Source organism: Pelodiscus sinensis, chromosome 1 (assembly GCF_052426305.1).
Source record: "Pelodiscus sinensis isolate ZL-2025 chromosome 1, ASM5242630v1, whole genome shotgun sequence".
NCBI classification, from domain to species: domain Eukaryota; kingdom Metazoa; phylum Chordata; order Testudines; family Trionychidae; genus Pelodiscus; species Pelodiscus sinensis.
The window spans coordinates 352,606,560-352,677,517 of NC_143052.1; the positions used below are offsets into that span (position 1 = coordinate 352,606,560).

A 70,958-nucleotide genomic window follows, 5' to 3' on the forward strand; every position below is an offset into this window, starting at 1 on the left:
ATGCAGGGGCACATTGTGACCAAACCGATGTGTGATGAAGGAGAAGAGACCTGGGATGTAAAAGACTAAGATGACACACAGATGGGAACCACAGGTCCCAAAAGTCTTGAGCCGGGCCTCCCTTGTGGGGAGTCTGAAGATGGCCCTGAGGATCTGAATATAGGACACAGTGATAAGAAATACATCTGTACCGATCACAGAGAATGCCACAAAAAGCCCATAGTAACTACTGACACGGACATCAGCACAGGCCAGCTTCACCACTGCGATGTGCTCACAGTAAGAATGCAGGACAGTGTTGGTTCTACAATATGGCCACTGACGTGCAAGGAGGGGATACGACAACACAAGTATTGCACCGCACAGCGCTATGGCTAAGCCCATCTTGGCCACCGTGGGGTTTGTCAGCATGGTGCAATGTCTCAGGGGATCACAGATGGCCACAAAGCGATCGAAAGCCATGGCCACTAAAATCCCAGATGCCATCGTTGCGAAGCAGTGAATGAAGTACATTTGTGTGAGGCAGGCACTGAAATCGATCTCTGTGGAACCGAACCAGAAGATTCTCAGCATTTTGGGCAGGATGGACGTTGACAGGACCAGATCACTGACAGCTAGCATGCAGAGGAAATAGTACATGGGTCCATGCAGGCTCGACTCCATCTTCACGATGATGAGGATGGTGAAGTTCCCCAAGATGGATATCATGTACATGGTGCAGAAGGGGATGGAGATCCAGAGATGGGATCCCTCCAGTCCAGGAATGCCCAGCAGGATGAAGGTGGAGGGGTTGGTGAAGTCAGTGGTGTTGGAATCTGACATGGAGTAGGAGAGATGGTGTCCAACTCTGAGGCAGAAGAGTGTCACCTGCATACACCGTACATTCCCCATACTTTTTTTATCTGAACATGGTATTGGGTAATAATCGCAGTACAAATGCCTGGATGGAGAGAGAATGCTAATATAAGACATAGTGTGCGTTACTGGGGGTTGTTCTCATGGGGTATGTCTACACTACCACCCTAGTTTGAACTAGGGTGGTTAATGTAGGCAACCGAAGTTGCAAATGAAGCTTGGGATTTGAATTTCCTGGGCTTCATTTGCATCTGGCCGGGTGCCGCCATTTTTAAATCCCCGCTAGTTCAGACTCCGTGCCCGTGGCTATACGCGGCACGGACTAGGCTTCCTATTCTGAACTACCGGTACACCTCGTTCCACCCATGGTGAAGAGGATGGGAGGTTCCTCTCAGACTGACATTTCATTATTCAGAAAATATATTATGAACCACTGACCTACTCATGCCAATTCAATGTTTGTAGGGGTATCCTACTGTGAGACACCTGCAGAGGCACCAGCAAGAGGCACAAGTGTTGTTACTATCTATGACTATTTGATAATGCAATTAAAATGAGACTAGAGAGTCACTGCTATAGAGAGTTTCTTAAATTAAAGGAGATTGCCTATCTCCTAAGACTGGAAGGGATCTTGAAAGGTCATCAAGTCCAGTCCCCTGTCTTCACAGCAGGACCAAGTACCACCCCTGACAAATTTTTGCCCCAAATCCCCAAATGGTCTCTGCAAGTATTGAACTCACAAGCCTAGGTTTAGCAGGCCAATGCACAAACCACTGAGCTATCCCTCCCCCCAGTTGTGCAAAATGTGAGTGCAATGAGAACAAGAAAGACACAAACAATCAAAAAAACCAAAACAAAGAAAAAAACAAACAAAAAAAAACCCCAGCAACAACAACAACAAAACCCAAAACCCAAGACTTTTCCAGGATATTTGCTGGAGAAAACATCCCAACCAGAAGACAACTAAGGAAGAGGACCTTGGTGTCATGGATAGCTTCTAGTTGCTCTAGATGTGCTCTCAGTTTTGATCAACCTGGCCTGGTCTGCACTATATGGGAAGATTGAAGTAAGAGATGCAACTTACATGAGATACGTAATGGATGTAGCTAAAGTTGTTGTATCTTAAATCCCTTACTCCTTGTGTAGAATAGGAGTATTAGCACAGATGGGGGTGCCCTTTGAGTTTGATCTAGCTGGTCTATGCTACATCTGCTAAATCAAAATCCTCAAGACTGACCACAGCAGTATCACCCTTCCACATAATGTAGACATCCCCCCCCACTCTCTAGCAAGGATATAACATTATAAAGAGGGTTTCCCAGACATCTACGATAAAGGGAAATGCAAGTTGCTATGTAGAAACAGACTGAAAAGTCTGGGGCTGTTCAGACGAAGAAGGGGACATATGATAGAGGAGAGAAAAAATAAAAAATCAAAACTATTTATATTGAAATGGACAATCAGATAAGAAGAAACACAAAGAGGAAGGAGCAACAAAGAAGGACCCCTGATTCAAACGGAGAAGGTCGGCCAATCCGCTAGTTATCCAAGGTGTTTGTGCAAGAGTGCAAGAACCTGGGAAACAAACAGGAAAAATTAGAAGCCTTGGCACAGTCAAAGAGCTATGAGGTGATTGGAATAACTGAGACTTGGTGGGATGATGCATGACTGGAGCGCTGTCATGGAAGGGTATAAACTGTTCAGGAAGAACAGGAGGGGGAGAAAAGGAGGAGGAGTTGCACTGTATGTCAGAGAGCAATATGGTTGCTCAGAGCTCCAGTGTCTAGCGGGAGAAAAGCCTGTTGAGAGTATTCGAGTTAAGTTTAGAGGTGGAAGCAACGGGGGGGATGTTGTGGCTGGTGTCTGCTACAGACCGCTGGATCAGGTGGATGAGTTAGACGAGGCTTTCTTCAGACAACTAAGGGTGTGTCTAGACTACCTAGTTTTGTCGACAAAAGTGGACTTTTGTCGACAAAACTATACCAGCGTCTACACTACCGCTGAGTTCTGTCGACATAACGTCGACAGAACTCAGCAGTTTTGTCAACGCTGGTATACCTCATTTTACGAGGCATAACACCTTCTGTCGACAGAACTCTGTCGACAGAAGGTTTTATTGCCTGTAACGTTGTGTCCAGACTACGGAGTTCTATCGACAAAGCAGCTTGCCTTGTCAACAGAACTCAATGTGTCTGGACGCTCTTTGTCGACGGAAGTTTTGTCGACAGTATCTGTCGACAAAACTTCCGTCGACAAAACGCGGTAGTCTAGACGTACCCTAAGAGAAGCTTCCACATCACAGGCCCTGGTTCTCATGGGGGACTTTCACCGCCCTGACATCTGTTGGTAGACCAATACAGTAGTACACAGACAATCCAGGAAGTTTTTGGAGAATGTTGGGTATAACTTCTTGGTACAAGTGCTGAAGGAACCGATCAGGGGCCATGCACAGCTTGACCTGCTGCTCACAAACAGGGAGAAACTAGTAGGGGAAGTAGAGGTGGATGACAACCTGGAAAGCAGTGATCATGAGATGGTTGAGTTCAGGATCCTGATCAAAGGAAGAAAGGAGAGCAGCAAAATACACAACCTGGAGTTCCGAAAAGCAGACTTTGACTCCCTCAGAGAACTGATGGGCAAGATCCTCTGGCATGCTAACATGAAGGGGAAAGGAGTCCAGGAGAGCTGGCAGTATTTAGATTCCACAGCGATTATCCACAGTGGATGGTACTGGCTAGAAACCCGTTTCAGTTGCAAAGAGAAGGTAGCCATTAAGTGGGCAAAAAGCAATATATAATGAGGAAAAGGGGGAAAGAAATATAAATTAGAAGTTATGAAAATTGATAATAGACAGGAAAGACAAATGCGTGCAGTTTGCTGCAAGTTTGCTGCAGTGGGGTTGCTCATGGGAGGAGGGATTTTTTGGCTGGGGCATGCTGTCCGGGACAAACCACAACAGTATGGTTGACGTTACATTACAGTCTGAGACAGCACCTTGCCACAAGGGGCCTTATTAAGTGTCTGAGGTCTGTGCATTAGGCAGGAGATACTTTCCGCATTTCACCGAGTTTCAAGACTCCATATGGGTACAGCTACACAGCTTCACTATTTTGAAATAATGCCCATTATCCCCAAATAGCATGCAGTGTGTCTCAACAGCAAGTACATTATTTCAAAATACGTTTGAAATAACTGACTTGTTATTCCGACATCCCATAAACCTCATTGCACAAGGATTAAGGGATTCATGGAATAGTGCTCTATTTCGAAATAAAATGCAGGACAATGTAGCACTTTAAAGACTAACAAGATGGTTTATTAGATGATGAGCTTTCGTGGGCCAGACCCACTTCCTCAGATCAAATAGTGGAAGAAAGTAGTCACAACCATATATACCAAAGGATACAATTTAAAAAAATGAACAAATATGAAAAGGACAAATCACGGCTACATTTCTATCACTATTTCGAAATGACCGTTGTTTGGCCAGTGCCAAATTTTCAAATAGGCTATCCTGAAATAAGCTACAAAATTTGTGTAGCTCAAATTGCTTATTTTCAGCTACATGCTACTGTGTAGATGTTCCCTATAACTGACATCTGGATACCGAATGTGCCCCCTTCTCCTCTGCTCCCAACGCTGGTTTCCTGGACTTTCCCCAGAGAGATTTACAACACTGCCTTTAAGCCAGACGGTTATGCTTTCGTGTGTACTGGCTTTTGGTACTGCTCATCCTCTCCGGCTACAGAGTTGCCCGCTCACTGAGGCTACGTCTAGACTCCGTCCCTCTGTCGACAGAGGGATGCAAATCAAGCACGTGGAAATTGCTAATGAAGCTGGGATTTAAATATTTTGTGCCTCATTAGCATAAACAGAGTTTTTTCGAAAAAAAACCCTGTCAGTCTAAACGCGGATCTGTTGAAAATAAATCCTTTTTTGAAAGATCCTGTAAACCTCATTTTTTGAGGAATACAGGATCTTTTGAAAAAGGGTTTATTTTTGACAGATCTGTGTCTAGACTGCCGTTTTTTGGGGATTTTTTTTCGAAAAAATTCCACTTAGAAAAAAAGCGGCGACCATGTTTAGGCTAATGAGGTGTGGGATATTTAAATCCCTGCTTCATCAGTAATTTCAACATACCTAATCTACATCTCTCTGTTAAGAGAGAGATGTAGTCTAGACACACCCTGCGGGTATGTCTACACTAGCCCCGTAATTTGAACTAGGGAGGCTAATGTAGGCATTCGGACTTGCAAATGAAGCCCGGGATTTAAATATCCCAGGCTTTATGTGCATGTTCCCATCCGGTCACAATTTTTAAATGCTACACGTGGCAGTTAAACGGTAATTCGAACTAAGTCCTTAGTTCGAATTACCTGTTACTCCTCCTGGAATGAGGTATAACAGGTACTTCAAACTAAGGACTTAGTTCAAATTACTGTTTAACTGCCACGTGTAGCCAAGGGCAGTTAGTCCGGACCAGTGGCATTTAAAAATGGTGACCGGACGGGAACATGCAAATAAAGCCCAGGATATTTAAATTCTGGGCTTCATTTGCAAGTTCCAATGCCTACATTAGCCTCTGTAGTTTGAACTAGGGGGCTCGTGTAGACATACCCTCAGGGTTAGTCTAGACTACACCTCTCTGTTGACAGAGAGATGCAGATTAGACAAGCTGAAATTACTGATGAAGCAGTGATTTAAATATCCCACACCTGAGGGTGCGTCTAGACTGGCAAGATGAATCCTGACCCAGAGGTTGCTTGACTAGATCCTGAAGACCTTCCTAAACCCTCAGCAGGAATCTGCTTTTGCGCAAAAACTTGCCAGCAGTCTACACTGGCTGCTTGAATTTGTGCAAGAGCACTGACTTTGTAACGTACAAAATCAGTGCTTTTTGCGCAAATACTTTCACGCTCCCGCTCGTGAAAAAGCCCTCTTGCATAAGAATACTTGCACAAAAGGGCCAGTGTAGACAGGGAAGAACTGTTTTGTGCAAAAACACCCCAATGGCTAAAATGGCGATCGGGGCTTTCTTCCGCAAAATCGCATCTAGACTGGCCATGGATGCTTTTGCGTAAAAGCACTTTTTGCTCAAAAGCATCTGTGCCTATCTAGATGCTCTTTTGCGGAAATACTTTAAACGGGAAATCTTTTCCGTTAAAAATATTTCCGCAAAATCATGCCAGTGTAGACACAGCCTCCGAGAGCAGCTCCGTCTCCCTCCCTGTAAAGTTTTGTTACCATAAATGTTCTCAACCCGTAATCCTGTGAGCTTGAAATTCCAGCATCTCACCTGCAAGCTCTTTTTGGCTCACCTGTCCTAAAAAGGCCACGAGGTGACTCCAGATAAAGTCACTGGAGGCTCACAGCCAGTGTAAATCAGGGCATTGATTTAAGTCTCCATGTGTGCACTGAGGATGAACTCCTGCCTTTGATCTTCATGGGACTAGATTCACTCTTCTTGTGCTGCTTTCACTCCTGGCTGTGAAAATCCTGGCTTCAGGTCTTCCTATGAAGCAATTGTCATTAGGTGTGTCCCACCTAAGGCTAGACTGCTAATGTACGTAAAGAGCATGCTGAAACCTTCAGTGTATGTGGGGTTCTGAGACTGCGTATGAAATATGGGGATTTCAAAACACTGTGGCTTTGACTTTGCTCTCAGAGAAGTTGGTGTCAATCTACTGTGACCCAGTGTGGACAAGAATGTGAGACCAGAGCCTGGCCAATGTGTGTCCCATTCATGTTGTGAAATCTCTCATACCATAGAGACCCGCTGTGAAGGTTTTGGCTGCACTTCTAAACAGGGCAGTGAATTTTCTGAATTGAAAAACTTGAATGAACCACAGAAAGAGCCACTCTGCCCCAAGAAATAAGCCACTGGGACACACCTAAGGACAAAGTGACAGATGAGAAATTGATATAAAAAATCCAAATATTTGTCTCAACTATTTCCAATGCATTTGTAGTTACAAATTTACCAAGGAATTCCCTTTTGAGTTCCTGACAATACTGAACATTTCATGTTGCTGTGCTGATGAACCCTGACCCAGACGTTTCTTGACTAGACCCTGAATCCCCTTCCTAAACCCTCAGCAGGGATCTGAATGCAGAAAGAGACAACTCACCATAAACCTGCTCCGTAGAGAGGGAAATATTCTTCCTGCAACAGGAAGGCAGAGCCCTGAGACTCAGCATGTGCTCTTATAGAACTGACACTCGCCGTGCGGGACAAACACCTTTATGGTGCCCCTGAACAGTCCCTGTTGAATGTAGGCTTGTCCAGGACGACCAGCCAATTCCCTTGTCTGCATCAGCAGGGAAAGGACAGAAATTAGACTCTGGAGAACAACAGCTTGAGAGCCTCCCCGGGATTAAAAAAATAATTTGCCAATACCAGGAGCTTAGCCCGTTGGGGGAAAGTGAGTCTTTTACACGGTTCATACCAGGAATTAGAAGGTGGCTTTTGTCTCTGAGTGCAATGTCCTGGCCATCTGCACCATGGGTGGGGATTTTCAATTGCCCATGGCAGATGGCGCCTGCATACTGCCCACGCTGTTGTAAGAGACAATTTATTAGCCTCTGAAATTGACTGACACTCTGTACAGGCCAAATGATGTGATCCTGAGTAGAGGGAAGCTGGAGGGCGGGGGGCAGACGTTCTTCTCCTCAGATTTAAGCCACTTTGTTATGTGCATGCTACGCCAGGGTCCATTCAGAAGTGGAAATAGATCTGGCAGCTCAGAGCTGATCTGAGAGTTCACTCCCCCTCAGCATCAGGAAAGTTGGGAACTCACTTGAGGGATGTTTGCAAGTGGCAGTGATGAGGCTTGCCCAGGCAAGAACACTAAAGGAAAGGTCCCCGAGATGGCCCTGGACACGCAATCACAAAGAACGGATTAATTTCAGCAGCCCTGCCCACCTGGCTATGGACTGCCCCCGACAGTCTCAAGTACTGCTCACTTGTTCATGCACTCCCTGTCCCCTGGAACTCTGACCCTCACTGCACCCCGCCTGTGCATATACACCCCAATCCCTGCCCCATAGGTGTTAGTATTGCACAACTGAATGTCTATATCTGCTCCCTTCCCTTCTGCACTCAGCGGTGGCAACTTCTCCATGGAAGTCCTTCACCCCCACTGCGTCTAGCCCTGCCACATTATAACACTCTCACTCCCGTGCCGGAGCTCATCACAAAACATCACAGAAATGTCTCCTCATTTCTTACGCCCAGTTTCTCCATGTAACAGGAAAAGGGGATGGGGATTGGGCTGAGCTGTATTTCTGGGGGTGAAGGGAAGCCCAGCAGCAGCTCAGCCTGAGGAGACAGGGCTGTGGAGATGAAAAAGAGCAATTCTGAGTAACCCTTCCTCAAAGTGCTATAAAACTTTAATGCATCACAGCTCATTAAAACCAGGACACCCCTTCCTGGGACTGCCTCTCTGCCTTGCCCATTTCTGATGTTGCCATGAGGCAGGGGCATGACTGCTCCCAGAGGGGTGGGAGATGGGGAATCTAGTTGAGTTTGGTACCTGTTACATTACAGTCTGAGGCACAGCCCTGCCCCAGGAGGCCTGATTACACCTCTTTGGTCTGAGAATTAGGCACGATGACCCTTTTGTATTCCTCCCTGTTTCAGAACTCTATGATCTAGATACATGTGTGCACGCGCGCGCACACATACACACACACAACACGCACACAGAGCGTTTCTGGACCTCTCCCAGTACGAGTCACAACACAGGCCTGTTCCCTCTTAGCCAGAAACAGGCTGTTGTTTGTAATGCCTTTGGGTGGTTCTCATCCTCTCCAGACTGAGAATGGATGTTTTCTGTCGTATTAGCCCTGTTCTTTCCAGATTCTGTGAGCTGGGCCTGGTTCTTGTCCAGAGCTTAACTTTGCTTTAGAGCTGCAAACTTTTGATTATTTTAGCCCATGTTTCAGGCCTCAGGACTTGTGTGACGTAGTGGGGGTACCTGGCTGGTTTCTATGCTGCTGGCTCTGGGGTAACCCCCACTGGCTGCCGTGGGTACTACGACCCAGCAAAACAGGATGAGTCACTATGCAAAGGGATCTCTCAACCAGTATGGCCAGACACCCCCCATGGAGAGGAACAAAGGAAGGTGGATGCTGCCCTGGCTGGGGGGCAGGGCTGGAAGAGGGTTAGTCAGTTGCTGGCTGAGAGCATGGAGGAGACAGCCTAGGGAAAGGGGCTGGAGTTTAGGGGCCCAGTCTCCCCCATCTTAAGGGGGCCTGAGGCATCCTAGCCCAGCTCTGTGACCAGATTCCATCTGTGCTGTGCTGTATCCTGGAGAGGCAATAAACTTCCTCTACTCCACCGGCTGGTGCAGTCTGTTTGTGCCATTTCGGGGTGCAGGAGACGGGGGAACCCCAACGCGCTGTCACAACTTGTATTAGGGCTCTGTCTAAGTCATCAATTCCCAGTCCTTCCTAATACAGTCCCCCCACTATTTGTCTTTTTACAAGAAGGATGCTTCTCCGTCATCCTAGAACAGGGTAGTGCACGGACTGAACATGACCCAGTAGGCTAAACACTACTGCTCTGATTGTCTTAGAAAGGCCAGCTGATGGCATATGTGGTGGTAGAGGCTGATTGGTGACACTGAAGGAGCACAGGTGATGGTGAGAAAGAGGGAATGTAGCAATGGGAGAGCAGTGTTTGGTGAAGGAGGGATAGGTATTGAGTGAGATGAATTTCTCAGACTGTGAACTTCCAGTTATGAGCTCAGACAAAGTGGGACAAAGCATAAATTCTTTATCCTTCTTCTTACACAGGTATAAAGTTAGTGGCCACAGGTGATCACCTTCTGCAGGTGTTTGCCCACTTTCTCATGAAGCTCTTTGGTTTTCACGCCATAAATGATGGGGTTGAGCATGGGGGGGATGATGAAATAAAGGTTGGCTAAAAGGGTGTGAACATGGGGGGCGATGCCCTCACCGAATCGGTGGGTCAGGTTGGAGAAGAGGCTGCAACTGTAAGAAATGAACATCACACAGAGGTGAGCAGTGCAGGTGTTGAGGGCTTTCTGGTGGTTTTTCTTGGAGGAGATTCTGAGGACTGCCCTGAGGATCAGACTGTAGGACAGGACAACGAGCATCACATCAAACATGATGACTACAAATGTTATCACTAAGCCGTAAGTCCTGTTAACTGTGATGTTGCCACAAGACATCTTAGCTACAGCCATGTGCTCACAGAATGTATTTGGAATAGTGTGGTTGGCACAGAATGGCAGCCTGCTCAGGAGTATAGGTCCCGGCAAAGTGAAGAAAACAGCTCTTAATAAACCTACCAGTCCTATCTTAGCTGTCCGTGTGTTGCTGAGGATGGTGGCGTATCTCAGAGGGTTACATATGGCCACGTAGCGATCGAAGGCCATTGCCACGAGGATGGCTGAGTACATAATAGAAAGCATGTGAACGAAGAACATCTGGGTGTAGCAGCCTCCCACCGTAATGGCTTTCATATTGAACCAGAATATGCACAGGGCCTTTGGTGTGATGGAGGTAGACATGCCGATGTCTGTGAGGTCCAGCATGCAGAGCAGCAGATACATCGGCTTGTGCAGAGACTGCTCTTTGCCTACAATAAACAGAACCATGAAATTTCCCAAGAGGCTGGTAATGTAGCATGCACAGAAAGGGATGCCGATCCAGATGTGGGCAGCTTCCAGGCCAGGGATGCCCATTAGGATGAATGTTGATGGGTCCGACGGGGTGAGATTGAAAGGTGCCATGAGGTGGTTGATGCATCAGCCAGGGTCAGCAATGCTCACGATGCCTGAGAAGGGAAAAGCAGTGTGAGGAAAGGGGCTACATTCTTCATTACAAATAGTATGATGAACATTTCCGTTGTTAATAATCTAGAAAGGGGACAGAGTAGTTTGCTGACATCATTTGCAGAGGGGAGCAGATTATTTAGGCCACAGTAAAGTCCAGAGAACTCCTCAGAGGAACTAACCAAGGGTGTGTCTAGACTACATGCCTCCTTCGACGGAGGCATGTAGATTAGCCAGATCGGAAGAGGGAAATGAAGCCGCGATTAAAATAATCGCGGCTTCATTTAAATTTAAATGGCTGCCCCGATCTGCCGATCAGCTGTTTGTCGGCAGATCGGGGGAGTCTGGACGCGATGCCCCGACAAAGAAGCCTTTCTTCATCGACACAGGTAAGCCTGGTTTCACGAGGCTTACCTGTGTCGATGAAGAAAGGCTTCTTTGTCGGGGCATCGCGTCCAGACTCCCCCGATCTGCCGACAAACAGCTGATCGGCAGATCGGGGCAGCCATTTAAATTTAAATGAAGCCGCGATTATTTTAATCGCGGCTTCATTTCCCTCTTCCGATCTGGCTAATCTACATGCCTCCGTCGAAGGAGGCATGTAGTCTAGACACACCCCAAGCCAGAGAAATGGGCAGCCTGACATGTCGTCATTCAGGCGGGGTCATCCTGCTGGGTTCCTGACAGGTCCTCTACTCTGTCCATGATGATAAACTTTTGGCACCCTTCTCACACAGGACATGGCAGAAGAGGATGGTTTCGGGCCCAGACAAGGAGAACTCTTAGGCTGTGTCTACATTGGCGTGATCTTGCGCAAAAGCGGCCTGTCTACACTGTCTACACTGGCCGTGAGTTCTTGCGCAAGTACACTAACGTTCTAATGTATGAAATCAGTGCTTCTTGTGCAAGAACTCTGATGATCCTACTCAGGAATAAGCCCTCTTGCGCAACTGTTCTTGCAGAAGAGGCCAGTGTAGACAGGCAACATGAATTTCTTGCGCAAGAAAGCCCTGTGGTTAAAATGCCCATCAGATATTTCTTGCGCAAGAGAGCGTCTACACTGGCATGGATGCTCTTGCACAAAAGCACATCTCTTGTGCAAACGCACATGCCAGTGTAGACGCTCTCTTCTGGAAGAGTTTTTGCACAAGAACCCTTCCGCAAAAGAGTTCTTGTGCAAGATCATGCCAGTGTAGACGTAGCCAGTTATAGTTAGAGAGGTGGGAGAGACTGGGATTGTTCATAAACAAAGGAAAGGAATAAGAGATATGAGAACAGACTATATATTACTGACTGGTGGAGAATAGAGCATGTGGTCTCCCAGTCTCATAACACGAGTTGGAGAGGGCAGTCAATTAAACTGAAACATAGAAAATTCAAAACTTATAAAAAAGAATACTTTCTTTACTCAATGCCTATCTAGACCAGGGAACTCATTGCCACAAGAGGCAGTCAATGCCACTAGAAAACAGCAAATCATTAAGAGTTTGGGTATTTTCCCTAACCCTAACCCTAGTAGTATCGAAATACACTAGTAGGCCCAATTTAATTTTACCTCTTAGGTTTTAGGGTGACACCTTTAGGACAGTTAAATCACCCCTCCACCTACCTATCACTGGCTTTCTTACCTCTTCTTCTGCAGCACATGGAGATGTCCTTTTCACAACAAGGACTCTGGGCTAGATGGACCATAGGCTGTCTGATGCACAATGGGAATGTTATATTTTAAAGGAGCCAAGTTCCTCCCCCCCCATGGAAAGACTCTATCATGTTGGGCTTTAACTTTGTACTCAACAGAATTGACACGGAGGGCACAAGGTTCTTGGTATTGACGGCAATAGGTCTGCACCTCTGTTACTTCCTTTGTTTCTTTTGGGGATACATTTTCTAGCAGATACTCACCTTTTGCTGAGGCTTTCTCTTCACAAGCAATTGGGTGTTAAATCTTTTGTAGCTCACAGGTGTTTAACGACTGCCTCAAGACAATATAAGAACGGTCACACTGTGTCAGATCAAAGGTCCATCTAACCCAGTATCCTGTCTGCCAACAGTGACCAATGCCAGATACCCCAGAGGGAATGAACTGAACAGGTAATTATCAAGTGATCCCACCACTATCACCCATTCCCAGCCTCTGACAAACAGAGGCTGGGAACACCATTCCTACTCATCCTGGATAATAGCCATTGATGGACCTAACCTCCATGAATTTTGGTAGCTCTTATTTGAACCCTGTTATAGTCCTGGCCTTCATAGTATCCACTCGCAAGGAGTTCCACAGGTTGACTATGTGCTGCTCAAATAAATACTTCCTTTTGTTTCTTTTAAACTGGCTACCTATTAATAGCATTTGGTGGCCCCTAGTATTAAGTTATGGGAACAAATAAATAGCATTTAAGCATTTACTTTTCCACTTTATCCATACCTGTATTGATTATATAGACCTCTATCGTATCTTCCTTTAGTCTCCTCTTTTCTAAGCTGAAAAGTCCCAGTCTCTTTAATCTCTCTTCATATGATAGTCTTTCCAGAAACCTTTCCAGTTTACACTGTCTGACTGTGGTGACATAGCTGTGTCGAGACAGCTGGGGGGCTAACAGCTATCATGTGGACATATTCTAAGATTTAAGTCACCGGTGCTAATTGACAAGTGCAAACAGAGGCCTATGTCATTGGCTGAAATGCTGCCTCTGAGGCTGTGGGAGCCGGGGGTGGCTGGGGAGCATGGGGAAGAGACTGACAATCAGTACACTGCTGAAGTGGGGATAGACAGAACTTTCTTTGTGCAAGAGGGCTTTTGCCCGAACGGGAGCAGCACAGTATTTCTGCAAGAACACTGACGATCTTACATGAGATCGAGGAGTCCTGTGGCACCTTATAGACTAACTGAAGTGTAGGAGCATAAGCTTTCGTGGGCAAAGCTTATGCTCCTACACTTCAGTTAGTCTATAAGGTGCCACAGGACTCCTCGTCGCTTTTGCAGATTCAGACTAACACGGCTACCCCTCTGATACTTTACATGAGATCGTCAGTGTTCTTGCGGAAATTCAAGCGGCCAGTGTAGACAGCTGGTAAGGTTTTCCGCAAAATCATTTGATTTTGTGGAAAAACTTGCCAGTCTAGACACAGTCTAAATGTTCTGAATTCCAGCAACTCATTTGCCAGTTCGTCTTTGGCTCCCCATCCTTAGAGGCCACGGGTGACTCCAGATGCAGTCACAGGAGGCTCACCATCAGAGTAACTCAGGGTATTGACTTAATTCTCCATATCTGGATTGAGGATGAACTCCTCCTGCCATTGATCTCCATGGGACTAGAGTCAGCCTTCTTATGCTGCTTCCACTCCTGGCTGTGAAAATTCTGGCTTCAGGTCTTCTTATGAAGAGGGCTAGACTCTTAAAGTACAGACAGAGTCTGCTAGTAATAGCGATGTAGCTGTGTTAGTCTGATCTAGCTAAAACAAACAGAAAAACTATGTAGCACTTTAAAGACTAACAAGACCCACTTAGTCTTTAAAGAGTCTGTTGAAACTCTCAGTTTCTGTGGGGTTCTGAGATTGGGCATAAAATATGGTGATTTCAAAATACTGTGGCCTTGAGTTTGCTCTCAGGGAGGCCGGTGTCCATCTGGAGTGACCCAGTGTGGGCAAGAAAGTAAGACCAGAAGCTAGCCAGTGTGGAATGTAGGTAGGAATTTCAAACTGGGACAAAGGAATTTTTGGGGTTTTCCCTCTCCTTTGTCTCTGGGCAGTTTTCTCCAGCTATTGAGGGGGACAGAGATTATGTCTCCCTCTCCAAGAAAAGACGTCTTCTTCACTTTCTGTAAGTAGGGTAAAGTATAGATAAATCTAGATGCTCTTTTCCACAAATGCTTTTAACGGAAAAACTTTCTAAACTGCTCCACACCACAGGCTACAAGAGCAACTACCTCAACACACCGAATAATATTGTTAACCTCTCCACCTACAAACTCAATACAGCAGAAGATTCTGTCTTATCCCGGGGTCTCTCTTTCTGCCCTTCGTCCCCCACAAACAGGATACAATTTTGTGGTTTTATTGTTTTATGGTTTGGGTATGGGATCTACTGTCTGTGTACTTTTTAAAAGATGTTTTGGCTTTTTTTTGTAACTAAGTTCTAGGCCCATGGAGTTTCTCCATGAGTATATTATTGGTTACTTTTCCATCTAGCCATTATGCTTGCAACAGGAAGATTGTGGTGATAATAAAAGTTTTCTCCTTTCTTTTTATTAACCTGGTACGGGTTACTTGTGTCCTGGGGTTTTTACTTTAGGGGTGAGATTTCCCCAAATGGTCTCTCCCCTGGTTTCTTTATTAATTTAGGTGGTGGCAGCAGAAGTTTTATTCCCAAAATCTAGGTTTTTAAGATTTTGGGGGGAAGTTTTATACCAAAGCCTGGTAGACAAGGTTTTGGGGTAATTGCTGGCCCCCACTTCTGCATTGATCATGCCAGACTGGGGAAGGAGGCATGAAAAGGTTTATGCTACATCCACGAAATCAAGCTCCAGATCAACTACAGCAGTGTCAACCTTCCATGTAGTGTAGACCACCCTCCTAGAGTCTACCAAGGATATAGTATTATAAAGACTATTTCCCAGACATCTAACAGAATGGGAAATGCAGGCTGATATATACAAACAGATTGAATAGTCTGGGTCTGTTCAGAGAATAGAGAAAGAAGGTGACATATGATAGAGGTGAGAAAAAATAAATAATCAAACTGTTTACATTCAAGTGGACAATCAGATAATAGTCCCCAGCCTTTAATATCTATAGATACTTAGTGCTTCAAAAGAATTTCTTCCCCAATGCTGAGAAAATTTATCAGCAAAACTGATTGGGAAGAAAAATTTCAGAAGAAAAATATGAATGAGAACTCTTCTTTAAGAAGCAGCCATTGCTTTACTTAAAAAAAAACCAAGATTCCACATGGATTATCCACAATGGATAATTTTGGCTAAAAACCTGGTTCAGCGGCAAAGTGAAGGTAGCTATTACATGAGGAAAAAGCAATGGATAATGAGAAAGAGCGGGGGCGGGGGGAAGGAATACATCAGGTATGAAAGTTATGAAAGTTGATAATAGACTTTGAAGACAAAAGGGGAAAATCCATGTTTGGTAGCGCTATGGATCAGAAGTGGAGGTTATTATGTACATTCAGAACAAACAAAATACAGTTAACTTCCGATAATCCGGTACCTTAAGGACCCAGGGGGTGCCGGATTATCAGATATGCTGGATTATTGAAAGGGGGGCTATGAAGGGTCTGGGGTGTGGGGGATGCCATCTCAGACCCCTCATAGCCCCCCCTTCCGATAGTCCAGCTCTGCCCCAGGCATCCCCGATTCAGCCACTGCTGAAACTGACCAGCGGTTGACCAGAATCAGCCACTGGTCAGTTTCAGCAGCGGCTGAATCGGGATGCCTGGGGCAGAGCAGCGGGGGTGCTGCCGGGTTGGTCCTGCAGCCCTGAGGCGCAGCGCTATGGGACCAACCCGGCAGCACCCCAGCTTCTCTGCCCCCGGCTTCTCCAATTCAGCTGCTGGTCCGTTTCAGCAGCGGCTGAATCGGGGAAGCCGGGCGCAGAGCAGCTCCAATTGTCCGGCTGCCTGGAGCACTTCCAGGTTCCCGATGGTGCCAGACCGTCAGGAGTGCCAGAGCATTGGATGCCAGACCAATGGAGTTTTACTGTATTAGAAAAGATTTAGGCCAATTCCTAGAGAGTGAAAGGAAAGTTGTTACTGCTGCAGACAGGGCAGATGTGTTGAAGAAACAGGTGTTTTTTCTGCATTTGGAAAGAAGCTACATGAGGTACTCATATCGCATGCTGGCTTGACCAGCTGGAATCGAGAGGAACAGAAGGGGGTAAAACTTGTACCTGGATGTGGTCCTTTGTCTTAAGTGTACACATAGACTTAGAGCTCTTTAAAGATTAAGCTGTCACTTGGTACCATTATTTCTATTTTCTATCTTTATTTTCTTTGTAACCATTTTTAAGATCTATATTTGCTAGCAGTTAAGAAACAGAGCAATAGCCATTGTAACTATAAGATCTGTATTTGCTAGCAGTTAAGAAATAGAGCAATAGCCATTGTAACCATATGCTTTTATAAGTCTTTTTAATAAACCTGTAACTGTTTATGCTTTAACCTGACTCCTTCAGTTGCTATAACAGAACCAAGCACAATTTAAAAGAACTTCAGCCGGTCATAAGGGACAGATATAGGAAGAGCTTGGGCGTTTGGATCGTGTCGCTCCCAGGTGACAGATCCGTTGGGGAATCTCTCAGTCTTCCTTAGACTGCCCGCTGCGCAGGGATCCTGTATCCTAGCAGCTAAAATCTGAGATGTAATAAGCTCTTTTTATAAATACAGGGGCATCTGTCAGCCTGTTGGCTGCCCTCTGTGATGGGACCCCGGTCCTAGCAGTAAAGGCATGGGCGTTAAACCTGTTCTTGGAAACACACACACACACACTGCCTTGACCGTCGGCTGACAGGAGGTGGTGGAATCTCCATTCCTAGAGGTTTTTAAGTCCTGGCTTGCCAAAGCCCTGTCTGGGATGATTTACTTGGGGTTGGTCCTGCTTTCAGCAGGGGTTTAGATTCCATGATCTCCTGAGGTCTCTTCCACCCCTAGGACTGTAAGATTTATTATGAGAAGACCTCATTTTCAGTTGCTTATGTCTGCCTTGTGATGTTAAATGGCTGTGCAGAGAGAAAAGGTAGGGGAACTCCTCAGCGAGAGATGAGTACCTGTGAATTCTGAGATGGACGTGTCTTCCCTGGGAATCCCTTCCCTGGGAATCCCACTCAGGGAGCCGTGTCCTGCACCTCTCTCAGCCCAGCATCTTCAGAAGCATCCCGTTCTGGGAGCCGTCACCGGGATGTGCACGGTTTATGATATAGCTCTGTGTAATCCCAGCGGAAATTGCCCAGCCTCTAACACAGACACGGCATCTGAATGTCAACAGGCTGGACAGAAGCTGTCTGCTCCTCTGTGGTCTTTATCCATCTTTCGGAGTAAACAGCAATTAAGGGACCTTCCCAGTGGGAGAGCCAAATGTTGGACTCTGTGCTGAGTCAGGGAGGAATTGGCCACTCTGTGAGTTTTGTGTATTTCAAAATGATAGTTAATTAGGGAGAAAATGAGGGATAATGCCAAGGTCTCCTTAGGTTCTGATGCCCTGTAAATACTCAGAATTGCTGGGGAGACAGACTGACCTGGAGAAACACGCCCTTTGGACTAGGACTGTGTTTTATTGACAAGAAACCTAGCCAAGTGACTCTCAACTTGACGGATCTTGTGGTCATTGGGTGGTTCTCGTGTGGTCTGCTGTGACAACTAATGGCACAGAGCTGTAATAGACTCCCGAGGGAACACAAACAGCCAAACATCCATCAACACCCGCACCCCCTTTAAGATTTCTAGTAATGGATTTGCAGTGGTCCCTCTCCCTCTGAGACAGTGAGAGGCCACTCTGCCTCCCCATGTCACCGAGGGTTGCCTGCAATTAGGGAATTAGTCAGGAAGCCTGCAGCCTATGGCTCTGGAAAGCAGTCCAGGCAGATTAGAGGGCAGTTAGGCTCTCTAGGTAGAACTTGGGGGCCAAGAGTCAGTTCTGAGTCCTAGACCCTCTGTCAGGACAGGAGGCAAAATATCTATGGCTTGGGCCTGTGCTCTGGAGTGTTGCATCCAGTTCTGGGCTCTCCACTATGGAAAGGATGTGGGCACACTGGAGAGGGTCCAGCAGAGAAAAACCAAAATAATTAGGAGGCTGGAGCACTTGTCCTATGAGAAGAGGCTGAGGGATTTAGGCTTATTTAGTCTGCAGAAGAGAAGAGTGAGGGGGGATTTGAGAGCAGCCTTCAACTCCCTGAAGGGAGGTTCCAAAGAGGCTGGAGAGAGGCTGTTCTCAGTGGTGATGGATGGCAGAACAAGGAGCAATGATCTCAAGTTGCAATGGGGAGGTCTAGGTAGGATATTAGGAAAAACGATTTCCCTAGGAGGGTGGGGAAGCACGGGGATGGGTTCCCTAGGGAGGTGGTATAATCTCCTTCACTAGAGGTTGTTAAGTCCTGGCTTGACAAAGCCCTTTCTGGGATGGATTAGTTGGGGTTGGTCCTGCTTTGGGCAGGGGGCTGGACTCAATGGCTCCTGAGGTCTCCTCCAGCCCTAAGATTCTCTGATGCTCTGATTCAGGGCTGAGTAGCAAAGAAACAATTAGTAGCCCCAAGCCCTGAGCTAGAACAAGCCTCTAATAACTCTATGGCTCAAGCCTGTTTTCTAGTCAGAAAAGCAAGTGAGTTGGACATCCTCGCTGTGGCAGCTGGCCAACATTTTCAGGCTCCTTGGCCTGGAGAGCAGAATGACACACTGGGATGGAGTTGCAGGGATAGGGGTACGTGGGCCCTCCTGATTCCTCCACACACCAGCCAAGGGCCTTAAGAACGGTGGGGTTTCCCAATTCCTGGTCAGTGGGGAATCCAGCCAAAATATGCTGACAGGAGTTCTACACGATTCGTTGAAATTTTATGAGAGAGATGAATGTGGGGGTGCCAGGGTGTTGTTTTGGGATTCAGCCTATCACAGCAATATATGTATTGAAACAGAGCTCTGTGAAATCTAATTTTGTGTTTTTATGTAAGACATCTAGGCTGTGTCTACACTGGCATGAATTTCCAGAACTGCTTAAAACGGAATACTATTCCGTTTTCAGTTTTTCCGGAAAAGGAGCGTCTACATTGGCAGGCTGCTTTTCCGGAAAAGCCCCTTTTCTGGAAAAGCGTCTGTGGCCTATGTAGGCGCGCTTTTCTGGAAAAGAGCCCCAATCACCATTTTCGTGATCGGGGCTTTTTTCCGGAAAAGACCACTGGGCTGTCTACACTGGCCCTTTTCCGGAACAGTGTTCTGAAATAAGGACTTATGCCCGAGCGGGAGCAGAATAGTTTTTCCGAAATAGCGGCTGATTTTGTACAGTAGAGCGTCGTTGCTTTTCCGGAAATTCAAGGGCCAGTGTAGACAGCTTGCAGCTTATTCCGGAAAAGCGGCTGATTTTCTGGAATAAGTGGTCCAGTGTAGACACAGCCAAATAATATTAGGGGGCTGCCATTAATCAAACTTTGTTCCCACTCCCTGATGAGTCTAGCCCTACTCATCTATCACCATAATGCCCAAACCCGAAGAGAAGAATGACCATACTGAATCAGACCAAAGTTCCATCTACCCCAGCATCCTGTCTTTTGATAGTGGCCAGTGCCAGGTGCCTCAGTGGAAATGATCATAATGGGTAATCATCAAGTGACCCTTCCCCTGTCATTCATTTGCAGCCTTTGACAAACAGAAGCTAGGGACACCATTCCTACCCGTCCTGGCCAGTAAGTGTTGATGGACCCATACCTCCATGAATGTATCTACCGTAGTTCTTTTCTTAATTCGGTTAAAGTCCTGGTCTTCACAAGGAGTTCCGCAGGTTGACTGTGCGCTGTGTGAAGAAAAACTTCCTTTTGTTCATTTTGAACCTGCTTCCTCTTACCCGGGACTATTGCTTCCAAAGTCAAGACTGACACAGGACTGGAAGCAGTAGGAGTCATGTCACCCTACTAAGAGCTACTCCCATCAACTTCTACCAATTGGAGACAAGCTCCCAAGCTCACATAGACTTCCTAACTTGGAGAATGGTGTGTGTATTTTATGTTTAGGTAGGGTTTGGGGATTTCCGATGTCCACAGAGCCCTGTGTTCATGCCAGAGATAGCTGGTTGAAGAAGTGCCCCTGATATTTAGAGGGAAAGTAGGTTGGGGTGAGAGTGGTCCTTAGATAGCGGGGGATTTTGCTCCATGGTCTGAGCCTAATAGCAGCCTTCAACTTCCTGAAGGGAGATCCCAAAGAGGATGGAGAAAGGCTGTTCTCAAGTTACAGCGGGGACATCTATGTTGGATATTAGGAAAAACTATTTCACTAGGATGGTGGTGAAGCACTGGGATGGGTTTCCTAGGGAGGTGGTGGAAACTCCGTCCCTAGAGGTTTGTAAGTCTCTGCTGTGGTTTAAAGTAAAAAGTTTGGAAATGTGGCTAGTCCTAAGGAGGCACAGAAACAGGCAAACTATTACTAAATATCTGTTAAACTTTTATTAAAGGGCTTCTACGTATAAATTATGATTTTATCAATTTTTTACATACGTAGGCACCAAATAATTATTAGAATGACCAATAAGCAAAATGCAATACAGTAAAGAAAATTCCTTAAGGTTTCTCTAAATCCCAATAGTTGTTAACAAGGGACTAGGGATTATTAACAGTTACATTTACATCAGTGTTACTGATAAGTGATTAGTCTTATCTAAAACTTTTAACACTACTACATAACAATACCTCTAAACAATTTCAGATAACAATACTTACATTTAACAGACACACAAACTACAACAACAACAACATATTTGGTATTCGTTATGTTTGGTATACGTTACGCTCTACAGGAACTCATTTGGTTCAGTGAGTGGGAGGTGGCCCTCGGGTGATCAGTCCTTGGACCTGGCTCATATTCCGCCATCCAATGTTTATTCGGGATTTCTCAATTTGATACAGGAGGGGAAGCAGTTTTATAGAGAAAGCTTTTGCACACTTTTTGTGATAGGCTAGTAGACCCTGTCTGTTAAGTGACAGGAGTAAGGGGGTGAGATGGTTTCCTGTTTTTCCTTTTCTGCCTTATCGGGCATGGCACAGTCAGCACAACCAGCACGAAATTTACATGAACTTTTTGGGTCTGGTTTTGGTTCCTGTTCGTCGCTGATCTTTAAGTTACATAGTGTGAGGGTTTTTCATCAAGGGGAAGTTGACCTTTAGCTTGGATGGCAATACGAGCGAGAGGCCTGGCCAGCAAAGAGCCTGCTTCTACATCTGCTTGAAAAAGTCCTGGCTGGGTTGATTTAGTTGGGATTGGTCCTGCTTAGGGTAGGGGGCTGGACTTGATGACTCCTGAGGTCTCCTTCCGCTCTATGATTCTATGATTCTATGCCATTAAAATGGCCCAGAGCTCTGTCTTTTTCTGGATTTTTCAGAAATATTTCACAGAGTGACTCCTTGGGACTATTGTATGTAACCCCCTGACAAACCGATGTCAAAAGTCCCCAGTCAGATGCAAGGAGAGAGTAACAAAATGGAGATTCTCTATATGTTAGTAAGCAATGGGGAATGAAAGATGTGAAAATGTGGGCAAGATCTGATGAGAAACAGCCAAATGAAAAAGAGATGCATTCGATTGCATCATACAATGGCAGACAAGTACAGAGTGACCTTGGCTTGTAAGTGTTAATAGAATACATGATAGGAACATAAATAATAAGATTGGCCAATTTCCTGGGGTAGCCAATGGTACTCAAGCTCACCCAAAGTAAAGGTCTGAGATCCCATTCCTCACTCTCTTTACCCAGAGGCCTGCCTGAGCTCAAGCAGCCCCCTTCCACTTTCTTGTGGGGTGGAATCCCCGTAATGGTGACAGGGGTGGGCCGAGGATTCCTGGGAGACTGAACCCCCATCTCCTTCTCACATAGGCGGACAGGGGCTAAGGTCTCCCCATTCTGGAGTGCTCTCTTCATGCCAACTATCTTGCTGAACCACTGGCCACTCCGTTAAGTGGAACCCAAATATTAAAGAGCAACTACAAGAAAAATAAGTACAAAGATGTGAAAGGTTCAAGGACACAAGGAATCTCACTCCATGGGCAAGGGCCTATCACCAAAAGGTGTCTATGGCACTTGTTAAATGTTCACACAATCTGTTCCTCACATGCGCTATCCCTCATACGAAGGATCAGATCCATGCAGTAGCAGTAGCCACAAATCCTCAAGTTCTTGGTGGTACAGTCCTTCTCCCCAGCATCTCCCCTCTTGTCAGGTTCCTGTCCCCACCCCTGAAACCAGCCTTCAAAGCCCACTTGTGTGGTGATGTCTTTGTGTCCTGGCCCTCTGCCCATGGTCCCACCTTGCTCCCCCAGCTATTCATTTTGCTCAGCTGCCATGCTCCTCCCCACTGGAGCTCAGTGATGGCTCCCTGAGGTCTGTGCTGACACAGCTCCCAGTTCCCATGTGTTCCAGTTGCAGCATCTCAGCTCTGCCTCTGCCTCCAGCCCAACTCTGGCTCTTCTCTCAGTGCTGGGTCTCTGGCTCCAGCCAGCTCTGCCTTCTGGGCTCCCTCTCTGGTACTTCTGCTTCTGGCTGCTGCTGCTCAGCCTACAGCTCAGTGTGAGGCACTGCAGGTTTGCAAGATTCCTGCTGCACTGAGAGCACCAAATCACATTCAACCAAACCTAAACGTAGCCCAAACTACTTCTTGAAACAGTATCTTTTTTTTAATTAACATAGTGGTCTACACGACGTAACAAATACAAAAATTTTGTTATCTACCTAGTGGTGATTTCACTTACGTTAGATGCCTTGGGAAGAGTTTGTCCATACTAGCAACAAAGCCATGAGATGAAAATCAAATTCAGAATGAAATCCCTAATACTGGTACTTGTATCCCAATTGAGACCTGGCAGGTGTGTCAACCAACCAACCAACCATTTAATGAGGTGTAAAAATAGCCCGAAAACAGGCCAAAAATGAATATAGCGTAAAATCAGCTATCACATGAATATATTATTTATTTCTAATTGCTTTTGATTCCTCCCGTCAATGTGCACATTTTCAGTTAAAGGTACTCTTAGGCTTTAAGGGCTTGTCTATGCTACGGAGAAGATGGACATTGTCAACCTTCCAGGATTTGAATTAGCGGGTCTAGTGAACATTGAGCTAATTCAAACTGAGAGGGCATTCCTGCTGGCGCCAGTAGTCCTGCTCCTCATGAGGAGGAAGGGAAGTTGAAGGGAAAGTGTCCTTCCATTGACACTCTGTTTTGTGGACAAGCCTGATTTAAGATATTTCAACTCCAAGTACATATTAATGTCGCTGGAGTCACATGTCTTAAGTCGACCTTCCACTTTAGTGTAGACCAATCCTGAAAGATTCTCTAGCTTCATCACAAGAAGAAGGCTTCTGCTACTGGCCATACAAATACGTAGTGACCAGCACAAACATTCTTTCATTGGGGAAACGATTTTGTGTCATTCTATGTAAACTCACTCGATCGCTGTGTGTATGATACAGGAGGTCAGCATTGTATTTCCTTTCTTTGTATTTGTCCAACTGGAGGTGGTGAAGTTCTCTGAAATCGAAAATGGTCAAACACACTGTTTACACAGGGTCTAATGGAAACCCACCTTACATCAGCAAGCCACAGTATGTTCTGGTGGCCCAGAAATCAGGAAAGGCCAAGTGACAAGATGTGAGAAGGGAGGGAGTTGATGGGTGGTGCTGAAAGAGCTCAGATGATAGAGAAAGGGAACTTATAATGCTCGGTGATGGAGTGATGTTAGGTGTGAGGAGCCCCTCAGCCTCTGAACTACCACAATGCTGAGCTCAGCCCATCTGGGACAAAGCACCCTTGTTTAACGAGGTGATAGCCCTTCCCCCACTCAGCACAAAAGTTTAAAGTCAGTGGCCCCATGCAATCACCTTCTACCGATGAATTTTCCCACTTTGTCGAAAAGTTCTTTGTTTTTGACCCCATACACAATAGGGTTGAGCATAGTGGGGATGAGGAAATAGAGGTTGGCCAGTATGACGTGAATGTAAGGAGTGATGCCCTGGCCAAATCGATGTATCACAGTGGAGACTAATCCAGGAAGGTAAGACATAACCATCACAGAGAGGTGAGCTGTGCAGGTGTTGAGGGCTTTCTGGTGGGCTTCTCTGGAGGATAGTATGAAGACGGCCCTGATGATCAGACTGTAGGACAGAGCAATGAGCATTAGGTCAAACCCATGGACTAGAAACATTATCACCAAGCCGTACATACTATTGACTGTGATGTCCCCACAGGAGATCTTTGCCACAGACATGTGCTCACAGTAAGTACTGGGGATAATTCGGTTGTTACAGAACGGTAGCCTGTTCAAGAGCAAGGGAAGGGGCAGGATACAGAAAACAGCTCTTGTCAAACCAACTAGCCCCATCTTAGCTATCCGTGCATTGCTAAGGATGGTGGTGTATCTCAGAGGGTTACATATGGCCACATAGCGATCGAAGGCCATTGTTACGAGGATGGCCGAGTGCATCACAGCAGCTGCATGAAAGAAGAACGTCTGGGAGAAGCAGCCCCCCTTTATAATGTCTCTCAAATTGAACCAAAATACCCACATGGCCTTTGGAACCACACAGGTCGATGCTCCCATTTCTACAAGCGCCAGCATGCAGATCAGCAGGTACATCGGCTTGTGCAGGGTCTGCTCTTTGCCTACCACAACGAGAAGCATGCAGTTTCCCAGCAGACCAATCACATAGGACAGGAATATTGGGATGGAAATCCAGATGTGAGCAGCTTCCAGGCCAGGGATGCCCATTAGTATGAATGTTAAAGGTTCTGCAGGAGTGAGGTTGAAAGCCGCCATGAAACTGTGAACGCATCAGCCTGGCTGAGAAATGCCTGTGCAGGAAGAGAAGCAAAGCATCAAAAATACCACATATTTTCTAATATTTACCAACATAAAAAGGGGACTGAGCAGTGAAGTGACATCAACTAAAGATGCAACCAGGTTGTTTAGGTCATGGCAAAGTCCAGAGAAGTTCTCATGGGAAGGAAATCAAGCCTTGCGAATGGGCAGCATGATGTCCCATGAATTTTATGTCAGTAACTGAAATTTGTCTGCAGACTGGAGAGAAAAACTTGAGCTCTTCAAACACTTAACAAGTTTCTAATTTAACTCTATGAACTCAGGGCAGGAACCCAGGCGTGATGCTGCCCCCCATGCTTTATGAAATGGAGTCATGGATATAAATATACATAACTCAAAGGTGCTTTGAACAAATTACTTCATGCCACCTATCAATCTTTATTTCTTAATCCGCTGGATCTGTTTATCTTATTTTGGTGTGTGTATCATTCTTGGGTGGAAAATTGGACATCTGGAGTAGGGAATACTTCATGGGTTTTAAATGTATGATTGGAAGTCATCAACGGAGGCCTCAGTGTCTGGGCACTTATATGCAAATAGTCTTTTGTCCTTAAGTCTTAGCAGTGGTTGGTAGGGATGGGCCAGGTGAGACCCCATGTAATAAAGGAATCTTTAATCATTGACTCATAGGATACAAGAACTGAAAGGGACCTCAAGATTTCATCTAGTCTAGTCCCCTGCTCTCACAGCAGGACCAAGAACCGTCTAGATCATCCATGACAAATTTTTGTCTAATCTACTCTTAAATAGCTCCAATGATGGAGATTCCAAGACCTCCCTAGGCAATGTATTCCAGTGCTTAACCACACTGACAGTTAGGAAGTTTTTCCTAATCTCCAACCTAAACCTTCCTTGCTGCAGTTTAAGCCCATTGCTTTTTGTCCGTTCATCAGAGGTTAAGGAAAATATTTGTCTCCCTTCACTTTATAAAACCCTTTTAGATACCTGAAAGCTGCTATCATGTTCTTTTTCAGTCTTTCTTTTGCAAAGTAAACAAACTTAGTTCTTTCAGTCTTCCCACTTTGGTCAGATTTTCTAGACCTTTCATAATTTTTATTGCTCTTTCCTTGAACTTCTCCAGTTTGTCCACATCTTTCCTGAAATGTGTTGCCCAGAACTAGACATATCAGGCCTAATCAGGGCAGAGTAGATCAGAAGAATTATTTCTCGTGTGTTGCTTACCTCACACTTGTTAATGCCTCCCTGCTTGACCTTTGTTTTTCTAAGCAACAGTATCACACTTTAGAGTCATATTTAGCTTTTGGTCCACTATTACCTCTTGGCATGTAGATCACTGACTAAATGGCCCATCAGTCTGATTCATAATGCAGTTCTTACATTGCAAACCAGCCATGTTTCCACCATGGAAACTGACATATTCCTGCTGGACTATGACCATGAGCACAACACAGGGTGTGTCTAGACTACAGGGTTTTGTCGACAAAAGTGGACTTTTGCCGACAAAACTATACCTGCGTCCACACTGCCTTTGAGTTATGTCAACATAACGTTGACAAAACTCAGCAGTTTTGTCGACATATGTAAACCTCATTCTACGAGGAATAACGCCTTTTGTTGACAGAGTTCTGTTGACAGAAGGTGTTATTGCATGTAAACTGTCCTTGCGTCTACACTGCCATGTTGACAAAGCAGCTTGCTTTGTCGACAGAACTGAATGTAGTGTAGACGCTCTTTGTCGACAGAAGCTTTGTCGACAGTATCTGTCGACAAAACTTCTGTTGACAAAACTCTGTAGTCTAGACGTACCCACAATGTTCAGAAAAGGCACAAGAGTCTTGGTATTTAAGACTAGTGGCCTGTCCCTCTGACATTTACCGTGTTTCTTTTGATGAAAGTCTTTCTTGCAAGCTTCTAGCTTTGCCCAAGACATCAGTTAGAGTGTTTAATGTGCAAGTATAAGCAGAGACCCGCTTACAGCATGTGACAGGAACAGGGATGATATTGCAGAGACACTCATATATTAGGGATACTTGACACAAGTCATAAACTCATCCCAGAAGGGTGGTAGCGGAACACCCCATAAAGAAACATCCTGATACCAACACACACCTCATAGATAAGAGGAACCTACCACCTAGGTTCAGGATGGAGTCAAGATGACAGCATAAGGGTGTTGATGTTTGGTTTGAACCACCATGTACAGGTTACACCTTGAGATGTCAGAGAGGGTCCTGCTGATACATCAGGCGCCTTATGCAACCTGTTGGTATCTGTGTAAAATGATGTCTCATAGGGGCTGTCCTTGTGTAGCTGAGGGGGCAGATGAGAATCCCAACATGGACATTACTGTTCTCTTCCCATGCTCAAAAAGTCTAAAGGAAACCCCCTAGTTTCTGTGACATTCTCAGATCAGGTATGAAAGTTGGGGATATTAAAATACCTGGATCCAAAATTTGATCATAGGGAAGCCAGCATAAATTTGGAGCCACTCACTAAAGCAGGTCTACTCTACTTTGGGAGCCTTGGGGGCCACAACGACACTCACAGCACATGCCGAGGACCGCAACTTAAATGTGGTTGCATATATATGTAAATCTATTTGCAAATATATGCAAATAGCTTCTTTCACACTGACGGGCGTGAATACAACGATTAAGGCAAGACTACACACCATGCAGGCTCCATTTAAGTCAGTTCTGAGGCTATTAAAAATGCAGTACTGATACGATTTCCACCCATAGGACAGCACTTTTAATGAGCAATGACATTCCAGGAATTTAGCTGCCGAAACGCATCTCAGCAGAAGACCATTATATTGACTACTTTTTTTGTTTTGGCTCCCATTGGTGGGCTATGTGTTGAGCCTCACATAAATCCAAATCACACTGCAGGCCACAAACAAACAGGCCACGGGCCGCATGCAGCCCACGGGCTACGTGTTGAGTAGCCATGCACTAAAAAGGGAGAATGTGAGAGCATTGGGAACCATCTGGTAACAGAAATACTCAATGCAGGGGCTCTGGCTGTCCTTTCTGAGGCTATGTCGAGCCAGCAGCGTTATTTTGGAATTGCGTCACTTGTTCTGAAATAATGTAGTGCATGTCTATGCAGAAAGCCTGTTATTTCAAAATAAACTTGAAATTGTGGGTTTCTTACCCCAACCCCTGTAACCCTCATTATACAAGGAGTAAGAGAACTTGGGGAAAGAGTGCTCCTCTTTGAAATACCTGCTGGGTAGACAACTCCAAAAGTCTAATAAGCTATTTCAACTTAAGCTACACAATTCATATAGCTCAAGTTGTGTGGCTTATTTTAGCCCTGTTGTGTAGATGTGCAGTGAAATCCCTGAATTCGAAAACTTCACCAAACAACAACAAATACTGCGCAAAAAAGGAAGCTACTGAGTCAAAGGGAAGGGCACAGTAAGTAAAAAGGAAATGATTTAATGACAAATAAATGTGCAGATCAAATCCCTGGAAGTATGGCTACACTAGTCACCCTAGTTCGAACTAGGGTGGCTAATGTAGTCATTCAAACGTGCAAATGAAGCCCGGGATTTAAATATCCCGGGCTTCATTTGTATGTTCCCGGGCACTGACATTTTTAAATGCTGGGTAGCTTGAACTACCTGCCCGCGGCTACACGCGGAACGGGGTAGGTAGTTCGAATTAACACTCTTAATTTGAACTACCATTACTCCTCATTGCAGGAGGAGTAACGGTAGTTCGAATTAAGAGTGTTAATTCGAACTATCTAGCCCGTGCCGTGTGTAGCCGCGGGCAGGGAGTCCGAACTACCGGGCATTTAAAAATGGCAGTGCCCGGGAACATGCAAATGAAGCCCGGGATATTTAAATCCTGGGCTTCATTTGCACGTTTGAATGACTATGTTAGCCACCCTAGTTCAAACTAGGGTGGCTAGTGTAGCCATACCCTGGGTGTTTCTGACAATAATAAGCACTATAAGTCATCATCCTGGTGAATTCTTGCCTAGATGGTCTAGACTTGAACCCTGAAACACTTCCTCAGAGCTTAGGACTAAGAGTTAATGCAGAAAAAAGCAACTCACCAGAATTCAACTGAGCAGAGAGAGCAAATCTTCTTCCTGTGATATTAAGGCTGAGATAAAAGACTCAGCATGTGAATCTCAGCAGTCTGACACTTGGTGAGATGAACTGCAACCTTTATCAATCCCCTATTCAGTCCCTGAGGGCTTCTAGGTGTGCCGGGATTCACGGACAATTCCCTCAGCTCTGTGAGCAGTGGGATGACCAGAAATTAGACCGTGGAGACCTAGAGCTTCAGAACCTCCCCCAGGAGTGAAGTAATTTGATGCTAACAAGGGCTCAGCTACTCAGGGAAAACTGAGTCCTTCCCAATGCTCAGCCTGGCTTTCTTTTTTGTGTGCTCTGCCATCGGCATTAGGAGTGGGGATGCTGCCACACGATATGGGACAGTTGATCATAGCAGCATACAGCTGCACATGGCCCATGCAGTTTCTATTCTGAAATGTCCCTTACCTCTCATGGAATGAAGTTTACAAGAACATCGGAATAGTGAGCCTGAAATCATGAGCTTTCTTTGAAGACGAGGGATAGCTATTTCGGGAGACTCTGGTTTCCTGAAATAGTGGTACAGTGTAGACTATTTAAATCACACAACATGGGTAGTGGGTGTAGGTCTTCTTGCCTCATGTGAAAAGAGAGAGATCAGAAATGGAACCGGTACAGAGAAGGGACACACACAATACTGTCAACCCATGGAAGCTATTACCAGGGCACTTTACGAAAGCCCGAATGCAACAGGTCTCTAAAAGATCTAAATTAATTCCTGGAGGAGAGGTCTACCAAAGACTGTTAGGGTATGTCTACACTACAAAGTTAACTTGAACTAACAGACGTTAGTTCGAATTAACTTTAATAAGTACTACACATACAAACCGCTTGTTCGAACTTAATTCGAACTAGGGAGCGCTTAATTCGAACTAGGTAAACCTCATTCCACGAGGACTAACGCCTAGTTCGAATTAAGTTCGAATTAAGGGCTGTGTAGCCACTTAATTTGAACTAGTGGGAGGCTAGCCCTCTCCAGCTTTCCCTGGTGGCCACTCTGGGCACCACCAGGGAAACTTGTCTGCCCCCTCCTGGCCCCGGAGCCCTTAAAGGGCCACGGGCTGGCTACGGTGCCCGTGCCAGGTGCAAGCCTGCCAGCACCCAGCCAGCAGACCCTGCACCTGGCACGGCACGAGCCAGCCACCCGCTGCCACCCAGCCCTCCGCCTCTTCCCAGGACCAGGCTGGCGGCTCCCAGGAGCCTGCCCAGGTCCGCAAGAGGCGGGCACCCACCTGGTCTAGTGTGGACATCGTGGACCTCATCCATGACCTCCACACTAGGCACAGGAAAGTGGCCGTCTAGGGCAGGATAGTTGCCAGCCTGGCCACCCAGGAGCAGGTTTGCATGAAAATCAAGGTGGTACAGAGACCCCCAACCCTGAGCCCTGAGCTTAGAACATAAGAACATAAGAATGGCTGTACTGGGTCAGACCAAAGATCCATCTAGCCCAGTAGCCTGTCTGCCGACAGCAGCCAACACTAGGTACCCTGGAGGGGATGGACCGAAGACAATGACCAAGCCATTTGTCTCGTGCCATCCATCTCCAGCCTTCCATAAACAGAGGCCAGGGACACCATTTCTACACCCTGGCTAATAGCACTCCATGGACCCAACATCTATGAATTTATCTAACTTCTCTTTAAACTCTGTTCTAGTTCTAGCCTTCACAGCCTCCTGCAGCAAGGAGTTCCACAGGTTGACTATTTGCTTTGTGAAGAAGAACTTTCTGTTATTAGTTTGAAGCCTACTACCCATTCATTTCATTTGGTGTCCTCTAGTCCTTTTATTATGGGAACTAATGAAGAACTTTTCTTTATGCACCCTCTCCACACCACTCATGCTTTTATAGACCTCTATCCTATCCCCCCTCAGTCTCCTCTTTTCTAAGCTGAAAAGTCCCAGTCTCTTTAGCCTCTCTTTATATGGGACCTGTTCCAAACCCTTGATCATTTTAGTTGCCCTCCCCTCTCCCACCCTCTCTCTTCCCCTCTCCCACCTCCTTTTCCCAGTCTCCCCAGAGGTTAATCCTCCCCCCTGAGTTTTGTTAAATAAAGAGCGCTTCTATTTTTGAACACGTGTCCTTTATTTTGTACATCAGGAAGGGGGGCTAGGGAAGGGTAAGTGGAAGGAGGTGAGGGAGGAATGGGGTACAAGCCCCCAGTGGAGATGACTGGGGTGGCTCTGTGGGCTCCTCGGGGTGGAAGCTCTCCTGCAGCCCCCCAATTGACCTCGCTTCCCCCGGATGGCAGCCTGCGGCAAGTGCAGCCGAGCTGATGGCTGAGTGCTGTGATGTGCCCAGTGTGGGCATTCAGGGCACTCCAAGCCAGGACTGCTTTGCTGTCCCTCATCGAGTTAGACAAGCAAGCGGGGAACCCCTGAGAACTGTCTGTTCGGGGTGGGGGTTGGGTCCTTTTAAGCACAGCCCTCGGCTAGCCTGAGACAGCAGCTTCATGCTCTAAGTCCTAATCTGATGCTCTGCCAGCACTGCTTCCGGCCATCCTTAACCTCCGTTCAGAGTCCACTCAATGTGGACATGCTAGTTCGAATTAGTAAAATGCTAATTCGAACTAGTTTTTAGGTCTAGATGCACTAGTTCGAATTAGCTTAGTTCAAATTAGTGCTGTAGTGTAGACATACCCTCAGAGAAAATGTTCAGAGCTATAGCCCCAAGTTCTGGATATACCTAGCATCTGACTAGGAAACAGAAATTTACAACAGGTGATGAATCTGCAGACAATACCGCTGTTCTGTCTTTTCCCATGCCAGGTACCAAATTAGTTGGATGTCTTTTATATGGAACCAGCTTCAGAGCATGGTTTTGCAGCATCCCTGCCCATCTTGGCTAACAAGATTGAAGAAGAATTAAGGAAGATCATGGAGGAGAGATAGCAGCGATAGTCTTAGCATCCACTATATTCTTAGCAAGAAGTATCTCTCGTTCACTGTGTGTTATGCAATGGAAATGCTTCCTTTTCCTTGTTTTACTCCTGCTGCCAATGCTTTTCATTCAAATTTTTGTGTTATCAGAAAAATAATGAACATTGTGATATTTGCCTTCTCCGCAGCAGGGATGGTTTTATTGTCCTCAAGATATCTTTGATCATATCTTTCCAAAGCGGTAACATCCCAGCCTTATTAATTTCTTCTCATTCGGAAGTTCTTCCACACCCCTCCTCATTTCTGTTCCCCTCCTTTGTACTGTTTCCAATTTAAATATATAGTTATTTAATGGAGGATTGGGTCTGCATGCACTATTCAAGACGTGTGAATACCATGGATTTACATACAGGCAATATGATGGTTTCTGTCTCATTAATTGCCCTTTTACTAACGGTTCTCAACATTATCAGTTTTTTCCCCTGTAGCTGCACAGCAAAAAGATGTTTTCAGAGAACTATCCATAATAATGCCAACATCTCTTTCTTCACTGAACACGGCTCATTGAAACCCAACCTTTTATATATTACTTGAGATTATGTTTTCTAATACACATTACTTTACATTGCTCTGGATAGAATTGTATTTGTCATTTTGTCGCCTGGTCTCTCAGGTTTGTGGTGTCATTTTGTGACTTTTACAGTCTTCTTTGTCTAGATCACTGAACAGTGTAAGACAGTATGGCTGTGTCTAGACTACATGCCTCTGTCGTCAGAGGCATGTAGATTAGACACACAGGCAAAGGCAAATGAAGCCGTGATTTAAATGATCGCGGCTTCATTTACATTTACATGGCTGCCGCGCTGAGACGACAAACAGCTGATCAGCTGTTTCTCCGCTCAGCGCACTAGTCTGGACGCTCCCCTGCCGACATCAGAGCCCTTTGTCAGCAGCCTCGTTATTCCTCGTGGGATGAGGTTTACCGGGGCTGCCGACAAAGGGCTTTGATTTCGGCAGGGGAGCGTCCAGACTAGCGCGCTGAGCGGACAAACAGCTGATTAGCTGTTTGTCGGCTCAGCGCGGCAGCCATGTAAATTTAAATGAAGCCGCGATCATTTAAATCACGGCTTCATTTGCCTTTGCCAAAACAACAAATCTACATGGCTCCATCGACGGAGCCATGTAGTGTAGACACACCATATCATGTTGGGTTTACACTTCACTAGGGAGGTGGCATCTGGCAAATGTAATGATGTTTGCTGTTTGCACTTGTGTAGCTTAGGTGAGGTTTTGGGTGTGCATGGTGCCACCAGTTGCTGTGCTGGGTGATAATGGGGCCTGGAGATGCGGACTCACCAGCAAAATGGTGTAGATTAACGGCCAGCCCAACTTTTTGGTTAGAAGGCCCAGCAGTTCCCAAAGCATCCAAAGGTGACAGCCCCTCACACTTAGATCCACCCCACTTAAATGAGTGCAATGCAAACACAGAGGAGGGACTGTAGCTTGAAAAGAAGACCCACCTGTATTAGCTGTTTGATTCTTTTACCACCCCACTGAAAAGGCCACAGGGCAACAGATTAGGAAAACTCTCAGTCTGTTCCCGTATAAAATGTGGGATGCCATATGAGGTGAGCTCCAGGGTGTCTGGGGCCTGGGAGAGGAGAAGGAATCACACATTAATTGGAGAAGTCCCATGGTACTAGTGCTGGGGCAGGATAGTACGACCTATTCCTGAGGAAGAGTTTGAGCTGTCAGATATGCCTCCACTTTGAACATGACTAAGGCAAACACTTTTCACACCAAAACCCTGGGAACACAAAGCTATTTCCATGCCTTTCACCTTCAGTTAATTCAGGAGCGTGTCATTTGATCTCCATCTTTGACCAACTCGAGTTGGTGAAGCTCTTGGTAGCCAAACTGGTCAAATACACTGTTCACACAGGGTCTAATGGGAACGCGCCTTACATCAGAAAGCTACAGTTTGTTCCGGTGGCCCAGAAATAATGGAAAGGCCTAGTGACAGGGTGTGTTAAGGGAGGGGGCTGATGGGTGTTGCTGAAAGAGCTCAGGTGATAGAAAAGGGGAATTTACAATTGCTTGGTGATAGAGCGATGTTAGGTGTGAGGGGCTCCTCAGGTTCTTAACTACCACAATGCTGAGCTCAGCCCAACTGGGAGAAAGAACCCTTGTTAAACGAGGTGATAGCCCTTTCCCCACTCAGCCCACAGGTTTAAAGTCAGTGGCTCCATGCAATCACCTTCTACCCGTGAATTTGCCCATTTTCTCAGGAAGTTCTTTGTTTTTGATCCCATACACAGTAGGGTTGAGCATAGGGGGGATGAGGAAATAGAGGTTGGCCAGGATGATGTGAATGTATGGAGTGATACCCTCGTCGAATCGGTGTGTCACACTGGAGATGAAGCCGGGAAAGTAAGACATGAGCATCACAGAGAGGTGAGCCATGCAAGTGTTGAGGGCTCTCTGGTGGGCTTCTCTGGAGGAAAGTATGAAGATCGCCCTGATGATCAGACTGTAGAACAGAGCAATGAGCATTAGGTCAAACCCATAGACTACAAATGTTATCACCAGGCCGTACATCCTATTGACTGTGATGTCCCCACAGGAGATCTTTGTCACAGACATGTGGTCACAGTAAGTACTGGGGATAATTCGGATGTCATAGAAGGGCAGGAGAAGGGGCATGGGAAGAAGGAAGAGAGAAGCTCTTGTCAAACCCACTAACCCCAGCTTAGCTATCCATGCATTGCTGAGGATGGTGGTGTATCTCAGAGGGTTACATATGCCCACGTAGCGATCGAAGGCCATTGTCACGAAGATGGCCGAGTGCATCACTATTCTGAAACATTCCTTACTCCTCGTGGAATGAGGTTTACAGGGACTTTGGAATAGTGAGCTTGAAATAATGGGCTTGCTTTGAAGACATGGGATAGAAATTTTGGGAGACTCTGGTATCTTTTTTTTTTAATAATTGAGATTGCCTATCTCCTAGAACTGGAAAGGACCTTGAAAGGTTATCAAGTCCAGTCCCTGGCCTTCTCAGCAGGACCAAGCACCATCCCTGACAAATTTTTGTCCCAAATCCCTAAATGACTTCCACAAGGTTTGAACTCACAACCCTGGGTTTAACAGGCCAATGCTCAAACCACTGAGCTATCCCAAAATAGCATTGCAGCATAGACAGACCCTAAGGCTGTGTCTAGACTGCTGCTCCCATTCTGGCAAAAGTCTTTTTCTGAAAGACTTTTGCGCAAAAGGGTCAGTGTAGACAGCATACTACCATTTTCCGCAAAAAAGCCCCTATCGTGAAAATGGCGATCGGGGCTTTTTTGCGGAAAAGCGCGTCTAGATTGACCACGGACGCTTTTCCGCAAAATGTGCTTTTGCGGAAAAGCATCCTGCCAATCTAGACGCGATTTTTCCGAAAATGCTTTTAACGGAAAACTTTTCCGTTAAAAGCATTTCCAGAAAATCATGCTAGTGTAGACGTAGCCTAAGAGTTTATGAAGATGATTTCCTGCTAGACTATCAAGAGTAAAGTGTTGATAGTAAAGTGCCTTAGAAAGTATGATCACATTAAGAAAGAGATAGATCAAAAGACAGAATATATAGTAACATCACTATTTAAATCGCACAACATGGATACTGGGTGTAGGTCTCGTTGCCTCATAGGAAAACCGAGAAAACAGAAATGGAACCAGTACAGAGAAGGAAAACAACCACGTGAATGGTTTTGAACACTGGAATACAGAAGTCCTGTTTATTTCTTCATGTAACCGAAGAACCAGAGACCTTACAAGGAAATCAAGAGGCCTCTAGTATGAAAGAAAGAACTGGAAGTGCTGCAAACATTTGCATCAACCCGTGAAACCTACCGCCAGGGCATTTTACAAAAGCCTGAATGAAATGGGTCTCCAAAAGATCTAAATTAATTCCTAGAGGAGAGGCTTATCCAAGACTTGTAGCCAAAATGTTCAGAGATACAGCCCCATGTTCTAGATCTACTTAGCATGTGACTAGGAAACAGAAATTTACAACAGGTGATGAATTTGTGGACAATACCACTGTTCTGGTCTTTCCCATGCCAGGTACCAGGTTAGATGGATGTATTTTATATGAAATCGACTTCAGAGCATGGTTTTGCAACAAGATTGAAAAATAATTAAGGAAGATCATGGCGGAGAGATGGCAATGATAGTCTTAGCATTCACAACATTCTCAGCAAGAAGTATCTCAGGTTCACCTTGTGTAATGTAACGGAAACGCTTCCTTTTCTTTTTTTTACTCCTGCCGCCAATGAATTTCATTCAAGATCTTGTGTTATCAGAAAGAATAATGAGCTGCTCACATTTGCCTTCTCCGCAGGAGGGGTGATTTTATAGACCTCTATTTTATCCCCCTTGATCGTATCTTTCCGAAGCGGTAAAGTCCCAGCCTTATTAATTTCTTCTCATTTGGATGCTCTTACAAACCCCTCATCATTTCTGTTACTCTACTTTTACTTGTTAATTTAGACCCAACCTTTTATCTATTAGCTGAGATTATGTTTTGTAATGTACATTACGTTACATTGCTCAAGATAGAATTTTATTTGAGAGACCAGGCAACAAAATGACAGTTTTGTGATGTAAAATTGTAACTCTTTGCAGTCTTCTTCATGTAGATCCCTGAGCAGTGCAAGACAGTATCATGTTGGGTTTACACTTTGCTAGGGAGGTGGGAGCTAGCAATGTATTGATGTCTATTGTTTGCACTTGTATTGTAGCTTTGGTAAGTCTTTGGGTGTGGTTAGCGGCACCAATTGTTGTGTTGAGTGATAACCAGGCCTGGAGATGCTGACTCACCAGCAAAATGATGTTGATTAACGGCCAGCCCGACTTGTTGGTTAGAAGGCCCAGCAGTTCCCAAAGCATCCACACTGCACCCAGGGGTGAAAACACCTCACACTCAGACCCACCCCTGCTCAAATCATGTTGTATCCCAGGTGAGATGAACTCCAGGACATGTAGGGCCTGGTAGGGGTGAAAGAATCACACAGTAAACGGAGAAATTCCATGGTACTAGGGCTTGTGCAGGATACTACAATCTTTTTCTATGGAAGAGTTTGAGCAGCCAGATATGCCTCCACTTTGATCGTGACAAAGGCAAACACTTTTGAATCCAGAGTCTTGGGAGCAAAAAGCTAATTCTATGCCCCTCATCTTCAGTTAAATCAGGATCAGGTCATTCGACATCCATCTTTGACATACTGAAGCCGGTACAGTCTCTGACAGCCAAACACACTGTTCACACAAAGTCTAATGGGAACCCACCTTACATCAGCAAGCCGCAATATGTTCTGGTGGCCCTGAAATCAGGAAAGGCCAAGTGACAAGGTGTGGGAAGGGAGGGGACTGATGTGTGGTGCTGAAAGAGCTCAGGAGATAGAGAAAGGGATCTTATAATGCTTGGTGATGGAGTGATGTTAGGTGTGAGGAGCCTCTCAGCCTCTGAACTACTATAAGGCTGAGTTCATCCTGCTTGGGGATTGGTTCTGCCTAGAGCAGAGGGCTGGACTTGATGACCTTCTGAGGTCTCTTCCAACTCTATGGTTCTATGATCCCAACTGGGACTAAGCACCCTTGTTTAATGAGGTGATAGACCTTGCCCCTCTCGGCACACAGGTTTAAAGTCAGTGGTCCCATGCAATCACCTTGTGCAGATGAATTTATCCACTTTGTCACGGAGTTCTTTGTTTTTGACCCCATACACAATAGGGTTGAGCATAGGGGGGATGAGGAAATAGAGGTTGGCCAGCATGACATGAATGTACGGAGCGATACCCTGGCCAAATTGATGTGTCACACTGGAGATGAAGCCAGGAAGGTAAGACATCAGCATCACAGAGAGGTGGGCTGTGCAGGTATTGAGGGCTTTCTGGTGGGCTTCTCTGGAGGAAAGTATGAAGACGGCCCTAATGATCAAACTGTAGGACAGAGCAATGAGCATTAGGTCAAACCCATAGACTAGAAACGTTATCACCAAGCCGTACATCCTATTGACTGTGATGTCCCCACAGGAGATCTTTGCCACAGCCATGTGCTCACAGTAAGTACTGCGGATAATACGGTTGTCACAGAACGGCAGTCTGTTCAGGAGCAGGGGCACAGGCAGAATGCAGAGAACAGCTCTTGTCAAACCCACTAACCCCAGCTTAGCTATTCGTGCATTGCTGAGGATGGTGGTGTATCTCAGAGGGTTACATATGGCCACATAGCGATCGAAGGCCATTGTCACGAGGACGGCCGAGTGCATCACAGTAGCCGCATGAAAGAAGAACATCTGGGTGAAGCAGCCCCCCTTTATAATGTCTCTCGAATTGAACCAAAATATCCACATGGCCTTCGGAACCACACAAGTAGTTGCTGCAATTTCTACGAGCGCCAGCATGCAGAGCAGCAGGTACATTGGCTTGTGCAGGGTCTCCTCTTTGCCTACCACAAAGACAAGAGTTAAGTTTCCCAGCAGACCAATCACATAGGACAGGAATATGGGGATGGAAATCCAGATGTGTAAAGCTTCTAGTCCAGGGATGCCCATTAGCATGAATGTTAAAGGTTCAGTGGGGGTGAGGTTGAAAGCCGCCATGAAATTGTGAACACATCAGCCTGGCTCAGAAGTGCCTGTGCAGGAAGAGAAGCAAAGCATTTATTATAGTACAATACCATCAAAAATACCACGGTAAATATTTCATAATTATTCCCAGCCTAAAAAGGAGACTGAGCAGTGAGTTCGCATGCTCTAAAGATGCCACCAGATTGTTTAGGTCATGGTAAAATCTAGACAAGTTTTCGTAGGGTTCTAACCATGTCTGGCAAATGGGCAGCCTGATGGCCCATGAATGTTATGTAAGTAACTGCAGTGTGTCTGCAGATTGGAGAGAAATTTTGAGCTCTTCAAACACCTAACAAGTTTCTAATTTAACTGTATGGACTCGGGACAAGGACCAGGGTGTGATGCTGCTCCCTATGTTTTATGAAATGGACTCATGGACATAAATGTACAAAACTCAACGGTGCTTTGAGCAAATTACTTCATCAATCTTCATGCCTTAATCCTCTGGATCTGTTTATCTTATTTTGGTGAGTGTGTCACTTTTGGATGGAAATTGGACATCCGGAGTAGGGAATACTTATTGGCTGTGTCTACACTGGCATCCCTTCTGGAAAAGGGATGCTAATGTAGACTTTGGAATAGGCAAATCCGTGGGGGATTTAAATATCCCCCGCGGCATTTGCATTAACATGGCTGCCGCTTTTTTCCGGCTTGGGGAAAAGCCAGAGAAAAGCACCAGTCTAGACGTTATTCTCCGGAAAATAAAGCCTTTTCCGGAGGATTTCTTATTCCTACTTGAGAGTAAATGGAAAACATCTTGCTGAGTGGGCATGGCCCAGGTATAAATACCTTTCAGTTACAGACAGATGCAGTAAAAAGAGGATCTGAAATAACACAGGCCTGGTGTGAAGCCTGAGGCCTAGATAAACACAGCCAAAACTTTGCTGTTATAAAGCAAAGTTGACCTGGGAGGAAGAGGCAGGCGGCTGCTCATAGCATCTGACAGGAACCGGGCTGATATTACAGAGACACTCATACATTAGGGTACTCAGCACAAGTCGTAAACTCATCCCAGAAGGGTGGTAGCTCAACACCCCATTAGGAAACATCCTGATACTGACACTCTTCAGAGATAAGAGAAACCTACTGCCCAGGTCCAGGATGGGGTCAGATGGCATCACAAGGGCAGGGATGTTTGGCTTGAACTACCATGTACAGCTCATGGGTGGTACCCAGGGTTGTCAGAGAAGGTCCTGCTGATACATCTTTTTACACAGATACCAACATGTGGCACAAGACTCTTGATGTGTCTCATAGGGGCTGTCCTTGACCACCCGAGGGGGCAGGTGAGAATCCCAACACTGACAGTGCTCAAAAGATCTAAAGGAAACCCCTCAGTTTCTATGGCATTCTCCGACCAGGTATGACACTTTGGGATATTAAACCACATGGACCCCAAATTGGCTCTTGGGGAAGCCAGCATAAACTTGGAGCCACACACTAAAGGGAGAAGATGACAGCAGATTGTGGCCACTCTCTGAGCAATTCTCATGGTGAACCCTCCGGGAACAGACATACTCAATGCAGGGGCCTTGGCTGTACTTTCTGAGACTATGACTACACAGCAGTATTGTTTCAGAACAATGCCAGTTATTCTGAAATAAGGTAGTGTGTGTCTATGCAGCAAGCCTGTTATTTCAAAATAAATTTCAAATAATGGGCTTCTTACTCCAACTCCTGTAACCCTCAGTACATGAGGAGTAAGGGACGTTGGGTAAAGAGTGCGTTATTTCAAAATACCTGCTGGGTAGACAGCACCAAAAGTTGAAATAAGCTACTTCGACGTAAGCTACGCAATTAGTGTAGCTCAAATTGTGTAGTTTATTTTGAGTTTAGCCCTGCTGTGTAGATATGCCCTAACAGTGCAGTGAAATCCCTGACTTTGGGGTCTTCACCGAATAAATAAATAGTGCACAAAAAAGAAAGCTACTGAACCAAAGGGAAGAACACAGCAAGTAAAAAGGAAATAATATCAGAACATAAGAGTGGCCAGACTAGGTCAGACCCATGCTCCATTTAGCCCACTGTCTGGTCTGCCAACAGCGGCCAATGCCAGATGCCCCCAGTGGGAGAGAACAGAACAGGTAATCCTTATGTGATCCCTCTCCGATTTCCAGACAAAACGATGTAAGGACAAATAAATGTGTGGATCCAATTTTGCCAGGTAAATCCCTGGGTGTTTCTGACAATAATAAACACGTCAAGACATCGTGCTGGTGAATTGTTGCCCAGATGACTCTAGACTTGAAGGCTGAAACCTTTCCTCAGAGCTTAGGACTAAGAGTTTATGCAGAAAGAGGCAACTCACCGGAATTCAGCTGAGCAGAGAGAGCAAATTTCCTTCCTGCGACATTAAGGCAGAGATAAGAGACTCAGCGTGTGAATCTCACAAGTCTGACTCCCGCTGTGCCGAACCATCATATTTATGATTCCCCTGTTCAGTCCCTGCGGGCTCCCAGGTGGGCTGGGATTCCCAGACAATTCCCTCAGCTCTGGGAGGGGTGGGATGAGCAGAAATTAGACCCTGGAGACCTATAGCTTGAGAGCCTCCCCGGGGAGAGAAGTAATTTAATGCTAACAGGGGCTCAGCTTGTTTGGGCAAACTGCAGCTTCCCAAGGCTCAGCCTGGCTGTCTGTTCTATGGGCGCTGCCCTGCCATCAGCACTACGAGTGGGGAGGCTGCCACACAATAGGGGACCAATGGATTGTAGCAGTGTATTGCTACATAGAGCCCATGCAGTTGTAGCACGAATTCCATTGGTCTCTGGAAAGTCATGGTCTGCCTGTGCAGGTCAAATGACATGACCCTTCTCACCAAGCCCTGTTATTCCAATTACACTTAACAAGGCATATCTTGTCCAAAATGTATCACGTATGTCATAACTATATCATGATCATGCCCACGGCTCGACAAATAATACAATCTACTCGCCCATGGATTGTAACCCGGAAGAGCTGGGTTCGGGTGATCTGCGCATGCGCAGAGCGATCTGCACATGCGCAGATTGCCGGACAGTGCGGCTGGCAAGCGGGGCTCACCATGGTTCGGCGAGCCCTGATCATGCCAATATGAAGGATATGGCGTGCAGTGCCACTAAGGGTGCACCGTCACTCAAAATAAGTGATGTGATTTGAGCTATGCAAATTGTGTATCCTAATTCGATGATATTTTGAAAAAGCTTATTTTGTCATTTGGCGCTGTCTACACAGCACCAAATTTCAAACAAAAGCGCTATTCCAAAATGTCCCTTACTCCTTGTAAGATAAAATTTACAGGGACTTCAAATTAGAGAATGTGAAATAACAGTCTTGCTGTGAAGATGTGGGATACTCCAATATCCCGAAATAGCGTTGCCATGGAAACATACCTTAAAAGTTTATGAAGATGATTTCCTCCTAGGCTATCAAGAGTGAAGTGATGATAGTAAAGTGCCTTAGAAAGTATGATCACAACAAGAAAGGGATAGATCAAAAGTCAGAAAGTATAATACCACTATTTAAACCACACAACATGGATACTGGGTGTAGGTCTGGTTGCCTCATATGAAATGAGAGAGATCAGAAATGGAACCTGTACAGAGAAGGGAAACAACCACATGAATGGTTTCAAACACTGGATTACAGAAGTCCTGTTGATTCCTTCACAAAACCGAAGAACCAGAGACCTCCCAAGGAAATCAAGAGGCTTCCAGTATGAAAGAAAGAACAGGAAATGTTGCGCACAATGCTGTCAACTTGTGAAACCAATCGGGAGGGCATTTTATGAAAGCCCGAATGCAATGGGGCTCTACTATACCTAAATTAATTCCTGGAGGAGAGGTCAATTCAAGACTCTTAGCCAAGATGTTCGGAGATACAGCCCCAAGTTCTGGGTCTACTTAGCATCTGACTAGGAAACAGAAATTTACAACAGGTGATGTATCTGTGGACACTACAACTGTTCTGTTCTTTCCCATGCCAGATTAGATGGATGTCTTTTATATATGTAACCCACACACTTAGGCTATGTCTACACTCGCGGCTTCTTGCGCAGGAATATATTGCGCAAGTATACTTTCGCAAGATCTCTTGCACAAGAAAACGTCTACACTGGCCAGAACCGCCAGTGCAAGAGCTCTTGTGCAAGATAGCGTCCACACTGGTGGGAAGGTCTTGCGTTAGAACGTGTCTCCGGAAGCAAATCGGCCATGTCTAGAGGTCACCAGCGTCTGTGGACATGCGCCGGACCCCCACTGGGAAACGTTCTTAAAGGGACTCCTGGACGTCCATTTCCCTGTGGCTGCATGGTCTTGCACCCTTTTGAGGGAGCAAGAGCCAGAACGGCACCTGTCACCTCTGTTCCTGGTATGTGCCACTGGGCACCCTCGTTGCCACCGTCACAGCCATGGAGCCGGAGGAGGACCCCAGCCAGCAACATCCACTCCTCATGGCCATCAGAGAGGCTGTGGAGCTCCTCCACCAGGAAGCCACATTGCTCCAGCATGAGCTGGAGACTGGGCAGCAGGTGCAGGACCTCATCACGACTGCAGCCGGGCTCGGGCCCCCGCGCCCCACCACGGACAGGCGCCTCTGGAGCTACTACCCCAGTGGGGACTGGTGGGAGTGCCTGGAACTGGGACAATGGGGAGACCAGCAATGGGTGCAGAACTTTCGGATGCACAGGGGGACATTCCATGAGCTCTGAACCTGGCTCACCCCTGCGCTCCGAAAGCAGGACGCCTGCCTGCGCCCCGCCATCCCCGTGGAGAAGAGGGTTGCAATTTCCCTGTGGAAACTGGCCACTCTGGACAGCTACCGCTCTATAGCGAACCAGTTTGGGGTGGGCAGATCCACCGTCGGCGCAGTCATCCAGCAGATAAGGCCCTCCGTGGACCAAGGGCTCGTCCTGGGGGAAGGAAGGGGCCAGACCGGACGGGGGGAAGCTGTAGGGGCAGGGGGAAGCCCCGCACACAGGGGGTCATGCTGTCCCTCCTGCACACAGCCCCGCTGGTGGGGGAGGAGGATATCCCAGGGGACAGAGTGCCCTGGCCTGTGTGAGGGGAAGGGCCATCAAAGGGAGGGTGAGCACACCCCAGGGGCCCATGTATGCACTGTGTCTCATTCCATGCATCCCCTGTGCTCCCATGTGCCCCTCTGCAGGTCGTCAAGGCCATCAATGATGTGCTGCTCCAGAGAGTGATCCGCCCCTGGGACATGGACACCCCCATTGCCAGCTTCGCCAGCCTTGGGTTCCCAAACTGTGGGGGAGCCGTAGACGGGACCCACATCCCCATCCGGGTGCAAGAGCAGCAAGTGTCCCGGTTCATAAACCGGAAGGGCTACTGCTCCATGGTGCTCCAGGCACTAGTGGACCATCAGGGCCGGTTCCAGGACATTTATGTGGGGTGGTCTGGGCGGGCCCACGACGCTCGCATCTTCAGGCACTCAGGCCTGTGCCAGAGGCTGGAGGTGGGCACCTACTTCCCCCAGCGGGAATTCACCATTGGGGATGTCAGGATGCCAGTCTGCATCTTGAGGGATGCGGCCTACCCCCTGATGGCCTGGCTGATGTGGCCATACACTGGCCACCTGGACCCCAGCCAGGCCACCTTCAACAGCCACCTTGACAGGGCCCGCAATCCCGTCGAGTACGCCTGTGGCCATCTGAAGGCACAGTTTAGGTGCCTCCTGACCCGCCTGGACATGGGGGTGCAGCACATCCCAGGGGTCATCTCAGCATGTGGCGTGCTCCACAATATTATTGAGGGGAGTGGGGAGGCCTTCCTCCCGGGGTGGATGGCTGCCACCCGGCAGACCAACCGCCATGGGGTTCGGGTCCGAGAAGCCCTCCGGGTGATGCTGGACCAGGCCCCACAATAGGCCGCTCCTACACCTCTGACTGCAGGGATGCCCCTGTGCCCCCCCACTTCCTGCTCCCCTCACCAGCCCTTCCTGCCACCCTTCCGTCACCTGCCAATAAATACAATACACTTGCTATACATAAGGTACTTTTTTATTTACATGGGGAAGGGAGTACACTGTGGGGAGGGGGGAGGAAGGGACCCTGAACTGGGAGGAGGAGGGGACCCTGAAGTGGGAGGGCCTCATGATGGTTCATGGAAGCCTCTCCCACCCCCACAGGTGTGGGGGCGCCTCTGCCCCTCGTGCCGGGTTGGGGCAGGCTGCACCAAGAGGTGCCGAGGGTGGTCCAGGAGACCCCGGGGGGCCGCATGTGCTTGGGGTGGCCTGTTGTACCTTCCCCAGGGGAAGCTACAGTGTCCCAGAGGTGGCCATGGATGTGTGCTGTGTGCATCATCCTTTAGGTTGTGTGGGGTTAGGCCTGCAACCTTAGGCCTACACACAACAATATCCTACATCTCCTCTACTTGGAACTCCTAATGCCCAATCCACATTTTCTTCTGTATGTGGTGGAGTCCCCCTCCTCTCTGTTGTTCTCTGCTACACACCTCTGACTGCCTTGCAGCACACAGTTTAAGAAACACGGATTTACAGTAAACTAAAATTTGCTAGTTTGACATTTTATTGGCTATATCCAGAGCTTTACCCATCAACTTCGAAAAAAAAATGGGCACTTTCTGGTCATCAAGAAATTTAAGAATCACACACAACCTCTCAAAAGTAGTGAAATCTTCAGCAATATCACCTGCCTTCATTGCAGGACATGACTGTTCACATGTCTTGATATTTGGAGAGGTGCTATTTCAAGGCACCAGCAAGGGACATGGGCCTTGATACTATCTATGACTGTTGGTTAATGCAATTAAATCAGACTAGGGAGTTCACGTTATGGGGAGTTTCTCTTTCACATGGTTGCACAAAATATGAATGCAAAGAGATTCAAACAAACAAACAAACCCAAACCCAGGACTTTGCCAGGATATGTCTTGGAAGAAACATCCCAACTAGAACACAAGTAAGGGAAAAGACCTGGATGTCATGGATCGCTTCTAGCTGCTCTAGATATACTCTGGGTATGTCTATACTAGCCCGCTAGTTCAAACTAGGGAGGCTAATGTGGGCATTCAAACTTGCAAATGAAGCCCGGGATATAAATATCCCTGGCTTTACTTGCATGTTCCCGTCTGGCTGCCACTTTTAAATGCCACTAGTCCGGACTAACTGCCCGCGGTTACACGTGGCAGTCAAACGTTAATTCGAACTAAGTCCTTAGTTCGAGTTAACTGTTACACTTCGTGGAATGAGGTGTAAAAGGTCATTCGAACTAAGGACTTAGTTCGAATTACCGTTTGACTGCTGCGTGTAGCCGCGGGCAGTTAGTCCGGACTAGTGGCATTTAAAAATGGCGGCCGGACGGGAACATGCAAATAAAGCTCGGGATATTTAAATCCTGGGCTTCATTTGCAAGTTTGAATGCCTACATTAGCCTCCCTAGTTTAAACTAGTGGGCTAGTGTAGACATACACTCTCAGTTTTGATCATCTAGGCTTGGTCTACACTACATGGGATGGTGGAAGTAAGATACACAATTTACATAAAATATATAATTCACTTAGCTGGATTCAACATCTTAAATTCCCGTCCATGCAGGAGCAGCATTACTGGCACTGGTGGGAGTGCCCTTTGAGTTTGACCTAGCAGGCGTATCATGATAATGAGTGTTAGCCAGCAGCCTGGGGACTAAAGGGTTAACTATGTCCCTTACCTAGCCAGGTGGAATGTCAGTAGGAATTTCAAACTGGGACAAAGGAATTTTTGGGTTTTTCCCTCTCCTTAATCTCTGTCCCCCTCAAAAGCTGGAGAAAACTGCCCAGAGACAATGTCTCCCTCTCCAAGAAAAGACATTTTCTTCACTTTCTGTAAGTATGGTAAAATTTAGATAAATCCATTAGGTTTTATTGTTTTATGGTTTGGGCATGGGATCTGCTGTCCGTGCACTTTTTAAAAGCTGTTTTGGCTTTTTTTATGTAAGTAACTTTTAGGTCCATGGAGCTTCTCCATGAGTATATTATTGGTTACTTTTCCATCTAGCCATTATGCTTACAACAGGAAGATTGTGGTGATAATAAAAGTTTTCTCCTTTCTTATTATTAACATGGTACTGGTTACTTGTGTCCTGGTGCTTTTACTTTAGGGGTGAGATTTCCCTAAATGGTCTCTCCTCTGGTTTCTTTGTTAATTTGGGCGGTGGCAGCAGAAGTTTTATTCCCAAAATCTAAGTTTTTAAGATTTTGGGGGGAAGTTTTAGACCAAAGCCTGGTAGACAAGGTTTTGGGGTAATTGCTGGCCCCCACTTCTGCATTTATCGTGCCAGAGTGGGGAAGGAGCCATGACAAAGTGTATGCTACATCCATGAAATCAAGCTCCAGATTAACTACAGCAGCGTCAACTTTCCACGTAGTGTAGACCACCCCCCCAGTGTTTACCAAGGATATAATATTATAAAGGCTATTTCCCAGACATCTACCAGAATGGGAAATGCAGGCTGATATATACAAACAGATTGAATAGTCTGGGTCTGTTCAGAGAATAGAAAAAGAAGGTGACATATGATAGAGGTGAGAAAAAATAAATAATCAAACTGTTTACATTCAAGTGGACAATCAGATAATAGTCCCCAGCCTTTAATATCTATAGATACTTAGTGCTTCAAAAGAATTTCTTCCCCAATGCTGAGAAAATTTATCAGCAAAACTGATTGGAAGAAAATTTTCAGAAGAAAAATACAAATGAGAACTCTTCTTAAAGAAGCGGCCATTGGGTTGCTTAAAAAAATCAAGATTCCACAGGGATTATCTACAGTGGATAATTTTGGCTAAAAACCTGGTTCAGTGGCAAAGTGAAGGTAACTATTACAAGAGGAAAAAGCAATGGATAATGAGAAAAAGGGGAATAGATCTGCTATGAATGTTATGAAAGTTGATAGTAGACTTTGAAGACAAAAGGGGAAAATCCATGTTTGGTAGCTCTATGGATCAGAAGTGGAGGTTATTATGTACATTAAGAGCAAATAAAATATTAGAAAAGATTTAGACCAATTCCTAGAGAGTGAAAAGAAAGTTGTTACTGCTGCAGACAGGACAGATGTGTTGAAGAAACAAGTGTTTTTTTCTGTTGCCAAGAAACCTAGCCAAGTACCCTCTTATCTTAATGGATCTTGTGGTCATTGGGTGGTCCTCGTGAGGTCTGCTGTGACAACTAATGGCACAGAGCTGTAATAGACTCCCGAGGGAACACAAACAGCCAAACATCCATCAACACCCGCACCCCCTTTAAGATTTCTAGTAATGGATTTGCAGTGGTCTCTCTCCCTCTGAGACAGTGGGAGGCCACACTGCCTCCCCATGTCACCGAGGGTTGCCTGCAATTAAAGAATTATTCAGGAAACCTGAAGCCTATGGCAAGCAGTCCAGGCAGATTAGAGGACAGTTACGCTGTCTAGGTGGAACTCGGGGGCAGAGAGTCGGTTCTGAGTGCAAGATCCTCTGTTAGGGCAGGAGGCAAAACATTTCTGTCTTGGGCCCGTACTCTGGAGTATTGCATCCAGTTCTGGGCCCCCCACTATAGTAAGGATGTGGGCACATTGGCGAGGGTCCAGCGGAGGGCAATCAAAATGATGAGGGGACAGGAGCACATGACCTAGGAGGAAAGGCTGAAGGATTTGGGCTTATTTAGTCTGCAGACGAGAAGAGTGCGGGGGGATTTGATGGCAGCCTGCAACTCCCTGAAGGGGGGTTCCAAAGAGGCTGGAGAGAGGCTGTTTTCAGGGGTGGCAGATGGCAGAACAAAGTCCACGGTCCCCTGTTGCACCAGTAAGTTTCCCACTCAAGGTAGAAATTTCCAATACCTCTGAGACGCATAGGAGCTGGGCGTTGAAAGTGCCTTGATTGGAGAGTTAATCAAAAGGAGCTTAGCTCAGCATTTCTTAAACTGTAGCGTGCCCCATCAGCAGATGAGGCTACATTGATTCCTAATGTACAGAGAACGCCATTTTCATCATCACAGTGTGACCTCGCACGTAGGACGTATGTTTTATCCACACACCTTGGCTATGTCTACACTCACATCTTCTTGCAGGAGTAATATGCAAATGAGGCTAAGCGTTGAATATCACCGAGCCTCATTTGTGTATCTAATGAGCCGCTATTTTTGTGGAAGAGGCTCTTGCCTCTTTTAGTGAACCCTAAAAGATTCACTGGCTTCATCACAAAAACAAGGTTTTTACTACTGGTCATACAAATATGCAGACCAGTACAAACAGGCTTTTGTTGGGGAAACTCTTGGCAGATTTTGTGTCATTCTACATCAACTCACTGGATCGCTGTGTGTATATGATACAGAAGGTCAGCATTGTGTTTCCTTTCTTTGTATTTGACCAACTGGAGCTGGTGAAGCTCTCTGACTGCCAAACTGCTATTCACACAGGGTCTAATTGAAACCCACCTTACATCGAAAGTTACAGTATGTTCCAGTGGCCCAGAAATCAGGAAAGGCAGAGTGACAAGGTGTGAGAAGGGAGGGGACCTATGGGTGGTGCTGAAAAAGCTAAAGTGATAGAAAAAAGGGAACTTACAAAAGCTTGGTAAGGGAGTGATGTTTGGTGTGAAGAGCTTCCCTAACTCTGAACTACCACGATGCTGAGCTCAGCCCAACTGGGAGAAAACACCCTTGTTTAACGAGATCATATTCCTGCCTCCTCTAGGTACACAGATTAAAAGTCAGAGGTCCCATGCAATCACCTTCTACCAGTGTATTTGGCCACTTTGTCACGAAGTTCTTTATTTTTGACCCCATATACAATAGGGTTGAGCATGGGGGGGATGAGGAAATAGAGGTTGGTCAAGATGATGTGAATGTGCGGAGTGATGCCCTGGTCAAATCGGTATGTCACACTGGAGACAAGGCCAGGAAGGTAAGACATGAACATCACGGAGAGGTGGGCCGTGCAGGTATTGAGGGCTTTCTGGTGGACTTCTCTGGAGGAAAGTATGAAGACGGTCCTGATGATCAGACTGTAGGACAGAGCGATGAGCATTAGGTCAAACCCATAGATGAGAAATGTTATCACCAGGCCATACATCCTATTGACTGTGATATCCCCACAGGAGATCTTTGCCACAGACATGTGGTCACAGTAAGTATTGTGGATAATTCGGTTGTCACAGAACGGCAGCCTGTTCAGGAGCAGGGGCAGGGGCAGAATGCAGAGAACAGCTCTTGTCAAACCCACTAGCCCCATCTTAGCTATCTGTGCATTACTGAGGATGGTGGTGTATCTCAGAGGGTTACATATGGCCACGTAGCGATCGAAGGCCATTGTTACGAGGATGGCCGAGTGAATCACAGTAGCTGCATGAAAGAAGAACATCTGGGTGAAGCAGCCCCCCTTTATGATGTCTCTCAAATTGAACCAAAATACCCACATGGCTTTTGGAACAACACAGGTAGATGCTCCCATTTCTACAAGCGCCAGCATGCAGAGCAGCAGGTACATCGGCTTGTGCAGGGTCTGTTCTTTGCTTACCACAATGAGAAGAGTGCAGTTTCCCAGCAGACCAATCACGTAGGACAGAAATATTGGGATGGAAATCCAGACGTGAGAAGCTTCCAGGCCAGGGATGCCCATTAGCATGAATGTTAAAGGTTCTGCGGGGGTGAGGTTGAAAGCCGCCATGAAATTTTGAATGCATCAGCCTGGCTCAAAAAAGCCTGTGCAAGAAGAGAAGCAAAGAATTTATTATGGTACACTACCATCACAAATATCACATATCTTATAATTATTACCAGCTTAAAAAGGGGATTGAGCAGTGAGGTGGCATCATCTAAAGATGCCACCAGATTGTTTAGGTCATGGCAAATTCCAGAGAAGTTCTCATGGGGAGCTAACCAAGCCTAGTGAATGGTCAGCATGATGGCCCATGAATTTTATGTCAGTAATTGCAATTTGTCTGCCGATTGGAGAGAAAAGTTTGAGCTCTTCCAACACCTAACAAGTTTCTAATTTAAGTCTATGGACTCAAGGCAGGGACCCAGGTACGGCAGACCCCCCATGTTTCATGAAATGGACTCATGGACATAAATGTACATAATTCAAAAGTGCTTGGATTAAATTACTTCATGCAACCCATCAATCCTCATGCCTTAATCCACTGGATCTTTTTATCTTATTTTGGTGTATGTGTCATTCTTTTGTGTGTAATTGGACATCTGGAGTAGGGAATACTTCATAGGTTTTAAATGTGTGAATGAAAGTTATCAAGGGAGGCTTCAGTGTTTGGACTATTATATGCCAATAGCCTTTTGTCCTTAAGTCTTAGCAGTGGCTGGTAGGGATGGGCCAGGCAACTCCCCATGTAATAGGGGATTCTTTAACCATTGAATCACAGGATACAAGAACTGGAATGGAACTCAAGAGGTCATCAACTCTAGAACCCAGCCCTCGTGGCAGGACTAAGCACCATCTAGATCATTCATGACAGATTTTTATCTAATCTACTCTTAAATGTCTCCAATGATGGAGATTCCACAACCACTCTAGGCAATTTTTTCCAGTGTTTAACCACCCTGACAGTTAGGAAGTTTTTCCTAATGTCTAACCTAAACCTCCCTTACTGCAGTTTAAGCCCATTGCTTCCTGTACATTCATCAGAGGTTAAAGAAAATATTTGTCTCCCTTCACCTTATAACACCCTTTTGGATACTTGAAAGCTGCTGTCTTGTCCCCCTCTGTCTTCTCTTTTCCTAACTAAACAAACCCAATTCTTTCAGTCTTCCCTCATCTGTCAGATTTTCTAGACCTTTCATCATTTTTATTGCTCTGCCCTTGAACTTCTCCAGTCTGTCCAATTTTTCCTGAAATGTGGTGCCCAGAACTAGACCTGATCTTCTAGTTGATGCCTAATCAGGGCAGAGTAGATAAGAAGAATTATTTCTCACGTGTTGCTTACCACACACTTGTTAATGCCTCCCAGCATGACGGGGGTTTTTTTTTGGCAACATTGTCACACTTTAGAGTCATATTTAGCTTGTGGTCCACTATTACCCCAAGTCCACTATTTTTGTTTGGCTGACAGGGCAGATTAGAATCCCAACAAGGACAACACTGTTCTCTTCCTGTGCTCAAAAACTCTTTCACACTGACAGGTATTGTAGCCTGACCTAAGATTATATTAAATTCTAATTACCCACCTTTAGGATTATCAGGTTCTCTGTCCCAGGAACAGGCTTAGTATTCAATTATACTATGATTGGGAACCCTGTTGTGCATGGTTGCAACACTCACAATATAGAAACTCTTGCATATTTTCAATATTTACAGTTTATTAGTAAGGTTAGTACAGTCTCAAACTCTTCCGTTTCATAAGGCAGGGAATGTACATTCATATTTCCTTACCAAATACTGACATCATTCCTTCTAGAACAATCTTAGGTGTTAGCCCATCATCTTCCTCATTACCTTCACCTTCCCCATCATCACCAGGCGCCATCATTCTGGCCCTTCCAAGGACTCCATCTTCTTCTCCATATCCTCCTAGGCTGGGTTCCCACTTTTATACCAAGTGATGCTGACAATAACATGTTTTATGCATATTCAGTAGGGAGCGTTTCTGATGCTGAAATGTTCTTTTCCTATTAGTCAATATATCATTGCTCTTAACTTATTATCATAGACATCAATTGGCCATGGGCCTTTGTGGTTATCTATCGCAACCTATGTCCTGATGTTCAATTCAGCCTGAACCAATTATTTGGGACTTATATTTAATAATACTTCTGCTGAGTCTGAGGGTATTGTTCCCGCCATCCTGTGTGGATGAGAGGTCCAGACCTAAGTTCCCCTTTTTCAGGCCTGGGAAAGCATTAATACGTTATGACCAGTATCTGGGCAAGACGGGGTCCCAACAAGGGAAGTCTGCAAACCTCAGCTCCTGCTGATCTTGCAAATGGCCTGTTGCAGCATGGAGAAAAAATAAAATATAACCCCATATTACTTGACCTGGACTGTGAGCTTATGTCTGTTCTCTCATCAAGTGCAAGCCTGTCCTTTAGTTGATTGTAATGCAGACATGGCACTCACTGGAAAGTGCATTCAGAGGCTGGACCATCTTGTTATACTCTAGAGCAGGAGCCACTGCACCGCAGGGGAACCCGCTTCACCAGGCAGCCTAGGGCTGGGCTGTGCTGTACCCAGGTGGGCTAATGGAAAAGCCCTCCCCCAAGGACTTGAGTGTCGCTGTCTTAGTATCAGTGGCCTTCACAAACTTGGGCAGACATAAGGCCTAGTCTATTATACCTGAACCTAGACATCAGTCAACCTAACACAAAGGGCCTAAGGGAATGCTGAGCGCACCTTGTAGAAGATTTCTAGCATTAGAGTTTTTAACTATTACCGAATTAATCTAAATTAACGCAAACATATAATTAACATGATAGGAAAGTAACTTGATAGGCTACAGTATGAATATAAAGATTAAGGCAAGACTACACACCATGCAGGCCCCATTTAAGTCAGTTGTGCTGATATTATTAAAATGCAATATTCACCCGATTTCTACTCCTATGAGGGCACTTTTAATGAGCAATGAGAGTCCAGGAATATAACTACTAAAACACGTATCAACAGAAGACCATTCTATTGACTACTTTTTTGTTTTGGCTCCCACCCGTGGGCTGCGTGTTGAGCCAGCGTAGGCCCAAACTGCACCGTGGGCAACAAACGAATGGATCACAGGCCAGAAGTGGCTCACGAGCAGTGTAGTGAGTAGCCCTGCACTAAAGGAAGAATGTGAGAGCAGATTGTGCCCACTGCCTGACCAATTTTCATGGGAAGCCTCAGGTAACAGAGATACTTGATGCAGTGGCTTTGGCTGCACTTTCTGAGGTTATGTCTACACAGCAGCATTATTTCAGAATAGCGTCAGTTATTCTGAAATAATGTAGTGCGTGTGTATGCAGCAATACCTTTATTTCAAAATAAACTTGAAATCACGGGCTTCTTACCTCAACTCCTGTAATCCTCATTGCACAAGGAGTAAGGGAACTCGGGGAAAGAGTGCTCCATTTCAAAATAACTGGTGGGTAGACAGCGCCAAAAGTCGAAATAAGATATTTCCACTGAAGCGACGCAAATTTGTGTAGCTCAAGCTGTGTAGCTGATTTTGAGTTTAGCCCTGCTGTGTAGACAGGACCTAACAGTGCTGTGAAATCCCTGAATTCGAAAACTTCACCAAACCAAAAAAAAAAAAATACTGCGCAAAAAAGGAAGCTACTGAGACAAAGGGAAGGACACAGTAAGTAAAAAGGAAATGATTTAATGACAAATAAATGTGTAGATCAAATTTTGCCAGGTAAATCCCTGGGTGTTTCTGACAATAGTAAGCACTTCAAGTCACCCTCCTGCCCAGATGACTCTAGACTTGCACCCTGAAAGCCTTCCTCAGAGCTTAGGACTAAGAATTAATGCAGAAAGCGGCAACTCACCAGAATTCAGCTGAGGAGAGAGGGCAAATTTCACTCTTGCGACCTTAAGGCAGAGATAAAAGACTCATCATGTGAATCTCACATCTGACATTTGGCGAGCTGAACAATCACCTTTATGATTCCCCTGTTCAGTCCCTGCTGACTACCAGGTAGGTCTGGCTACAATTCCCTTAGCTCTGTGAGTGGTGGGATGAGCAGAAATTAGACCCTGGAGACCTACAGCTTCAGAACTTTCCCCTGGAGTGAAAAAATTTGATGCTAACAGGAGCTTAGACTTTGAGGGTAAATTGGACCTTACCAATGTTCAGCCTGGCTTTCTTTTTTCGTGGGCACTGCCCTTCCATCAGCACTACGGGTGGGGAAGTTTCCATATCATTCGGGACCTAAAATCAGTTCAGTTGATTGTAGCAGTGTATTGCTGCATGAGGCCCATACAGTTGTAGCATGAATTCCATTGGCCTCTGAAAAGTCATGGTCTTGCTGTGTAGGTCAAATGATAAGATCCTTTTCAACATGCCCTGTTGTTCCAATAACACTTAACAAGGCATATCTTGTGCAAACTGAATAATTTATGTTATAATGATTTCATGATCATGCCAATGTGAAGAATATGGCAAACAGTGCCACTAAAGGGTGCGTCTACACTGCACCGTCACTGGAAATAAGTTACACAATTTAAACTATGCAAGTTGTGTATCGTAATTTGATGATATTTCGAAATAGCTTATTTTGTCATTTAGCGCTGTCGACAGAGCACCACTTTTCGAAATAAGGCACTATTACAAAACGTCCCTTACTCCTCATGGAATGAGGTTTACAGGGACATTGGAATAGCAAGCCCAAAATAACGGGCTTGCTTTGAAGATGTGCGATAGCTATTTTGGGAGACTGGTATGCCAAAATAGCATTGCAGTGTATGCGTACCCTAAGACTTTATGAAGATGAAGTAAAGTGTCTTAGAAAGTATGATCACATTAAGAAAGGCATAGATAAGATGACAGAAAATATAGAAATGCCACTATTTAAATCACACAACATGGATAGTGGGTGTAGGTCTGGTTGCCTCATATGAAAAGAGAGATATCAGAAATGGAACTGGTACAGAGAATGGAAACAATCACACAAACAGTTTCAGACAATAGAATACAGAAGTCTTGTTTATTTCTTCACAAAACTGAAGAACCAGAGACTTCCCAAGAAAATCAAGAGGCCTCCAGTGTGAAAGAAAGCACAGGAAGTACTGCACACAACTCCATCAACCCGTGAAACCTGTTTCTGGGGCATTTTACGAAAACCTGAATGCAACGGGGCTCTAAAAGATCTAGATTAATTCATGGAAGTGAGGTGTATCAAACACTGTTAGCCAAAATGTTCAGAGGTAGACCCCCAAATTCTGGGTCTACTTAGCATCTGGCTAGGAAACAGATTTACAACAGGTGATGAATCTGTCGACAATACTGCTGTTCTGTTCTTCCCATGCCAGGTACCAGATTAGATGGATGTCTTCTACATGGACCTGACTTCAGAGCATGGTCTTGCATCATCCCCTGCCCATCTTGGCTAACAAAATTGAATAAGAAAAAAAGAAGATCACGGGGGAGAGATGAGCAGCTCAGGCAGCAGGGATAGCTCAGTGGTTTGAGCATTGGCCTGCTAAACCCGGGGTTGTGAGTTTAATCCTTATGGAGGCCATTTGGGGCAAAAATTTGTCTGGGATGGTACTTGGTCCTGCTGTGAAGGCAGGCGACTGGACTCCATGACCTGATCTCCATTAATAAATGAAGAGATGGCAGTGATAGTCTTAGCATTCTCAGCAAGAAGTATCTTAGGTTTACTATGTGATATGGAAGGGAAATGTTTCCTTTTCCTTTTTTTACTCCTGCTGCCAATGCATTTCATTCAAGTTCTTATGTTATCAGAAAAAGTAATGAGTATGCTAACATTTGCCTTCTCTGCAACAGAGATGGTTTTATAGGCCTCTATTTTATCCCCCTTGATTGTACCGTTCCAAAGCAGTAAAGTCCCAGCCTTATTCATTTCTCCTCATTCGGAAGCTCTTCCATATCCCTCATCATTTCTGTTCCCCTCCTTTGTACTGGCTAACTTAGACCCAACATGTATACATTAGTTGAGATTATGTTGTCTTATATACATCAAGTTACATTGCTCAGGATAGAATTTTATTTCTCATTTTGTTGCCTGGTCTCTCAGTCTTGCTCTGTTTTGTGGTGTACTTTTGTGACTCTTTGCAGTCTTCTTCGCACAGGGCCCTGAGAAGTGTAAGACAGTGTCATGTTGGGTTTACACTTCTCTAGGAAGGCAGGAGCAGGCAAATGTATTCATGTCTGTTTTTTGCACTTGTGTAGCTTAGGAAGGCCTTTGGTGTGTGTGGGGTGACCAGTTGTTGTGCTGGGTGGTAATGGGGGCTGGAAATGCTGACTCACTGGCAAATGGATGTTGATTAACGGCCAGCCCAACTTTGTTGGCTAGAAGGCCGCGCAGTTCCCAAAGATGTACCCGGGGGGAAAACACCTCACAGTGAGACCTGCCCCTGCTCAAATGACGTGGAATGCTGGGCAAGATGAATTCCAGGGCATGTTGGGCCTGGGAGCACTGAAAGAATCTCACAGTAATAGGAGAAGTGCCAAAGTCCGAGTGTAGTATGGTGGTATGTCACAGAGGAAAGTGATCAGGAATAGTCAGCATGGATTCACAAAGGGCAAGTCGTGCCTGACCAACCTGATTACCTTGTATGATGAGGTAGCTGGCTCTGTGGACATGGGAAAGTCAGTGGATGAGATTTATCTTGACTTTAGCAAGGCTTTCGATACAGTCTCCCACAATATTCTTACTAGCAATTTAAGGGAATGTGGATTGGACAAATGGATGGTAAGATGGATAGAAAGCTCAGATTGGGCCCAGCCGGAAGTGATCAACGGCTCGATGTCAGGATGGCCGTCGGTTTCTAGCAGAGTGCCCCAAGGTTCAGTTCTAGGACTGGTTTTATTCAACCTCTTTTTAATGAACTGGATAAGGGGATAGATAGCATCTGCAGCAAGTTAGTGGATGACACTAAGCTAGGGGAAGAGGTAGATACACTGGAGGGCAGGAATAGGGTCCAGAATGACTTAGACAAATTGGAGGATTGGGCCACAAGAAATCTGATGAGGATCAACAAGGACAAGTGCAGAGTCATGCACTTGGGACGGAAGAATCCCAAACATTGCTACAGGCTGGGGACCGACTGGCTAAGCAGCAGTTCTCCAGAGAAGGACCTGGGGGTTACAGTGGATGAGAAGCTGGATATGAGTCAACAGTGTGTCTTTGTAGTCAAGAAGGCTAATGGCATATTAGGTTGCATTAAGAGGAGCATTGCCAGCAGATCCAGAGATGTGATTATTCCCCTTTATTCAGCTCTGGTGAGGCCACATCTGGAGTATTGTGTCCAGTTCTGCCCCCCCCCCCACTACAAAAATGATGTGGACACATTGGAGAGGGTCCAGTGGAGGGCGACCAAAATCATTAGGGGCCTGGAGCATATGACCTACGAGGAGAGGCTGAGGGAGTTGGATCTATTTAGTCTGCAGAAGAGAAGAGTGAGCGGAGATATGACAGCAGCCTTCAACTTCCTGAAGGGAGGTCCAAAATAGAATATAGGCTGCCGTGTGAGTGAACTCTAGGTAGTGTACGGCCTGGGAGTGGAGAAGGAATCACACAATAATTGGAGAAATCCCATGGTCTTAGTGCGAGTTCAGGATAATACGACCTTTTTCTGTGGAAGAGTTTGAGCTGACAGATATTCCTCCACTTTGAGTATGACAAATGTAAACTCTTTTGATGCCAGAATCCTGGGAGCACAAAGTTATTTCTATGCCTTTCACCTTCAGTTAATTAAGGATCATGCCATTTGACCTCCATTTTGACCAACTAGAGCTGGTGAAGCTCTCTGACAGGCACACTGCTCAAACACACTGTTCACACAGAGTCTTATGGAAATGCACTTTACATCAGCAACCCACACTATGTTCCGGAGATTCAGAAATCATGGAAAAGCCTAGGGACAAAGTGTGGGAAGTGAGGGGACTGAAAGAGCACAGGTAATAGAGAAAGGGAATCTACAACTGCTTGGTGATGGAGTGTTGTTAGGTGTGAGGATCTCCTCAGGCTCTCAACGACCATAATTCTGAGCTCAGCCCATTTGGAACAAGCAACCCTTATTTAACGAGTTCCTAGCCCTTCCCCCTCTCGGTACACATGTTTAAAGTCAGTGGTCCCATACAATCACCTTCTACCGCTGTATTTGCCCACTTTGTCACGGAGTTCTTTGTTTTTGACCCCATATACAATAGGGTTGAGCATGGGGGGAATGAGGAAGTAGAGGTTGGCCAAGATGACGTGCACGTGCAGAGCGATACCCTCACCGAATCGATGTGTCACAGCGGAGACGAATCCAGGAAGGTAAGACATGAGCATCACAGAGACATGGGCTGTGCAGGTATTGAGGGCTTTCTGGTGGGCTTCTCTGGAGGAAAGTATGAAGACGGCCCTGATGATCAGACTGTAGGACAGAGCAATGAGCATTAGGTCAAACCCATAGACGAGAAATGTTATCACCAGGCCATACATCCTATTGACTGTGATATCCCCACAGGAGATCTTTGCCACAGACATGTGGTCACAGTAAGTACTAGGGATAATTCGGTTGTCACAGAATGGCAGTCTGTTCAGGAGCAAGGGCATGGGCAGAATGAAGAGAACAGCTCTTGTCAAACCCACTAGCCCGAGCTTAGCTATCCATGTATTGCTGAGGATGGTGGTGTATCTGAGAGGGTTACATATGGCAACATAGCGATCGAAGGCCATTGCCACGAGAACAGCCGAGTGCATCACAGAAGCCGTGTGAAAGAAGAACGTCTGGGAGAAGCAGCCCCCCTTTACGATGTCTCTCAAATTGAACCAAAATACCCACATGGCTTTTGGAACAACACAGGTAGATGCTCCCATTTCTACAAGCGCCAGCATGCAGAGCAGCAGGTACATTGGCTTGTGCAGGGTCTGCTCTTTGCCTACCACAATGAGAAGCGTGCAGTTTCCCAAGAGGCCAATCATGTAGGACAGGAATATTGGGATGGAAATCCAGACGTGAGCAGCTTCCAGGCCAGGGATGCCCATTAGCATGAATGTGAATGGTTCAGTGGGGGTGAGGTTGAAAGCCGCCATGAAATTGTGAATGCCTCAGTGTGGCTCAGAAATGCCTGTGCAGAAAGAGAAGCAAAGAATTTATTATAGAACATTGCCATAAAAAATACCACGGTAAATATTTATAATTATTACCAGTCTAAAACGGGGAGTGAGCAGTGAGGTGGCATCATCTAAAGATGCAGCTAGATTGTTTAGGTCATGGTAAAATCCAGACACGTTTTCACTGGGTTCTAACCAAGCCTGGCGAATGGGCAGCCTGGTGGCCCATGAATGTGATGTCTGTAACTGCAATGTGTTTACTGGTTGGAGAGAAAAGCTTGAGCTCTTCAAACACCTAACAAGTTTCTAATTTAGCTCTCTGGAGTCAGGGCAGGGACCAGGGCATCATGGCTCACCTCTGAGATACCCTGCCCTCAATGAAAGCATGGACAGAACCTGAGTGGCAAGAGGAGTAGGTTGGGGAATCCTACAGAAAAAGCAATGCCATGACCTCAGTCACTCCGTGTTCCCCCCTCCCGTGGACTCCTCTCTGTGGTACCCCTCCCATGGAAGAATGCAGAACTGGAGGGATTCATGGAGGGGGGAGCATTGCGGAGGGACAGAGAACTAGCATGTGATTCCCCGAATTGACATGTCCCACCCTCACACAATCTCCATCTTCTCTCCATCCAAGGTTGCCATGCGGGGGTCTTCCTACTGTCCCATCTCCGGGCCCCATGGCATGCAGATCCACTAATGTACTGTCCCACCAGCCACGCTGTGTGTCTGGGATGCTGCCAGTGCAGCACATTAGATACTGGGGAGAGAGAGCAGCCCCTGCATAGCGCCAGGCAGCATCCCAGGCTGCCAGCAGCATGGCTGGAGGCTGCCTAAGGCAGGAGAGGACATCGGCCGCACGGAGCAATACCGGGAGCATGGCTGGAAGAAGGGACCAACCTCTTCCCACCTAGCTCCAGCTCCTAGACCCGTGTCCTTTTTCCTTTGCACCCCTCCCCATTGTCACCTCTGGCGTCAGGCAAAGGCAAAGGGGATGATCCAAAGGAAATGAATATGAGGGGGTCTTAGAAAAGGCTCTAACATACTGACTGGTTGAGATGGATTTGAGGCGTCAACAAAGCTAGAATCAGGAAGGGATTGAACATTGACATGGACAGTGAGACTGTTCCGTTAAGATGGTTACAGCTAAATAAACACCTCAGAAAGCCCTTACACCAGCAATATTCTAGGGGAAAGCCAATCTCTGTGTGTTAGGCAGTAGGGTGACACACGCAGAATGGGCGAGTTACTCCACATCCATCTATTGCAGGGATTCTGACATCTTCTGTTGCACCTGGGACACTCATCATGAAAGAGAGCCTTTAAGCCTCGCATCATAGGATACGAGAACTGGAAAGGACCTCAAAAAGGCCATCAAGTACAGTCCCCTGCCCTCATGACAGGACCAAGCACCGTCTAGATCAGGGCTTCTCAACTTTGGAAGCCCCGGGGCCAGAATGATACCCACAGCACATGCCGAGGGCCACAACTTAAATGTGGTTGCATACCCATGCAAATCTATATGCAAATAGCTTCTTTCACACTCACAGGCATGGATACAAAGATTAAGGCAAGACTACACAACACAGAGGTTTCATTTAAGTCAGTTCTGCTGAAATTAATAAAATGTAATATTTCCCTGATTTCCATCAATATGACAGCACTTTTAATGAGCAATGACAGTCCAGGAATTTAACTACTAATACGCAGATCAACAGAAGACCTTTCTATTGACTGCTTTTTTGTTTTAGCTCCCACCCGTGGAATGCATGTTGAGACCAAAGTAAGTCCAAACTGCACCGCGGGACGCAAACAAATCAGCCATGTATTGAGTAGCCCTGCACTAAAGGAAGAATGTGAGAGCAGATTGTGCCCACGGTCTGACCAATTTTCATGGTGAAACCTTTGGTAAAAGAGATACTTGATGCAGCGGCTTTGGCTGCACTTTCTGAGGTTATGTCTACACAGCAGCATTATTTCGGAATAGCGTCAGTTATTCTGAAATAATGTAGTGCGTGTGTACGCAGCAATACCTTTATTTCAAAATAAACTTGAAATCACGGGCTTCTTACCCCAACTCCTGTAATCCTCATTGCACAAGGAGTAAGGGAACTCGGGGAAAGAGTGCTCCATTTCAAAATAACTGGTGGGTAGACAGCACCAAAAGTTGAAATAAGCTATTTCCACTGAAGCAACACAATTTGTGTACCTCAAGCTGTGTAGCTGATTTTGAGTTTAGCCCTGCTATGTAGACAGGCTCTAACAGTGCTGTGAAATCCCTGAATTCAAAAACTTCGCCAAACCAAAAAAAAAAAAAAATACTGCACAAAAAAGGAAGCTACTGAGACAAAGGGAAGGACACAGTAAGTAAAAAGGAAATGATTTAATGACAAATAAATGTGTAGATCCAATTTTGCCAGGTAAATCCCTGGGTATTTCTGACAATAGTAAGCACTTCAAGTCACCCTCCTGGTGAATTCTTGCCCAGATGACTCTAGACGTGCACCCTGACATCCTTCCTCAGAGCTTAGGACTAAGAGTTAATGCAGAAAGCGGCAACTCACCAGAATTCAGCTGAGCAGAGAGAGCAAATCTCCTTCCTGCAACCTTAAGGCAGAGATAAAAGACTTAATGTGTGAATCTCACCTGTCTGACTCTCGGCAAGCTGAACGGTTACATTTATGATTCCCCTCTTCAGTCCCTGCTGGCTACTAGGTAGGTCGGTCTGGATTCACAGACAATTCCCTCAGCTCTGTGAGGGGTGGGGTGAGCAGAAATTAGTCCCTGGAGCTCTACAGCTTGAGAGCCTCCCCCAGGAGTGAAGTAATTTACTATCATCATTTCACTCTTGATAGCCTATCAGGAAATCATCTTCATAAACTCTTACGATACGTCAACAGTGCGCTGGTATTTTGGGACATCAGAGTCTCCTGAAATAGCTATCCCACATCTTCAAAGCAAGCCCATCATTTCAGGCTCACTATTTCAATGTATTACAGGCAGTCCCCGGGTTACGTACAAGATAGGGACTATAGGTTTGTTCTTAAGTTGAATTTGTATGTAAGTAGGAACTGGCTCCAGATTCAGCCGCTGCTGATGAAACTGACCAGGGGCTGACTACAGGAAGCTGGAGGCAGAACTGCTCTGCCCCCAGCATCCTGGAATCAGCCACTGATCAGTTTCAACAGCGGCTGAATCTCGAGCCTGGGACAGAACAGCTGGGCTGCCAGGTAGGTTCCTGTAGGACCAACCCGGCAGCACCCCAGCTGCTCTACCCCAGGGTCCACAACAAAAGCCTGGTCTGCTGGGGGGAGGTGCATTAGCTGCGCCCCCCCCCCCCCAGCAGACCAGAGACACGGGGAGCAAAGCCGCAGCGGTGGCGGGGTGCCGCGCCTCTGACTCTTTGCTCTGTCAAAGCCTCAGAGGCGCGGGACCCCACCGCCGCTGCGGCTTTGCTCCGGGTTTCCCTGGTCTGCTGGAGACAGTCCCCAGGAGACCAGGGACACCGGAAGCAAAGCCGCAGCGGCAGCGGAGTCCTGCGCCTCTGAGGCTTTTCCAGAGCAAAGCCTTAGAGGCGCGGGACCCCCTCCGCCTCCCCGGCTTTGCTCCAGGTGTCCCTGGTCTGCTGGAGACGGTCCCCAGCAGACCAGGGGCACCCGGAGCAGCTTTTCTCGCCCCGGAGGTCAAGGTGGCTGGACCGCTGTGCTCTGGGCGGTCCCGCTTCCTGCGAGCTCCGGGGCGAGAAAGCCCCATTCGTAAGTGCGGATCCGACATAAGTCGGATCCGCGTAAGTCGGGGACTGCCTGTATAGAGTTCCTTATAAAGTATGATCACATTAAGAAAGAGAAAGAGAAAAAGACAGAAAATATAGTAATACCACTATTTAAATCACACGACATGGATAGTGGGTGTAGGACTCGTTGCCTCATATGAAATGAGAGATCAGAAATGGAACTAGTACAGAGAAGGGAAAGAACCACATGAATGGTTTCAAACAATTGAATACAGAAGTCCTGTTTATTCCTTCACATAACCGAAGAACCAGAGACCTTACAAGGAAATCAAGAGGTCTATAGTCTGAAAGAAACAAGAGGAAGTGCTGTACACCACTCCATCAACCTGTGAAACCAACTGCCAGGGCATTTTATAAAAGCCCGAATGCAATGGGGCTCTAATAGATCTAAATTAATTCCTAGGGGAGAGGTTTATCCAGGACCATTAGCCAAGATGTTCGGAGACACAGTCCCAAGAGCTGGGTCTACCTCACCTCTGGTGAGGAAACAGAAATTTATAACAGGTGCTGGGTAGAGGGATAGCTCAGTGGTTTGAGTGTTGGTTTGCTAAATCCAGAATTGTGAGTGCAATTCTTGCAGTGACCACTCTAGGGATCTGAAGCAAAAATATATCAGGGATGGCATTTGGTCCTCCTGTGAAGGCAGGGGACTGGACTTGATAACCTTCTAAGGTCCCTTCCAGTTTTAGGAGATAGGCAATCTCCATTCATTTAATCTGTGGACAATACCATTTTCTTCTGTTCTTTTCCATGCCAGGTACCAGATTAAATGGATGTCTTTTATATAGAACTGATTTCAGAGCATGGTTTTGCAGCATCCCTGCCCATCTTGGCAAACAAGATTGAAAGAGAACTCAGGAAGATCATGGAGAAAAGATGGCAGTGTTAGTCTTAGTATTCACAATGTTCTCAGCCAGAAGTATTTCAGGTTCACTATGTGTTATGCAATGGAAAAGCTTCTGTTTCCTTTTTTTACTCCTGCCCTCAATGCATTTCATTCAAGTTCTTGTGTTTTCTCTGGAAGTGGGGGACAGGGGAGGGATCACGTGAGGATTACCTGTTTTAATCCATCCCTCTGGGGTATCTGGTATCGGCCACTGACAGAATACTGGGCTGGATGGACCTTTGGTCTGACCCAGTATGGCTGATCTTATGTTCTCATGTTCTCATATTATCAGAAAGTTTAATGATCATTCTCATATTTGCCTTCTCCACAGCAGCAATGGTTTTATAGATCTCTATTTCTTCCCCCTTAATCGTTATTTCCAAAGCAGTAAAGTCCCAGTCTCATTGGGTATGTCTACACTACCCCGCTAGTTCGAACTAGCGGGGTAATGTAGGCATACCGCAATTGCAAATGAAGCCCGGGATTTGAATTTCCCGGGCTTCATTTGCATAAGCGGGGCGCCGCCATTTTTAAATCCCCGCTCGTTCGAACACCATGCCGCGCGGCTACACACGGCACGAACTAGGTAGTTCGAACTAGGCTTCCTAGTTCGAACTACCGTTACTCCTCATTCCACGAGGAGTAACGGTAGTTCGGACTAGGAAGCCTAATCCGAACTACCTAGTCCGTGCCGCGTGTAGCCGCGCGGCACGGGGTTTGAACGAGCGGGGATTTAAAAATGGCGGCACCCCGCTTATGCAAATGAAGCCCGGGAAATTCAAATCCCGGGCTTCATTTGCAATTGCGGTATGCCTACATTACCCCGCTAGTTCGAACTAGCGGGGTAGTGTAGACATTCCCATTAATTTCTCCTCATTTGGAAGCTCTTCCATACACCTCATCATTTCAGTTCCCCTCCTTTGTACCATTTCCAATTTAAATGTATAGTTATTAAAATGTGGGGCCAGACTGAGGGGGAAATGATAGAGGTTTATAAAATCATGAGGTGTGTGGAAAGGGCAGATAAAGAAAAGTTATTTATTTGTTCCCATAATAGAAGAACTAGAGGACACCAAATGAAGTTAATGGGTAGCAGGTTTAAAACTAATACAAGAAAGTTCTTCTTCACAAAGCGTGTAGTCAACCTGTGGAACTCCTTGCCAGAGGAGGCTGTGAAGACTAGGACTATAATAGAGTTTAAAGAGAAGCTAGATAATTTCATGGAGGTTATTTCCATAAAAGGCTATTAACCAGGGGATAGAACTGGTGTCCCTGGCCTCTGTGTATCTGAGGCTGGAGAGGAATGGCAGGCAACAAATCACTTGATCATTGTCTTCAGTCCACCCTCTCTGAGGCACCTGTTGTTGGTCACTGTCAGCAAACAGGATACTGGGCTGGATGGCTCTTTGGTCTGACCCAGTATGGCCATTTTTATGTTCTTATGTTCAGATCTGCATGCACTATTGAAGATGTGTGAATATCATGTATTTTCATACAGGCAATATGAACTTTTCTCTCTCATTAGTTACCCTTTTCCTAACGGTTCTCGAAATTATCAGTTTTTCCTTTGTTGCTGCACAGTGACAAGATGTTTTCAGAGAACTATCCATAAAGATCTCTTTCTTCAATGTATAGGTCTAATTTAGATCCAACCTTTGATATATTAGTTGAGATGATATTTTCTAATGTACATTGCTTTGCATTGCTCAAGATAGAATTTTATTTGTCATTTTGATGCCTGGTCTCTTCAGTTTGTGGTGTCATTGTGTTACTCTGCAGTCGTCTTTGCATAAAACCTTGAGCAGTGTTAGGCAGTATCATGTTGGGTTTACTCTTTGCTAGGGAGTTGGGAGCTGGCAAATGTACTGATGTCTGTTGTTTGCACTTGTGTAGCTTAGGTAAGGCCCTGGGTATATGTGGCTCCACCAATTGTTGTGCTGCTTGATAACGGGGCCTGGAGATGCTGATTCAACAGCAAAATGATGTTGATTAACGGCCAAGCCAACTTGTAGGTTAGAAGGCCCAGCAATTCCCAAATGGTCCAGACTGCACCCAGGGGTGACAAGACCTCACGCTCAGTCCCACCCATGCTCAAATGAGGTGTAATGCAAACACAGGAGCAACTGTAGCCTGAAGAGGAGAACCACCTGTATCAGCTGTTTGATTCTTTTACCACTGTGTTATCACCCCAGTAGGGCACAGCTAACAAAAATACCATCCGACTGAAAGGGCTCAGGGCAACAGATTAGAGAAACTCCCAGTCTGTTCCCTTGTAAAATTTGGGCTGGCATGTGAGTGAACTCCAGTCGTGTACAGCCTGGGAGTAGAGAAGGAATCACACAATAAAGGTGTTTCTATGCCTTTCACCTCCAGTTAATTAAGGATCATGTCTGAGGGTACTGAGGGAATGGCAAATGTCATTGCAGGACCTTTGGCCATTATCTCTGAAAGGTCGTGGAGATCGGGAGAGATCTTGGATGATTGGAAAAAGGCAAATGTAGTGCCCATATTTAAAAAAGGGAAGAAGGACAGTCCGCGGAACTGTAGGCTGGTCAGTCTTACCTCAGTCCTTGGAAAAATCATGGAGGGGATCCTTAAGGAATCCATTTTGAGGCACTTGGAAGAGAGGAAAGTGATCAGGAATAGTCAGCATGGATTCATGAAGGGCAAATCGTGCCTGACCAATCTCATTAGCTTCTATGTTGAGGTAACTGGCTCTATGGATATGGGACAGTCAGTGGATGTGATATGCCTTGACTGTAGCAAAGCTTTCGATATGGTTTCCCAAAATATTATTACCAGCAAGTTAAGGGAATGTGGATTGAAAAATGGACAGTAAGATGGATAGAAATCTGGTTAAAAGATCAGGCCCGGCGGGTAATGATCAATGGCTCAATGTCGGGATCACAGCTGGTTTCTAGCAGAGTGCCCCAAGGGGGAGAGGTAGATATGCTGGAGGGCAGAGATAGGGTCCAGAGTCACTTAGACAAATTGGAGGATTGGGCCACAAGAAATCTGATGAGATTCAGTAAGGACAAGTGCAGAGTCCTGCACCTGCGACAGAAGAATCCCAGGCACTGTTACAGGCTGGGGACCAACTGGCTTAGTACCAGTCCTGCAGAAAAGGACCTGGGGGTTACAGTGGATGAGAAGCTGGATATGAGTCAACAGTGAGCCCTTGTAGCCAAGAATGGCATATTAGGTTGCATTAAGAGAAGCATTGCTAGCAGACACAGAGATGTGATTATTCTCCTTTATTCAGTTCTGGTGAGGCCACATCTGGAGTACAGTGTCCAGTACTGCCCCCCGCTCCACTAAAAAAGGATGTGGACTTATTGGAGAGGGTCCAGTGGAGGGCGACCAAAATCATTAGAGGCCTGAACATATGACAGCCTCTCCTCATATGACCTATGGGGAGAGGATGAGGGATTTGGGTCTATTTAGTTTGCAGAAGTGAAGTGTGAGGGAGGATTTCATAGCAGCCTTCAACTTCCTGAAGGGAGGTTCCAAAGAGGATGGAGAGAGGCTGTTCACAGTAGTGACAGATGGTAGAACAAGGAGCAATGGTCTCAAGTTGCGGTGGGAGAAGTACAGGTTGGATATTAGGAAAAACTATTTCCCTAGGAAGGTGGTGAAGCACTGGAATGGGTTACCCAGGGAAGTAGTGGAGTCTTCATCCCTAGAGGTTTTTAAGACTCAGCTTGACAAAGCCCTGTCTGGGTTGCTTTTAGTTGTGATAGGGGGCTGGACTTGATGACCTTCTGAGGTCTCTTCCAGTTCTATGATTCTATGAATCTATGTCATTTCACCTCTATCTTTGACCAACTGGAGCTGGTGAAGCTCTCTGACAGCCAAACTGCTTAAACACACTGTTCACACAGGGTCTTATGGAAACGCACATTACATCAGCAAGCCACAATATGTTCTGGTGATCCAGAAATTATGGAAAGGCCTAGTGACAAGATATGAGAAGGAAGGGGACTGATGGGTGGTGGTGAAAGAGCACAGGTGAAAGAGAAAGGGAACCTACAACTGCTTGGTAATGGAGTGATGTTAGGTGAGAGGAACTCCTCAGGCTCTCAACAACCATAATTCTGAGCTCAGCTGATCTGGAACAAGCCACCCTTTTTTAATGAGTTCATAGCCCTTCCCCTTCTTGGCACACATGTCAGTGGTCCCACGCAATCACTTTCTACAGGTGTATTTTCCCATTTTGTCACGAAGTTCTTTGTTTTTGACCCCATATACAATAGGGTTGAGCATGGGGGGGATGAGAAAGTAGAGGTTGGCCAAGATGACGTGAACATATGGAGCGATACCCTCACCGAATCGATGTGTCACAGCGGAGACGAAGCCAGGAAGGTAAGACATGAGCATCACAGAGACATGGGCTGTGCAGGTATTGAGGGCTTTCTGGTGGGCTTCTCTGGAGGAAAGTATGAAGACAGCCCTGATGATCAGACTGTAGGACAGAGCAATGAGCATTAGGTCAAATCCAAAGACGAGAAATGTTATCACAAGGCCATACATCCTATTGACTGTGATGTCCCCACAGGAGATCTTTGCCACAGACATGTGGTCACAGTAAGTACTAGGGATAATTCGGTTGTCACAGAATGGCAGTCTGTTCAGGAGCAAGGGCATAGGCAGAATGAAGAGAACAGCTCTTGTCAAACCCACTAGCCCGAACTTAGCTATCCGTGTATTGCTGAGGATGGTGGTGTATCTCAGAGGGTTACATATGGCAACATAGCGATCGAAAGCCATTGTCACGAGTATGGCCGAGTGTATCACAGCAGCTGCGTGAAAGAAGAATGTCTGAGAGAAGCAGCCCCCCTTTATAATGTCTCTCAAATTGAACCAAAATACCCACATGGCCTTTGGAACAACACAGGTAGTCACTCCAATTTCTACGAGCGCCAGCATGCAGATCAGCAGGTACATCGGCTTGTGCAGGGTCTGCTCTTTGCCTACCACAACGAGAAGTGTGCAGTTTCCCAACAGACCAATCATGTAGGACAGGAATATTGGGATGGAAATCCAGATGTGAGCAGCTTCCAGGCCAGGGATGCCCATTAGTATGAAAGTTAACGGTTCAGTGGGGGTGGGGGTGAGGTTGAAAGCCGCCATGAAATTGTGAACACCTCAGCGTGGCTCAGAGATGCCTGTGTCAAAAGAGAAGCAAAGTATTTATTATAATACATTACAATTAAAAAAATACCACTTTAAAGGTTTTTAAATGATTAACAGTCTAAAAAGGGGAGTGAGCAGTGAGGTAGCATCATGTAAAGATGCATCCAGATTGTTGTGGACATGGGAAAGTCCAGAGAAGTTTTCCCAGGGAACTAACCGAGGCTGGCAAATGGGCAGCATAAAGGCACATGAAATAACTACAATTTGTCTGCCAATTGGAGAGAAAAGATTGAACTTTTCAAACACCTAACAAGTTTCTAATTTAACTCTGTGGACTCAGTAGGAATAAGAAATCCTCCGGAAAGGGGCTTATTTTCCAGAGAATCGCATCCAGACTGGCGATTTTCTCCGGCTTATCCCCAAGCCGGAAAAAAGCGGCAGCCATGTAAATGCAAATGCCGCGGGGGATATTTAAATCCCCAGCGGAATTTGCAATTCCGAAGTCTACATTAGCAACCCTTTTCCGGAAAGGGGTGCCAATGTAGACACAGCCCATTGGTTTAAAATGTATGAATGAAAGTCATCAAGGAAGGCCTCAGTGTGTGGGCAATCATATGCAAATAGCCTTTCATTCTTAAGTCTTAGCAGTGGTTGGTAGGGACCAGCCTGATGACTTCCCATGCAATAAAGGAATCTTTGAAAACAATAGGAAAGTGGGAGTCTTTTGTCTTTGGCTGGCCCACCCTTGGGAGTGGACCAGAGACCCCAGGGGAAGTGGAGTTTTCCCTGGCTTGAAGGTGCAGTTGAAACAGAAACAGTTTTAGTATTTGTAATAAGCTTTTACTGAGGTTTCAGAGTTAGAATTAGAATATTCTGCAACTTTTAATTTATAATCTACTTTGCTTTGTTGGTTCTCATTTATAAACTCCTTAATAAAATCACTTTAGCTTACAGTCAAGCCCAGTGTAAACAGTTATTACCTGGGGGAGCGACCAATGTGAACATTGTCCCTTTCATTGCTGAAGGGGGCTTATACAAATAATTCATTGGGAGTTTTGATCCCATTGGGGGGAGTGGCATCCCAGGAGGCTGGGCTCTAAACTGTACTCTTCTTGGACCTGAAGTGGTGGAGGTAGGGATCTCAGCTTGGGGCCTTGGCATGGGGAGACCGGCGGAGCTGGTCCAGCAGAACTAGGTGGTGATGGGCCCTAGAGAGCATGAAGTGAGTGGCAGTGGTGGTGTCAGCATCCCAGGAGGTCCCCTGAGGGGTCAACTGTGACCTCACCCCATTACACCAGGCATCATCTCTCACGTCTGGGATACCTGGCGAAAGCATGGAGAGAAACTAAGCAACGCTGAGCGGCAAGAGGAGCAGGATAGGAATTGTACAGAAAAGGCAATGCCATAGCATCCTTCCCTTCCTGGAGCCTCCTCGCTGTGGGACTGGGTGTCCATCTTCCATGGAAGAATGTAATGCGGAATATTGGGAGGGACAGAAAACCTCCATGTGACTCCCCCAATTGACATGACCAGCCCCAGCCTGAGTCTGGGAATCCCACCCAATCCCCATCTTCTCCCCATGCGGGAGTCTTCCCGCTGTGCTGGCTCCAAGCCCCAAGGCATGC

At 46.1% G+C, this 70,958-nt stretch overlaps 8 protein-coding genes across 8 annotated transcripts in view; all 8 read right to left on the reverse strand.

The window, feature by feature from the left end:
• Positions 1-873, reverse strand: part of LOC102452060 (olfactory receptor 52R1-like) — a 999-nt gene extending 126 nt beyond the window's left edge. Inside the window, exon 1 of the mRNA XM_006119765.4 lies at positions 1-873. This exon is cut by the window's left edge and continues 126 nt beyond it. Within this exon, the coding sequence (XP_006119827.4) occupies positions 1-873 (873 nt within the window).
• An 8,786-nt stretch (positions 874-9,659) lies between these two features.
• Positions 9,660-10,613, reverse strand: LOC102451815 (olfactory receptor 52E2-like). Its single transcript, XM_014571865.4, has one exon. It carries the CDS (start codon positions 10,611-10,613, stop codon positions 9,660-9,662), a length of 954 nt encoding a protein of 317 aa, XP_014427351.3.
• A 13,609-nt stretch (positions 10,614-24,222) lies between these two features.
• LOC102447017 (olfactory receptor 52E8-like) lies at positions 24,223-25,161 on the reverse strand. The gene has a single exon (XM_006130952.3). It carries the CDS (start codon positions 25,159-25,161, stop codon positions 24,223-24,225), a length of 939 nt encoding a protein of 312 aa, XP_006131014.3.
• Positions 25,162-34,426: 9,265 nt separating this feature from the next.
• LOC142829513 (olfactory receptor 52N4-like) lies at positions 34,427-35,023 on the reverse strand. Its single transcript, XM_075929396.2, has one exon. It carries the CDS (start codon positions 35,021-35,023, stop codon positions 34,427-34,429), a length of 597 nt encoding a protein of 198 aa, XP_075785511.2.
• A 2,856-nt stretch (positions 35,024-37,879) lies between these two features.
• On the reverse strand, positions 37,880-38,818 carry LOC102447279 (olfactory receptor 52D1-like). Its single transcript, XM_006130953.3, has one exon. It carries the CDS (start codon positions 38,816-38,818, stop codon positions 37,880-37,882), a length of 939 nt encoding a protein of 312 aa, XP_006131015.2.
• Positions 38,819-49,538: 10,720 nt separating this feature from the next.
• LOC102447523 (olfactory receptor 52D1-like) lies at positions 49,539-50,477 on the reverse strand. Its single transcript, XM_006130954.3, has one exon. The coding sequence runs from the start codon at positions 50,475-50,477 to the stop codon at positions 49,539-49,541; it is 939 nt and encodes a 312-aa protein (XP_006131016.3).
• Positions 50,478-58,564: 8,087 nt separating this feature from the next.
• Positions 58,565-59,503, reverse strand: LOC112547081 (olfactory receptor 52D1-like). Its single transcript, XM_025188600.3, has one exon. It carries the CDS (start codon positions 59,501-59,503, stop codon positions 58,565-58,567), a length of 939 nt encoding a protein of 312 aa, XP_025044385.3.
• Positions 59,504-68,385: 8,882 nt separating this feature from the next.
• Positions 68,386-69,330, reverse strand: LOC102447771 (olfactory receptor 52D1-like). The gene has a single exon (XM_006130955.3). It carries the CDS (start codon positions 69,328-69,330, stop codon positions 68,386-68,388), a length of 945 nt encoding a protein of 314 aa, XP_006131017.3.
• Between the last annotated feature and the right edge of the window lie 1,628 nt (positions 69,331-70,958).

Bases quoted from the DNA above. Each gene is read 5' to 3' on its own strand.
- LOC102447017 (XM_006130952.3), bottom strand. From the start codon at position 25,161: ATGGCGGCTTTCAACCTCACTCCTGCAGAACCTTTAACATTCATACTA.
- LOC112547081 (XM_025188600.3), bottom strand. From the start codon at position 59,503: ATGGCGGCTTTCAACCTCACCCCCACTGAACCATTCACATTCATGCTA.
- LOC142829513 (XM_075929396.2), bottom strand. From the start codon at position 35,023: ATGCACTCGGCCATCTTCGTGACAATGGCCTTCGATCGCTACGTGGGC.
- LOC102447279 (XM_006130953.3), bottom strand. From the start codon at position 38,818: ATGGCGGCTTTCAACCTCACCCCCACTGAACCTTTAACATTCATGCTA.
- LOC102447771 (XM_006130955.3), bottom strand. From the start codon at position 69,330: ATGGCGGCTTTCAACCTCACCCCCACCCCCACTGAACCGTTAACTTTC.
- LOC102451815 (XM_014571865.4), bottom strand. From the start codon at position 10,613: ATGGCACCTTTCAATCTCACCCCGTCGGACCCATCAACATTCATCCTA.
- LOC102447523 (XM_006130954.3), bottom strand. From the start codon at position 50,477: ATGGCGGCTTTCAACCTCACCCCCGCAGAACCTTTAACATTCATGCTA.